General features: G+C 39.6%; 1 protein-coding gene across 1 annotated transcript; it reads left to right on the forward strand.

Annotated features, from left to right (window-relative positions):
• Positions 1-24,675: 24,675 nt before the first annotated feature.
• On the forward strand, positions 24,676-38,428 carry slc6a1b (solute carrier family 6 member 1b). Its single transcript, XM_020096875.2, has 15 exons — positions 24,676-25,102; positions 26,310-26,753; positions 27,068-27,199; positions 27,458-27,558; positions 28,029-28,138; positions 28,470-28,602; positions 29,465-29,599; positions 30,438-30,541; positions 31,019-31,143; positions 31,554-31,666; positions 31,763-31,894; positions 32,984-33,086; positions 33,235-33,335; positions 33,733-33,900; positions 35,798-38,428. The coding sequence occupies exons 2-15, from the start codon at positions 26,501-26,503 to the stop codon at positions 35,909-35,911; spliced, it is 1,824 nt and encodes a 607-aa protein (XP_019952434.1). The 5' UTR covers positions 24,676-25,102; positions 26,310-26,500; the 3' UTR covers positions 35,912-38,428.
• The last annotated feature ends 24,000 nt before the right edge of the window (positions 38,429-62,428 follow it).

Raw genomic sequence — 62,428 nt, forward strand, 5'->3', positions numbered from 1 at the left:
TACACACACACACACACACACACACACACACAGAAACGTGGTGTTAGTAGGTCAAGTCACCATTCAGGGACCAGCCAGTGACAATGTTTCTAATTTCACTGTCAAGTAACGCTGACTGGTTGAATGAGTCACTGATGATGTGGAACAGCGTGGTGTTAGTGAAGACTCAGGATAACAGCACTATTTGATCTAATGTGCCTTAATTAATAGAGTATACATTTTGTACATGTACATTATGAATAGTAATAATACCATAAATGAATGAATCATTGTATGTGTATGTTTGAATGTAGCATCCATGCATGTGTCTGATTAACTTTGAATTTAGCTTTTAGAACCAGTTCTGCTATTTATCCCTGTAGAGACCGAAGGTTCCAGCCAGTGTCACGAACATGAGCCACTTTAAGAGGCTTCAAGAATTCAATAATAAAATATGTTGATCAGCATTGATTATACCGCTCCCCTGGTTTTACCCTCATTCTCTTACTGTTGAATTTCACCATCCTTCTTTTCACTCCTCACACTTCTCTGTCATTGATCCTGAAAACAGTCAATACCTTCTTCCATGTGTCGCCACCATTATCACACCTCCTGCTGCTAAAACAGCTTCTCTGTGTGTGACACTGGAGCCTGGTCTGAGGCACTGAAGGCAGCAGAGGATCAAAAAACAACTTCCTACACTTCCTTTTATTGTAGATGGACACACAAATTGTGGAGGAAGACAAACAATAAAATACAATACACAAAAAATAAATGAAGCAGGATTAAAACAATATCCAGTAAACAATGGCGGTGTTCTTTCAGCTTGCCTGTTCTCTGTTTTCTTTTTGTGTGAGTTCTATCCAGGTGATCCAGTGTCCTCCCACAGTCCACAGACATGCAGATTGGGGTTCGGGTAATTGGAGAGTCTAAATAGACTGAAGGTGTGATTGTGAATGGCAGGGAACACAGACTGAATGCAGAGAAAATTAAAAAAGAATGATTAAGTTTGGGACTAAACTTTTGTTTGCTTCTTAAATTACATGATCAGTTATGTGCTGTTTGAAGGATTGAAGCAAGAAACTAAATTACTTTATTTTCAATAACTGCAAGTAAAATAGATTTGAAGGCAACAAACCTTTTTACAAACACTGTTGGCGTCAGAATCTCATGTAGAGTTCCTGTACGTGTTCTTTCATGAATGTGCACATATAGTATATATAGTCTGTTCCATGTGTATGTGTGAACTTCTTCTTCAGATTTTTACAACCCTTACATTTGTCAATGATTTCATACTTATGACGAGTTCCCCTCTCACCATCTTTACTGCTCTAATGATCTTTTTATGGTGCTGCTCATGTTCCATTATCCGACCCCCAGAGGAGCATAAAGGAGCTGAACTGTGTATTGGATTTCAAGTCTTTAGCCCCACGTGTTAATGATGTTTTCCAGCAACATAGTGTTATACAGTATCTTTGTGCAGTTGTTAAACTCAGTTAAGTATTTTTCTTTTTATGATCCTCTCATAGCAGTAAACCTTAGCTAGCAGGACTGTGTCAATTTTATGTTACAATTCAGCAAACCTCATACTTCATCTTCATCTTTTATTGAACGGTTAAAGCTGCAAGATTGTTTCCTGTGTGTAGCATTTAACAAGAAAACACAACTCAACCATGAACAGATCCCAGACCAGAGTAACCAACCTCACAATGAATGTGTGAAACGTTGTGGTGCATTCAGAATGAACCGATGGTACCGTTTCTTTACGCCTGAGAATTTCACCTTTTATAATGTTTTCGTATTCACGGCATACAGCAAATACCACAGGTACCACACGTACAGGCATGAACTCAAACTCTCCTATTAAGCTACTTTGCATCAATATTATTAAAGTATTTATGATTACTCAGCTTAACTTTTGCCAATTCATTGTATTTCTCGAAGGTTTTCTTCATTCCACCATCCGTTTATTTTTTATCTCCATATATTTATTAACTGGAGTCATAAAGCTATAGTATAGGATCACATTATTCAATCAGCTTGAAATATTTTCAACCAAATGTATCCTTTACACTACCCAGTGTATCATCATCTACTCAGTAGAGTCCATATTGTCCATATTGTGCATCAACTGACATCAAGGAACATGCATGTTTGTACTTTTTAACAAAGACAATGCAGGTTAACATTTTTACTTTGGAAAAAAATAGGTAAAACATTTCCAATTTCAGCCCCATGAAGCTGATGTGTCCCTAGAAACCTCCTCTCCAGATTATAAACACGTTTGCTGTTGATTTATCCTTTAATGGGATGACCTGGTGACACCAAGGGCATCACAAAAAGAAAAATCTGTTTTGGTATGACTGGTATGACAACAAGAGGATGAGTTGGGCTTTGTCATTTGTTGTTGCCAAGAAGAATCTGAGCTCTGGGCCCTTTGTGCACAACACAAATATCATCAACTGAGGGATGTCGCTAAAACAATCTGACCCGCTAGATCAGGAGGTGATGATGGGTGGATAGAGAGAGAGAGAGAGAGAGAGAGAGAGAGAGAGAGAGAGAGAGAGAGAGAGAGAGAGAGCGATACTATCTGTCCAAAAACGCCTCCGGACATTCTAAAATGAAACTCCTCATCATGGCTGTGACCTCTTGCCCCTGTTGTAAAGCACAGGATAATTGAGGTTAACAGTTTAATTTGACCTTTGAGGCCTCTGTTGCAACGCTTCCTGCTAAACTGTGGAAACATTAAGAAAACGCCACCTTTTGAATATTCTTATCTTCAGCTCCAGAAGGGTCGTAACGTGAGGCAGTGTATTAAATCCATGCCGCAGATGGAGAACATCACATGGAGGGTAGATACAAAGCTTTAGAAAAAAATGTAATGGTCTCTGAACTGAGAGATATTAGTGGCAAGTTTGTTACGATCTCTCTCTCTCTCGACCAACAACGCTCGGTGTTCAGTGTTTCTATCAATAAATATCCATATCATCCGATGCGTCACATTTTGTGAGCTTATACCCCCATTCATGTTTATCTCCCTCACTCATTCTCCCTCCCAAGAGGACCTAATACATTACTCTCTCCATCCATCTTTTTGTTTCTCCGGAGAACAGTGGCAGGCTACAGCATGAATATGCTTTCGAATACATTTGTCAACACTACACCTGGTATTCTATCGGATGGGGGAATTTAAACAGGCTTGTTGGACAGGAAATCTACAAGCAACAATACATCTGAGAGCAAGTGCAGCGTTTGAGTAGAGGCAGAACAAGTCCAAGCACAAGCAGCGGCTATTTGAATGCTTGTGCAGGGTTTTGAGTGAAAGGGTTACGAAATCTGAAAGTCGTGCTCTCAAACTAAAAGACCATGCTCTTGATTAAAGATACAAAAACTCTACACATTTAGCATTTGGAGACACCAGTACACACAAAAACATCTGGACTCACATGCACATACACATGCACGGGCACCTTTCGGAGTCCAGGGACGTGAAAACATGCATGTTGATGAGATTGGCTGCAGGCTCAGACACCTCCCTATGAGTCACTGCTCCTGCCACCCGGTCCCAGCACAAAACACCTATCGTTTAGAAAGGTCACCATGTGAAGCCAGTAGCGCAAAAATAAATCAAGTGCTTCCCTTGGGGTGACATCTGTCATGAGGTTTGGGAACGTGTTGTGGTTTGGGTGGTGTGTGTGTGTATATTACTGGAAATTTGGTTGTGATAACCAGAAGCGGAGTTGATTAATTATGTTGTAATAAAGAAGACACTTTATAGTGAAGCAGGAGTATATCTGCTTTGCTAATGGATATACTATGTCTGGAGGGAATTATGAAATTATGAAAGCAGTGATGTGATTTAGATATGATGTGGGTCTAATGAGAGGATAAATCTCTTAAAACCTCACCCTGTTTATGATAAGAAACCTAATCACTGGCAAGAACTTCAAAATAAAACATGTAATCAATCTCTTTATGACAAATCCCCTCTTCATATAAACAGTTCTAACTTTATTTAAGGTGTGATGTGATATTTTTTTGTACATCGATGTGTTATTCAGCTCAAAACCAATAAAGAGTTGGGAAATAATAGAGGATAATATATGATATATACAGGTGTATAGGGTTTTTACCCCAAACATACTGTATATATGAATATGGAAGATAAATCAACCATCCTAAAAACCATTTGACTTTGTCGTGACGTTGACAGAACACACAGAGTCTGATGTCAAAATACATGACGCTACACCACTATATATATATATATATATATATATATATATATATATATGTGTGCAAATAGACACAATTTCAATGCACTAGCTAGCCTGCATCTTCTACACATTGTTTATATACTTTTCCTCCACCGCCTGGTGTAAAATAATTGTTTACATCAAAATGCACATTAAAATGATCGAAAAGAATGTACTAACACACACGCATGGGAAAATGAGCCTGTTATAGCTCAGCTGGTTGGAGAATGTATTTCCATTATATAGCTGCTTCCTTAATTACCATATACTCACTAGCTAATGCTATTTAGCCAATTTGCTTTTAATTCCCTATTCATATTAAAAATCCATCAAAATTCTGGACTGCAGTTAATTTTCTTCATTTTAATTCCTCTTCACACTTCAGCTGATGGATCCTCAACATCCAATCGTAAACAGATTTATGTTGATTTAAATGAATCTGTCATGACTCTGAACTCTGAGATGGAGAGTTTTTGGATTTTTATTGAACTTCTTTGATTGTGGACTCTTTTGGTTCGTTGACTTTTACCTGTGTTTAGGTTTTTGTTTGTATTTGGTTGTTTCTTCCCCTGAGTTCTCCACTTCCTGTTTTATTTTGAAATGATGCTTCTTGTGTGTCTGTAACTTTATTTCCTGTCTTTTTCCTGTTTCCCGTGATCATCTGCACCTGTTCCTCATGTGTTTCACCTGTGTTCAATCATCACTTGTCTATATAAGTCTCTGTGCGTCTCTTTGGCAGTTTGATTTTCATTTGTCAATGTCTTTGCTGTCTTGTTTCCAGTGTCCTAGTGTTTTCTGTTTTTTCAGTTTATCCTTGTATCCTTGTTTGTGACTCCATTAGATAAAGATGCTCAAACCTCTATGCAACTCAATCAAAGGCGTCTCTGTAAATAACAACCTCCATCAATCAGACAAAAAACATGTTTCTTTTGTATCTGGATGTAATATTTGTCTTTACGCTGGTGATACAGTTTGCACCGATACTGTTTTGTCTGCTATGGAATCCATTTTCCTGATTATAAAAGGTGCACCCAGAAACTTTCGTTTGTTTTTAACACAGACAAAGTACATTTATTCACCATATGTTTTCTTTTGGGAAAAATCATTCTACAACTATCAGATCAATTTACAGACGTGACAGATTGTTGTTTTTTTCTCGTTGCTTTGTTTCATAATGTACATTCTCACTTCATTTTCCTTTGATTAAGACACAAAAGCATTCAAGCTAGTGACATAATGTTTCGGTGATAACTTTGATTTATCTCAATGTGAGTGATCTGTGGTGGTGACATGTAAATCCACCTTTGACTCCCAGAATCTCTTTTCAGCTTTCACTCATAGATTTCCTCTTCTCTGATTGTCTTCCTGTTCTCTTTTAATGTCTGTCATCCTATCTTTATCTCTTATTTACCTCTATTTATAAACCTCTCCCTGAATGAAGTCTGATTGAGAGAGAAACAAGCAACCATTTCTCTACATGAACAAAAATACATTTAGCACTTAAAAAAATGATGAACTTACACCATTTGTGGATGTGCATGCCAACACCTGTCTGGTAAACTCTGGCAACTCACACAGTAATAATGCGAAACTCCTATAAGGAACTTTGAATATCCTTTTTTGGGAGATGAATCACTGGAAAGAGTTCAGCCGGTTGGAGACAGAGGATTCCTGTCCACCCACAGTGTCTGTGCATAATCCAACTATTATCTGAACAAAACCCAGGCAAGTTGCTATAAGTGAGTTTGCATGAGAGAGAAACAAGTGATAGCCTGAAGATGGAGAGCCTCCCACGGCAGCAGATAAAAAATGATTACATTTACAGTACAACTGAAGTCTGCATCACTATATTTGATATGTGAAACACTGCAGGATACACACATACACACTATGATGTGTTAGACAGGTGAGAGCTGAATATTATTATTTATGATTTGACGGTGAAAAGAGATTCCAGTTGGGGGACGTTGTAATTCCACATCTAATTTGGATTAAAGTTAACTGTTTAAAAAAGATTAGGTTAAGTCATATATCCATTTACCACTTATCCTTTGAGGGATGCAGGGGGCAGCCAACACTGGAGATAGACGGGGTACATCCTGGACAGGTCGCCAAGGTACAGCAGGACTGACATAAAGCAACAAACAACCATTCACACTCATATCAGAGATATCAGTTCCCCTCAGCTGCATGTCTCTCGACCGTGGGACGACGTTGAAGTTCTCAGAGAAAACCATAGACTGTATATAAAGGGAGAAAACCCACAAAGTCCATACAGAAAGACCCAGAACCCTTTTTTCTGAATTACAATTTTAATACTGAATTATTTTCCACCTGCCTGGAATTAAATTTAACTTTATCTATGCAGTTCTGACAGAAATGAAGCAAAGGTGCCTCCCGTCTATGTGGAGTGAACCTTGTCTGCTTGGTCTGAGGAAGAAGACAGAAATGTTAGTATTACTTGAGGAATATCACTTCCTCCAAAGTGGTTATATCTTAACCTGTCGGTTTGTTAGATTGTCAGCAGGACAACGTGAAAACAGATTAACACAAAACTTGTTAGAAGGATGGGACACAAGCCAAGAAAGAGCCCATTATATTTTGATGTAGATCCAAACCATGGGGCGGATTCAGGGACTTTGTTACACCTCCTTTAACATCACAAGACATGGCTTCTTTTTTTTCTTTTTTTTCACTGATCTTGACTAAAAACAACAGGAACATTTAGGAGTCTGATATCTATCAGTGTTTTGTGTGGCTTGATTTCATTTATGGGGAATGTTTGGCCTTAACGAAGGTCTGGGCTCTGAGTTCCAATCTGCTTGGTCTCTCCTCTACCTTCCTTTTTCTTACCTTCCTCTTCCTTTCCTCCCTCTGTGTCTGCTTCAATTCACCATGTCCAACCCTCTCTTTGTAGTTTTCCTCTCTGAGTCTCCTGCAGTTTCCTCACTTTCCTTCTTGTCACGTGTTGAATCGCACGGGGGAGTTTTCCCCCATTAAAAGAGTCCTGTCACATAAAGACTCACCTATCGTCATCAAATCAGAATAATGAAGGTTATTAGTCATTTTGCCTCAGTAACATTCCTCCATTAAAAACATGGCATTTCATATGTAATTCACCTTTTTCCACATTTTCTCACTGGCTCTTGCGTACATCCCCTGAGATGGAGGAGAGCGTCTATGGATCTACAAACAATGCTATAGCACATTACCCAAATTCCCTATGCCTAATGGTGTGTCAACATGGATACACTATTAATGTATAACGATGTGCTTTGCGATAACGAGTGGATTATTTGGTTTTATATGCCATGAGTGGTTGCACGGAAATAACGCGAGGGGAGAGGAGGCTAATTCGGCCCTAATTCGATGCCCGAGGCGGTCTTATCTGCTTTGTTCTTGTGTGTATGAAGTGCCTCTCCTCTCCTGTGAGTGCAATATGGTGAAAAGCTATTTTCGACCCTGTGGATGGAGTGCGAGCAGCACATCCTCTCACATTTCCTCAGCTCACATCAGAGAGTGGACAATGTATTTTCACTGCTTAATTTTGCTGCTCAACACATGTAGTCACTTCCTCGGTGCCTCTGACCTGATCAGATATGTTATATGTTGCATGTTCATCCATGCGTGCCTCATCATAGATGCAGATTCATTCAGCTTAGGTTGAGTGTAAGTGATATTTTGCTCTGTTAAATATTCATTGTCCAGTAAACTGACTTCATGAGCTCCTATCTTCTGAGGTTAATTACAGCTGGACTGCATATTCACTCGAGTGTTTCATGGCACTAGTTAAATTTAAAGTCATGCAAATAAATTCAATAAAACTGAAAGTGGAGGTGTGTCACATCTGCTGTATATATCTTACTATAAATATATTGTTTAAATGTTTCTGACTTCCAAGAGATGTTTATCATATTTGATCCATGAATCAGTTCTTAGATAAAACCTGTTTATGTATGTAGTTATAAAATGATCTTTCTAAGTGTGAGTCATTTCTTACTCAACCTCCATTTGAGTTCAATTTTTGGCCTCGTGATTTCAATCAGAATAAATTCCTAATTCAGAAGATAGAAAGGGGGCACTATTTGCATTGCATTGTTTGCCAAATTATCAATTTGTTTTTTTTAGTTCACTGAATGGCAATATGAAACATAACCGTCAGTTAAACTAAATGGCCTTATTGGAGTCCAGCGTCTCCAGTTGACTGCCGTGATTTGTTGGCCTCCGGGTGACGGTGTGAGGTGAATTCAAAAATAAACTCCTTCTAGCAAATTAATCACAAAACATGAATTTATGAATCTATGAATTCATTCAGCACCTTTAACCTCTAACATGAATTAATTTCGGTGATTTTGTGATGTTGTGGGCATATGAAGGGTGAAATAAAGACAAGGTTTGTTGGACGTATAAAAATGACATAACCTGGCCTAAGGGGAAAAAAAGAAGAGGAAGTGTATATCTGATCTAGGAAAAGATTTCATTCAAAATTATGATGACACGCAACAACGACCTTACACATCGCGTCAGAGCTGGAGACAGCTATTGTAGTAATCGCTCTCCTTGAGGCTATTCCTTATTGTTCACATCCTCTGAGATGCAATGGTGCAAAAGAATGAAAAGATGCTAATTCTGCATAAACCTCTTCCGTGTCCAGGCGACTCTAAATTTCCCGTCTCCATGGGAAAATGGTGGAATGGGCTGCACTTTCAGAGAGCCTTTTTAATTTATCGGCCAATCAAAGCACTAAATGTACATCTCGTCCAGCCATTCACACACAGTGATAAAAACATTCACAAACCGATGGTACAGCATCAGCAGCAATAAGGATTAAGTTGCTATAGATCTACACCGAACAAATCCAAATGTGTCTTTATCCCCTATTTTATTCAACACAGGATCCAAGGACCTGATTTGTTCATGCGTCCTTTATTATTATTATTATCCTTATTCGTTGTTGATAAATTGTAAAGATTCCTGTATTTGAACTCAATGTGTTCTCAGAACAGTCGTGCAATGCAGTTACCTTTGATTCAATAGAAAATCCATTTGAAAGTGTAGCTGTCAATCATTTAGTATTCATTTACAATCACAGTGTACATCACACGAGTTAGTGAGGCATGAACATTGATTGTAAATAATTCTTTAAAATTCATTCAGGCTGAAAGAGAACTTTTTTTTCCTCAATTCTTAAGTTCCAGCACAAGAGGCCGTCATTCATGATATTGAGCACCAAGAAATTGATCTTCTGATAAACAGGGGAACAGATTAATTGATCGTGAGCTTTCACAGCGTCACAGAGGCTTCACCAGAGGCCGAAGATCAACAAACAAGACAAAAAATACATCACACTAAAGATCTATGCAGCAAATCACTGGAATTTTGTGTGCCCATGTCTTACTATTATAAATAGTATTCTATGTCTGCCTATAGGGAACCAATGTATGTATTCTTAATGCTATATAGAAATTACATTTTAAAGACAACACATTTTACTTAGTATTTGCATAAAAAATAAGCATGAGATTATTTTGTGGTAAGATGCAGCACCTAATATTATTATAACCTTCTAATGTTGTGGCCTCAATATTACAAACTGTAAATATAGAATAGAGAAGGTAGAGTGTTTAAAATACAGAACATGACAAAGACATTTTCATATATTCATGCATATAAAGGAAAACAGTACAAGTAACACAGACGGTGAACAATTGAATGTGTATCACATCTTCTACTCGTGGATTCAGGTGAAATGTAAAAATGCACAAGAAACAAACTTCTACCATTTCTTTTAATACAGTGACCTGATAGTGGGATAAAGCCAGCAGTTTGCATCCAGCATCTTTATCACCTCTGAAGGGAATGTTCATTAACACTTTTTAAATGTCAGCCCTCCCATGTGAAACTTTTTGTCAGTGTGTAAAGTCGTCTAGTGTGTTTATTAGCCGACTGACTGTCCTCTTCCTACCCTTTCTAAATGGCAGTGTGACGTGAGCTGTGACTCCAGGACTAATGACTCAGCATCACGCATCATCTGTGTTCATCTGAGGTTGTCATGTTGCCCTCCCCTCTCTCCCCTCTCTCCCTATATGTTGTTTCTCTTGCTTTATTTACTCTGATTATTCATTACTAGCCCCTCTCCTCCTCCTCTCTATGCTATGAGTAAAGCTTGTCTGTCAAAGCCTGGTAGGCAACTGTCACTGTTCATGGGGATGAAGACATGCACTAGTTAAGCCAGCAGCAGCGCCTTGTTAATGTTCATTCTCAGCTGCCTTCAACTTTTATTCCATTTCGGTGTTTCCTTCCATTAGCATTGTTCCTGTATCTTCCTGTAGCCATTTTTTGTCTCGTATGTCCCATGTTTTATCATTTTTCTGTCTTTGCCAATAAACTGCACCTTACACTTTCCACTGCAGCTTTTTCCTACACATGCTACTTTCTGACTCACTGAATTATCTTTTTGTCATTTTATTTATTTTCTGGCCCTCCCAATTTTTTTACTTTTAGCAAAACCTTTTCTTCTTGTCTCTCTATATTATTCTGCTTTTCTCTCTCTCTTTGACCTCACGTCCTGTCTGGTGAACAAATGCAATGAGTAAGTGGTCCACAGAGCAAAGATGCATTGTTAACCACTTATGTCAACATAGGAGAGTCTTTTTGTTTCAGTATCAAGTGATGTTTATTCACAGAGAGATGGAGGGAGGTGTGTGTGGTTCTGGTGATAGACCACTAAACAGGATCCTGAATGATAAGTACTCACTTATTTTGAGAGTTTGATGGTTCTGCCCTGTATCTCAGATTGGCCTGCAAAAAGGCAAAGGGCCTGCTCTCTTCTGGACAGAGACTTAAGATGTACCTGGAATCTATTGTGAAGCCACTTTCCCAGTTTGCACACAGTGCCTGTGATCCTGTCCAGCAAAAGCAGTATATATATTTACTTAATACGTTTTAAATTGAATTAATGTGCTCAGTTTCGTAATATGTCACAATACATTACGCTATCTGATTGCGCCCCTTCAGAAGCCTGTGGGTTCTTCAGGCAAGGTTAGCTCATCCCTGTGTATGTTCTGCTTCAGCGGGTGGCTCAGCCACAAAACACCCGCTGGAACCTTTTCCCTTGTCATCGTCAGTATGCATCACAAGTTAGCCAGACGGACAAGAGAGAGTCATGTCGTAACACATCTGCTCCTCATGTTAAATGTCTGTTTAGAAGCTCCGATATGACGAAACACCCGTGTTTTTGTCCAGAAAACCAAAAGATATTGCGGCAGAGTGAAACACATTTGTCTGGCAATGAAACAGAACTTGGTGAGAAAATGGCACCATGAAGCATCTGTTTAATGATCATTGCTCCCTAATTTGCTTTTAAAATGCACCAAGTGACAATTTAAAGCATCAGGACTGTTGAAAAGTACCAGATGTATCATCTTAAGCAGAAATACATTAGAATGATCCTACAACTAACAATATCAAAAAGTATTTCTTCTTTTAGATATAAAACTCATTGTCATTTTTAATTCCTTGAAACAGTTGATTTTTACACAAATGTACTTTCCTCTGTCTAATGCGAGAATGAGTCTTGTGACCGGGCTCTGAGGGTATAAACAGGCTGAAGGAGTAATTTCTAAAAAATAGGGCAGAAAGACAATGTTCAAAGAAACAATTTGTCACAGCAATTATTCTTTTTATCTGTGTGTGATCTGTCTTTGCCACCAGGCTTTTATACGTGATCATCTTTGATCACAGACTCACAGCTGATAAATCACAGATAAGATTATAACCTATAAGAAGTGTTTGATCATTTGGTCTTCTACCGTTATTTTCTCGCACTGTTTCTTTGGAAACATTTTTAAACACTAACAGAGTCAGAGGAAATGTATCTATACTACAGTGCAGTCTAAATTGTATGGATTGTAGTTTTCTTTACCCCAGGCCCTTCACATTTAAATACTTTATATTTACATCTAGGGGGTCCCCTCTCCAGAGGCTGTTTTTTTACAGTTGTGCAAACTGGACAAACAAAACACCTTTTGAGTTTTTATGACAACTGAGGTGAGGGGTGCTCAGCTGCAACATGCAATTCCACCACTAGATATCACTAAATTCTACACACTGTACCTTTAAGTGAATATCTTTTTGAATATCTTTTTTCACCACTTGTTTAAAGTTTGGGGTGGATTGATCTGTTGATGGATGGTGGTGATTGTATGTCTCTGTATTAATAGACATGCTAGCATGGTCATCAGTCATGCATCCTTCTAGAGTCCAAACACTCTAATTGTCACACGTACTGACAGAGACATGCTGCCACGTGAAGGACAGTGATTTTCTCCTGCAAAGCTGTGGAGACTGTTAGAATTGCCTGTCCCTTAATGCAAAGGTGAAAATCTGAGTAACCTTTCTTTTCATGCATGACCTTCTTAGAAACATGATTTATATTTGTTAAAAAGATTTAAACATTGACATTTCCTGAGATGTAATGTTCTTAAATTAAAGATGAACCGTTGTTAAGACACAGGATCTTTCCAGGATATTGAAAGAAGATCAGAATATGATGTTACAGTAATCCAGAGACCTTTTCTATGAAGACCCGGGGGATACACAACTAGCATTTTTCATTCTTTACAATAAAACCTAAAAAGTTGTAAAGTTTGTAAAAAACCACAGCATTGGTATCTTAACACCAGAATATTGTATAATTAAAATAGGCGAAATGATCTTTTACTTGGCAGCAATAACAAAGACCCTGTGGACAGATGTGAAGTACTTTCCCATGTTGGTGTTATTCTTCTTCCAACAATCAAAGCAAAAGCCTTTTACAACTAACCATTAGCTGTCAGAAAGTGGTGCACTTTACCTCTACTCCGCAGACAAACACTTTCATCCATCAGCAAAGCACTGAACTTGTTCATCAATGCTGAAGAAAGAGTAACATGAAGGACACTGCAAATGTACCTAAAACAAGAACAGAATCGTGGTACTGAATTATAAATTGTTGAATAAAAGAACATAGAAGTCACACATTATTAGCTTGACACTCCATTTTCATCCTGGTTCTCATTTTTTTAAAAACCCTCATCTTCACTAAAATCAATGCCAGGTCTTAAGTCAACATACTACATATTTGCCAGTCATCACTTTTACAATTTCTGCAGTTTGTCGCACACTGTTTTCTGTATTTCCAGCCCTTTGTCTGTGAATCTATCAAAAATGTCATTACAGGGTCTCACCTATCATTTAACCCGTATCTCAGGCAGTGCTACAGAAAGTGGTGTGATGATGTGTCACATCAGTGCAGTCTATAATATTACTAATAATAAGGAACGTAGTTTTCCATCCTCTTCAATGACATGACATACACTGACTCTGACTGTTCAACCAGGTCAAACAAACCCTGATCAGCCTGAGGTGGAGCTGTCCACTTCACTGTGGTGCTGAAAGTTATGTACAAGCATAAGCTGGTTTTCCTCTGTCTGTATCTCCAGGTTAAAAATCTGCAGCTAGCTTAACTGCGACAAACTTGTTTACATCTAAATGCAAATTAATTTCTGTCAATTGATTAGGTCATTTAGTTTTATACGTATCTGCTGTCAACTGTAAATGTCTCATTGGATTATAAGAAAGGGAAAGAATTGACTTTCCCCACACAGATTGATTGAAGAATATGTAATACAGTAATTACTCTAGGTAAATGTCTTTTTAATTATTTAACCTTTTCCCTTAATGCTGCTCTGCTAATGAATTTAGGTTTGAATAAAATAGTGACAACTTGAGACCAAGAAGTTATAAATCCCTCGATGATGTACAAGGCTTTGAGCGATCTTAATTTACTATTATTTCCTTGAGTGGGTGTCCATTATGAGGGCAATGATTGGTGGATTGGCACCAATCATCCATGTGGCAATCCATTCATTCGTCGCCATAGAAACAGCCTGGGTGAATAGGGGATAAGTAGGGGAGGATGGAGAGATTGCTGACACCTGCTCTCGTTCATTTCCTATCAGTGCACATACACACACACACGTACTGGAAAATTCCCCACAAACATTGCACATTATGCAATCATTTGCACACGCACACACATGCACACAATCAGTGCAATTAAGTTACGTAAAATGTTAATTTCATAATTCTTAGGGTGAGAATTTGAATTTGTTCAAATTTTTCACACTATAGGACATAAAAATATGACCACTCTAACCCATTACCTTTTGCTGCCCGAAATAAAAGGCTTATACTCCATTATCACTAAATGGTAACACTGGATCTGCAAGTGTCCTACACAACCAGCATTAATGTCATTCTTAAATTAATATAGGGAGATATCATGAGCATTCACATTTCTTCCACAAGCTTCAGTAGCTTAAGGAAGTCTCTCTTATTGACCATGTGTCTTTCTGAAAAAAATCTAGAACGTACCTGGGATTTCTGGCACTTGCTATTGTTGTTAGAAATATGTTACGGTTGTTTCTCCAGAAATTTTAAATGGTTTATTGTAAAATAGCAAAATAGAACAAAGGCTGGTTGCTGGTAGTAGCAGGATCTGAGGTTTGATTCCAAAGAGCAGGTCAGGCAGTTGAACAGAGTATGGCAGGGTTCAGTTCCCAGAGCTGGCTTCCTGTTTCTCAGTTCAGTGATTTCAATTCAGAGCTCAGACAAAGAGATACTAGACGTGGCTGGGCAGGCAGGCAAGTGAATGGTTAACCTGAGGCAAACAGGTATTGGTATGAAGTGTACCAAGGCAAAGAGACTGGTATGATTCAAGAAGGTGAAAACAAGGATTGGTTGTAGCGTCTCTACCACAAAAAGGTTACTGAACGGTCTGGAGGAGTCTGGCTGAATTAAGAAGTACAAGTAGGAAGCCCTGAACAGGTCAACTGGCTATTACAGGGATGACATAACAAAACAAACAACCATTCAAGCTCACATTCACACCTTTAACATATAATTTAGAGTCTCTAATTAACCTAACCTGCATGTCTTTGGACTGTGGGAGGAAAGATGGGGGGAACATGCAATCCCCTCAGCCAGCAGGTTTGATCCCTTCCTTGAACCTTCCTGCACCACTATGCCACTGTTTGGTTTTCTTCAAATCCATACATTTTAACACTTCCCCTTTAAATTAATTCTCCAAACCTTTGATGTAATATTTGTTTTATAAAAACACATTCTTCTTGTTTCCCCTACAGAAACATCCGAACTTACCATGGCCCCTTGACTGACGGCAAATGTAATTCATTAAAGGTTGCTATTATTATCCAGAAAAGTACACAACTTTCTGCTCAGTAAGACTCTGTCCCAAGGCTGCATGATTTCCCTTCCCAAACATATCAGTGGGAGTTTTAATAGTTCAGGACAAGACTCCTGGATGTTTCTGTTTGACCTTGACTCTCTGCTGACACATATTATTATTATTACACCACAGTCTCCTCATGGTTTTGTCCTTCCATGCACCTACAGGTGAGCTTCACAACAAGCAGAAGCAGCAGGATGAAATTGGACGCATAAGCAAACCCACACTTTTGTATGATATGATTCACCAGGGGACAGGGAAATGTAGTCATGTTTATTGATGTTCAGGAAGCACCAACCTTTGAATAACATATAACAGAAAAAATGTTTAAACTCAAAGTCAGTGTATGTGCCACCTATTAAATTGTCTAATGGAGCAATGCTACAGGGGAAGAAAGCTCGGAGTTCACCCCAGAGGAATTACTGGTGTGTAGAAGGTGTGTGTGATTGGATCATTAAACGGCCAATTATGCTGAACTAACCTACACCAGACATCTGAGGAGCAAACTCCTGGTCCGGCAAGGATAACAAGGCAAGAGAGGTGGGTGCGGGGCCCCTGCACAGGAATGTACCAGAAATGAAGGTATAACCATCTGAGTTGAACAGGGTTTGATTATGAGCAGCCATGCATAATATGTTTCAACTGTACATGAAAGAATCTCCTTCAAGTGTCCACCCTTTGTCCTCTTGGGAACATTTAAGCCTATCCTTGAGACGTCAAATACAAGGTAAAGATGGTTGAATGGTGAAATGGAGACAAAATACAAATAAGGAATTTGCCCTATGTCACTTTACTGAGTATTTTCTGCAGTCAAATATTAAAAACACAAATGTAAAATGTGTATGAGATGTATCACACTATTTCACCATATACATAGTGTTGTGTTGCCTTATTTTATTTTGTTTGAACTTCTCAACACTCATCTTGAATGTCAAGACAAAATGTAATCACGAAAAGTACATGCATAGCATGTGGCATTTAAACACAAGTTCTTTAAAATGAAACTGTTTTAAAATCAAATTAAAAACTACATGCTCTCTGAATTAGCATCTCACTTTAATGGCTGTCAGGCTGTATGGACTGCATACAGTGATACAGATTTTAGTAATCATGGGACCATGAAAGCCTACAGGCTTTAAGCTGCAAAGCAACATAAAGCATTTGATGGAGCAAACCAAATTCAAATTAACCTCTAGAAACCTCATCTGAGGAGGCATAATCAGCATTCTATAAAACCTAACGAGGCCTGTTCCAGCAGCAGCTGCAGCGGTCGCAGCGGCACACAAGAGCTGGAGGAGCACAGCAGCTCTGAGGTTGCTTCTCTGTTTCAACCCCTTCCTTCCCTATCTGGCTCCTCTGCCCCAGAAGTCACGCTTTGCCTCAGTTCTTGGCTCCTCTTTAGAGGAGGATGAATTCTTGGCCCTCGATCTGCTCAGATGTCAGTCGTTTTCACTCTGTCTGGATGCTCACGGCTGCAGCTTTACTTGAGACTCATCCTTCCAGTGGACAGGAAGTCAACGATTTCAAAGATCTAATAAGTAACAATTCTTTATTGAAATGTATGAAAACAACTGAAGCTATGTTATACATTTTGTTGACTTGTACATCGTCTAAAATGTCTCAAACAATGCTCAAACCCAGAGATATCCATTATTTTATTTAGGGTCATTTTCTGTCACCTTTTAATTGCATCATATCGTCTTAACTCGTGGTTTTGCCTGTTCATGCTACATTAGCCAGTTAGCTATTTTTTCTACCCACTGTGGATCATGATTATTTATTGGCCTCATCGGTTAACATAATTTGCACCTGACAACTCCCATGATCCCAGTTTGCTTCAAGACGTCATCAAGCATCATCTTTTGTTGTTGTTTTGATTAAGAGACCCCTAGAGGCTGAAGTTCCATATTGTACGAAGTCACTTCTCCAGCCTCATGAAGCTGTACCTGTGACAACAGTGTTCCTAAATACCAAAGCTTTTTCCTCCGTAGTTTTCTTAGTGAAATATTAGTTCATGATTAAATCAATATTCCCTGAATCCCAGTCTGACCATTTTGGGTCCATCGCTCTTAGCTGACCTTGTCTATGACCCTTGCCCTCAAAGTGGTCCAGATGGATACGGTCAAAAGACCGAGTGAGCCAACAGCTTACTGCTCTGTTGCCTGGCAACACATGAGTGAATATTTCATTTATCACAGCAGAGATTTGCATTTAAACGGTGTTGAACTGATTTAGTTTCCCCCCACTGCTTTAGAGAAACACTTATTATTTCAAAGAAAATGAACCTTATAAACCTTTTAATATCCAACGTAATTCAATGACATCAATGTTTCTGATGATTTTCCCAAATACAATAAAAGTTACAGAAATGTTCCAAACTGCACAGGAAATAAAATACCAAAAAAGGTGCAAGAGATATCCCAACCCTCACTCTCTCCTCTTCCGCCTCCTCTGTGAATGAGCATCAGACAGTGCGTCGAGGGTGCAGGTGGCGGAGGATGCAGATTCTCTCAAAGCCATTAAGGCTAAATATCAGTCCTGACTTGCGGATCATATTCTGTCTGCTTCAATTACACTGACTGAGGGTAACAACCCATAAAAAATAGTTTTGGCTGCCGAGCTGAAACCCACAGAAAGACACATCTTCATACTCCACAGCAATGTAGGCTGATATAATAAGGTTCACAATTCCACCGTAGTTTAAGGATGTGACAGATGATGATTATCACTCTGCAAATGTAGTACTGATGGAATGATGAGTGGAGCAGAGTGTCTTTATTACAAATACATGAGATTCAACACAAACCTTTTAAGTGGAACATCCAAATTACGGCTCCATCCACCGAGTCGTCTCTGAGTCCAGTAAGCTCGTCCCAGCCATGATTCCTTTTACTATAGCTTAGGCAGTTACAAGCCAATCAAACTCATTCATCCAGCATCCGTTGGCCCCCCCACACGCTTCAGCCCTGACATGGAAGGAAACAACAGATTGATGTGAACCATTAACACAGGTGTACAAGCAAGAAAACTGTCCTTTATTATAAATTGTGGTACAACCACGGGCCAAAGAGTATTGATATTCCTATAACACGATCCACTAACCCTCTGGACAATAGGAACATTTTGTTTTGGGTCTTAAAGGTAGGTCAATAATTCCTCTGGTGTTCTAAGCCCAAACTAACACAGATCAATAGTTTTACATTGAACTGTATTCTCATTGACAGATATGTACATTTTTATTTTATTCAATTATTCAGATTTCAAATGAGCAGATAGGATTTTGTGGGAAAGATGATGACTGAATATTTTGTCTATATGTATTATATATGTATTTCTGTGTTCTTGGTAGCTTGAGAGCTTCACCAATTCTAAAGATCATTCTCATCCCTTACAATTACATCTTGAGCTTTTACTCTCAGTCGATCTTGCAAAATGTGTCTATTTTACATATTTTTACTACTTAAGTAACGTAGTTAACAACAATAACTTAACCAGCGGACGGTTTCTTGTTTTTGTGCTCACCATTAATCTGTATCGACATTTCCCCTGTATTGTATTTTTTTGATGTGCGGTGACAATAAAATATACATTTACATAAATCATCAACACATTTAATTGCTGAAAATATAGATTTAAAGTCCTATCATTTCCAGCCCTGTAGCAGTATAGCGTGTAAATGTGTAAAAATGTAAATTAAAGGTGCATTTATGGCTTCATGATGCTGTAGTCGTTAGAAATGATGGCATATGTATGGATGGGTAATGTCGGACAAAGGGCACAACTGTTCAGCCATGTAACAGTGTAGATCTCTTTCTCTCTCTCTCTGTGTGTCTGTGTGTGTGTGTCTTACCTACAATATGTGGTTGTTGGTTTTCAGATTTACCATTAAATGCAGCACATTACATCCGCCCCTGTGTGGAACTCTCTAAACTTCAGCTGCTCTCTCTTATCTCATTGTTTGTACTTCAGTTCAAGTAGCTCCCACATGATTTCCCTCTTACACATCCATACAGTTTGCATAATGTACATTTTTTTAAACAAAATGTGAGCAAGTCTCAGCTGTTTCATCCAGTGGGAATATTAAAGCCCTTAAGCAACGACAGGGGCCCTCACCTGCATCATAGACTCCCATGTTAAATCACCTTGTCCACTTTTGAGCAATGTGAGTAATTTTAAAAAGTCATTCCTCAGTAATAATTAATTTGATCTCAACACATGTCATGTTAATGTCTTTAGCGAGGTCCCCTGGTGCTTGCTGTAAAAACATTTCATCAATGTGAAGTATATTTTTGGAGTTCAGGTGTTCCACAGATACCTCAGTGGTCGTCTCTGTTATCACTGGATCTCACAGTGCTTCAGCTTTTCCAGGCTCCACAAACGTTATCACCATGGTTACCTCACCTGGAGCTCACTGATGGGCATTTAGTCATTAACAGCTTCTATGGTCCCGAACCGTATTTACACCTGGCATGAAAATGCAGTGTGGCTGAACGGACTGCAATCAGATAGCACTTGACCACATGACATTAACAAGTGTAAAAGCACCAAAAACACACTGGTGCTCAATCCATTTTTTTTTTTTTTTACCAAAATGACTATGGCTTCCTAAAAACACATGATCTCAGTTTTATTTTGACATCATTCAAAAACCCTCAATTCATCAGATTTTTTTCTCCTCGTCTCTGAGTCAAGTGAGAGGTGGTGATGAATAAATACATAATATGTAAATCCAGTTTAATTATCATTTTAATGCCTGATTCATTCATAAGCTCTTTAATTAGTGTGTAAATAAAAGCACATTAGTGACACAGATGTGGTCACACAATGATATTTCTTCAAGTAAAAAGGCGTATAGGGCAACTTAAAGGGCTAAATGTTGAGAATAAATTTGTAACATAACAAGAATAGAGTCACAGTATTAAAAGAAAAGTCAGTTTCAATATTCAGTTTGAGTCCTCGTCTGTTAATCATAACAATCGCTATGGAAATTGATGGAGGTATCCATGGTACCCTGAAGCAGAATTGTAACGCCTTACTAAGACAGCCAGGGCTGCAGCTGCCTTGTCTGAGGACATGGAGGGACAGGGGATGGTGGGGACATCTCTGAACGGTTGAAGATGTGGTGTTTTAGGGGATAAGTTTCAAAAATGAGCGTAGATTTCCAGACTCATGAGCGGTCACTGGTGGGATTGCCCAACTTGTTTTTACATGCATATATATGATATAGAGTCATCCCAAACAGTTAATACTATGTAAGCATTGGCCCTGCACATTCCAAGAAAGCTTAAAACAGTAGGTAGCATTATGTTCAACACATACACTATTGATACAAGGCTGATATCCAGCTTGGAAAATAAGACCTTTTTCCTTGTACGCTGAGAACATACATTGACATGTTGCATATTAATCTGCAGCAGCTTGGTAACCTTGTGCAACCCTGGTCACTAATATTATAATATATCATGACAGGGGTCAAAACAATGTCACGGCTCATTTACATCAGTCATCACTTGTCTACTGGCCTGACACGTCTGTGATATCTAGGCCATGACAGATATTTAATGGTAATTGATGAAGAAAAAAAGGAGAGCGACATGTCAACTTACACTTTAAAATCAAAGGTATTTCTGGCATTATTTCACTAATGATCTCAAAGTTTTAAGGAAGAGAATCAAGTTTTCAATCGTGGCTGCTGCTGTTCTAAAAGATGTCACGACATTACAGCTCAAACTGGCTTGGCAGGAACATTCCTGGCTTCGCTTTTCGTCCAAACACTCTCCCTGATCAGCTTCTACGTTGCTCCCTGACTGTGAGAAGAGTGAGGGAAGCCAGTATTTGTTTTACTTTGCTGCTGTGTTTCCACCCTCCCATTTCTTTTTTTTTTTTAGAAATGCACCCTGGGTTCTTTTTGTGAATCGCCCGGCAACAGAAACATCACTTTGTCTCCATCCTTTCACTGCAAGCGGAAACGTCGCGCCAAGGCTCCTCTGGAGAGGCCTAGCAGCGTCCTACCTGACTGACTTACCAATGAAGAGCCAGACGCAATCTATGGGTCCGCAGTGTTACACATAACTGGTCCTGACAACAGTCCCTCCCTCTCTGAACCCATCGAAAAGAAGGGAAGCTTTTTAGCCTCAAGAGACATGGAAAAGCAGCAGCACAGGGCTCCTGCTCTCGCTCTCTGTTTGTCAGTCTCACTCAGACCTCTCAGTCTTTATCTGTCTTTCACATGCACAAACACACACACAATCATTTCCTCAAGTGCAAAGCCAGTACAGTGCACAAAAACATTCTACATGTTTAAGATGCTAAAGTGCCCTTTTTGTTGATTGGTAAGCTTCGATATTGACGTGGAAAGATTCATGAAGGTCCCACAGGTTCAGAGATAACAAGGTCTCCATCGTGTTAACACCATAAAACTGTAATAGTGTGAAGCTATGTTGAAGGAATCACAGAAGCCCTTTTACTTTTGACTCTGGAGAGTCCTAAAGATGCAAAATGTCAATGTTGAAGCATTAAAGTACTTGCTGCCTCAAACCGCTGTTACAAGAATAGTGTGGATTCTAATTGGGGTTGATTGGTGTAATCTAGAGACTTTTTATTTTATTGTTTTCCCTAAATCCTCTTCATGTTCTCAATGCCATCCATAAGAATTCTCTGAATCTCTGAAGCAGAGATGAAAGCCAGGAAGTTGTCAGGCAGTGCCCGTTCATGTGTTTTGGGGGCCAATAGTTGGGGCCCTGATGTATCAGTTGCATTTTTTGAAAGTGAAGCTTGCGCTTGCTAAATTTACCAGGATTACCAACCCCAGCTTTAATATGATAATGTGTTTGCTTGTCTGTTAGTTAGAAAGCAAAACCTACTATTGCAAACTTGGTGGAACAATGTAGTATGAGTCAGGAGAGAACCCAAAAATGTTTATATATTATTATTAATTATATGAAATGAATAGTATTTTGTATTTAAGTATAAAAATATGTTATATTAGAAATGCCTTGATTTACAATCAATCAATCAATTTTGGTCTTTATTGTCCATATTAACATATCACAGTTTGTCTCAAAGGGCTTAACACTGTGTGACATCCTCAGCCCTCAAGAGCAAGAACAAGGAAACTCTTAATATTGATATAAATAGGATCTGGGTATCCTAAGATTGATCCTGTTCTTCATGCTGCCATTATCACATCTAAAGTAAAATATCTCACTTGGAAAACTAAAAAAACTAAACCTGAACACACTTTCCATGATAAAACTAACAGTACACATATCAAAGCATATAATACTGTAAATGCAGCATGCTCAAGTGCTGACATTGGCACTTGGATCAACTGTAAGTACAGCCAGCCCCACACAGCCATCATAGCTTTACTTCCTCTCATATTACTTCAGTATATAAACATACAGTATTCATTTTACAAAGAAATATTAAGCTAGAGTTGCAGTTTTCAAAAAAAAAAAGTACACATGGGATGCTGTTATTCATGTTTTGTATCTCACCAGGCACACAAAGCCTCATAGAAACACTGATAGTGAGAGGCAACTTATTTGTGAAAGGATGTGTAAATGCAGGATGCTCGCTTTCTAAAATACATCTGTCATCATTATTACTGTCATCATCATCATCTGCATCACCATTTTGTCGCTCTCACATGAGCAATAATCTGCTCTGCGGTTTCGCAGCATAATTTTTGTCCCTATATGTCTGAGCAGTGAAACTGACAGGGGGACAGCTGTCTGGCTGTGTGTCTGCCTGTACTCTACTCTCTATTACCACCACCTCCTTCTGTAATTACAAGCTCCACTGCACACAGGCTCGCAATCAGGTGGGGCCTGGGCCACGAGCGCAGCACCACCAGCTCTCGTCTGTGTGGCATTTTGAATTCTCCCCCTCCCGTGTGAGAGCTGCAGGCCAACAGGAGGCTTTTTGCACATCAGAGGTGCCACAGCCTCCGGGCCAATCAGCCAGTTGGGATTAGAAATGCTAAATTTTCGTTTTGTATCATTAGAAGGTTAGCTCACCCCTCATTGGCTCACCATCTGGGCATTCTTTGCTTTCCTCTCGGTGGTGTGGCTTTTCAGTAGTACTCTACCAGCAGTGCAGAGCCTACAGCATGGCGGACACAGAAGGAAAGATGGAAGGAAAAGAATTGGGCAGATGAGCACAGGGGGTAGCAGAGGAGGCAAGGCATGAGAGAAATAAAAGAGGTGTGGAAAAAAGAGAGAGCAAATGAATAGGAGAAAAAGGAAATGGTTGAAGGAAGGTGTTTGTCAGACATTTCAGCATCTAATGCATTCATAACGATGACATATGATATTTTATATGATGACTTTCAAATTAAGCTGCACTGGCATCAAAATATCCAAAGCCACGATGAGGTGTCTCCTGACAAGATTTAAAAGACAATAAAATGCATAAACCATCAAAGTTTCCATCTGTCATTGCCAAAGAAAGTTGGAGATTTTTTTAAACATTAACATCAGTTTAATCCTTGCTCATTGTCACGAATCAAACTTTATCTGTTAAACCCTGCGAGAGTCTTATCTCCCAGCGAGACCCTAATAATGTATCCCGATGTGGGGGTTAAAGTCTGCTTTAAGACCGCTCATTTGGGATGTTCCACAAGGGTATTTCATTTTTTGGAAGACAGCGGGCTAAGAAGATTATAAGCACAGTTTTCAATTTATCTCACACACCCTGACTCCCTTTATTGGCTGAGACCTCCTTATCATGTTTTGCCAGAAGCTAAAGCAGCCATTGGCATCTCCCTCTGTATCTGCTATACTTTGGAGTGGATGCATTTGATGCAGAAATTATTTATTTTTCACTGTGAGTGTGGCCTTTTTGTCTACATTTTTTTTTCCATTAATTGACCAAAATTTGAGTGGATGGAAGTTTTGAAAGTGAAAGTAGAGTGCGCAAAAGTGGTGTTCACTGAAACTTGATGGAAACTAGTCATCTGTAGAAGGAAGTTACAGCAGAAGCAAGTAGAAATACAAATGTTATGTAACCTATATGAGGCTTTATTGTGCATCCACTGGCCCTTGGGTGAGTCAGAAAGAGAGAGAGCTAGAGAGAGAGAGAAGTTGCTGATGTAAAAAAAAAAAAAGAAAAAAAAACCTGCAGGAGTAAGGATATAAAACCTTGAGACAAGAGGATGCTCCTCTCTCAAACCCGCTGCTGCCATCTCAGTGGTGGAAATGTTGGCGTTGGGGAGGGTCGACTTTGAGGTGACATTGACGCTGTGTAGATGAGGAGTGAGGATCCTTGCGCTCCATGTTACGTCCCTGCTCAGACTCCAGCTCAGACGGCGGCAGCTCCTTTCGCCGTCTTCTCTCCCCTCCTCTCTTTCAGCACCACTCCTTTAAGGACAGCACCTCGCTCTCCAAGACGCAGTGTGTCACCCGTCCTCCCCCTGCTCAGGATCATATGTGCGCTCGCTCTCTTCGGATTCAAAGTTTTCACGTTGGTTTTATTCTGTGAAAGTGCGAGGAAGTAAGGTTTTTAAAAAGAAAGAAAAATCGGATTTTCCTCCCTCCATCGGGAAAACAATCCGACAAGGACAAAAAATTGGATTGTAAGTACTACATAGTATGTTGTATATAGTGCCCATTTGAATGAGTTGTGTTTGCATTGTGCCACTGAGGAATTTGGCAGATATAGTGCGTGCAGATGTGTTGAATTTGTGCACGGATGCAAAGCTGCACTTCACTTGATGGCGACGCACAGTTTTCTCACGAGGGTCGTATTTGATCTGTCAGTCCTGCAGCCACATGTCTGAAATGTGCCAAATATAAACGTGCGATCTGTGAATGTCAGTTTTGTCATGAAATTAAAAAATAATTCCTGTGCAAATATTCAAAAACAAAGATTATGTGTGCATCTCTGAATGTGACCATGTTGCTTGGCATACTTCTCCTCACAATTACGCACGAGAGGTGAGAAAAGAAGCGCGCTCCCGGTTTCATCCGCTCGTCACAATTCAGCGCATGTTTGGCATTTAAAAAAGTTCAAATAAATACAAATGCAGGACCTTGCAATATTTGTGACATTAAATAAATAGTATATTGCTTTTTTAAATAATTAGAATTTTAAAAAAATAAAATGCAACGATAAGATATTTATTGAAAAATGTCAGTAAACCTGACTTTAGACGCGACTGTTGCGTATTGACTTTTAAATGTGTTTCATTGCTCTGCTCTTGTTCCATGGCAGTGAGAAGTGGGCGAGCGAATTTAGAGCATCGTGAATCAAGGTCAAGAGCAGCCTCTAAATTTCTGTACACGCGCACAACTCACTCCGGGCCATTAAAAGTGATTCTTATTGCATGAGAAGTCTTTATTTAATCCCGTGGGGTTCACGGATCGTGGGGCAGATTTTTCTTTTTTCTCTCCACCCCTCAAGAAATGTCATGCAGTCAAAATGGATGCATGCGTAATAATCATGTGCAATTACATTTTCAATATCATCAATCAAATTTATATGTAAATTTTCAGCAAATTATGTCCACCTAAATACAAAATGTATTGTATGTGTACGTTTTTTTAAGTAGTGATTTATTAGGTTAATGAGGAAGAAGTAATTCCACTTTTAATTGACTGAAATCGAGTAGCAGGGTTACAAGCTAAATTACGCACAAAGATGTGATATTCCACTTCTGACAATATTTTAAACATGTAAATTTGAATGTTAAGCAAATACAATTCTCTCATCTACTTCAGGTGCTCTGGTCTTATTTTCTGGTGCGTTTTTAACTCAGTGCATATTTCTCGATGTGTCTCCAGGGTCGCTGGACTGCAGCTGAGGTGCCTCTGCTCCTCTCCCTAATCTCTCTCCTCTCTCCGGTGATTCGTCTCTCCGCTCGGCTGCTGTTGGAGCTGGCTGCACGGGACGGGGAAGCTGCTGTCTGTCTGGACCGGTGCTGAAACAACCTCCTCCCCACTGGTCTGGATTATACCCGACAAGCACTGCGACCATGGCCACCAACGGGACCAAAGCTTCGGACGGCCACGTCTTAACTGAGACGTTGAATGACGCACCCACCGCCACCTCCTCCACGCCAAACGACAAACCCAAAACCTTGGTAGTGAAAGTGCAGCAGAAAAAGGAGATACCCGAGCGGGAAACGTGGGGTGGCAGATTTGACTTTCTTCTCTCTTGTGTCGGATACGCAATCGGACTCGGGAATGTCTGGAGATTTCCTTATTTATGTGGCAAAAACGGCGGAGGTAAATCAGGAATTCTTCAATTTTCCTTTTATCCATACACCGAAAGGAGTGCAGAGACATCAAAAGCTGCCAGTTAACTCCCGGAGGTCTTTAATTTAAATAAATCTTAAGTGTACCCCATCTACCCACCCCACCCCCACCATGGTAGCTGTGCGTAATTGCGCACAAGCAAGAGTCTGTATGCAGTGATCTGGGTGCAGTGTGAAACCACCAAATACTAATTTTTTACCAAATATCTCTACCTGGATTATGTTGAATGTGATAAGTTTATGGTTGACCTTCACTTACAACTTTACCTCTCACCTCTCATTCAGGGGCCTTCTTGATTCCTTACTTTTTGACCCTCATATTTGCTGGCATGCCCCTGTTCTTTCTGGAGACGGCTCTTGGTCAGTACACTTCTATTGGAGGGCTTGGAGTGTGGAAACTGGCTCCGGTGTTCAAAGGTAAAAAAGAAAAAGGCACTCTTGTGGTGTCCTAAAGGCCCTTAAGTGTTGCTAATTATGTTAATTGCTGCCTGGAGAAGGCCAGAAAATAACATAGACTCTACATTTTTGGGATTTTGTGGCTTTGTAATTATGTAATAATGGTGAAAGGTTTATCCTCTTGTAACAAAGATGAAAATAAGAATAAATGGTACAGACATTATTCTTCTTTTTAAGCACAATTTAACATCTCACGCCTCTAATCTCCTATTCTTTCAGGTGTGGGTCTGGCTGCTGCTGTTCTGTCCTTCTGGCTCAATATCTATTATATTGTAATCATTTCCTGGGCTCTTTACTATCTGTACAATTCCTTCACTGCTGTAAGTATTTGATGTGTATACCCACCCTGGGCGGTGGGGGGTTTGGGGGCGCTGGGGGTTCCTTTAAGATCTCACACAAGTGGCCCTTTAAACCAGGACAAGGCACAGATTTTTATTTTTATTTTACATCGTAACCCTTTTAGTTATGTGGCAGCTCCTATTTGCCAGCATCCACTTATATAACAGTGAACAGGCCTTAACAGAGTATGACATTTATTACTTCCTTTCCCACATAATTAGCGCCTTACACAAGGTATTGATAAATGCATTTGGCGATGAGGCATTCACTCCTCTGAGAAAAGCATGAAATCCCAATGTCCCAAATGAGTATCACGGTCTTGGCTGCGCGACAGCCACAAAGAATGGGACCCGGCAGTGGGAGAGTGGTCCAAGTAAAAAGAGCTGTCTGTGTGATTTTTTTTTTCCTTTTCTTCTTCTTCTTTCTTCTTTTTTTCCCCCTTAATTTTCAGGAGCTGCCATGGCAGACTTGTGGCAATTCCTGGAACACAGAGCGCTGCTACACCAACTACAGCCTCCCAGACACCAGGAACCTCACTAGTGCCGTGGTGGAGTTCTGGGAGTAAGATGAACACAAGAGTCTTTTATATCATAAGAATACTGCTCTGTTGTGAGCCGATATTAGCTGCACACAAAGGTCATCTTCCCTTCAAAGGGTCAGTTCAGGGGTCAGAGTCTGATAGGGCCATCTGCATTTCAGACTCTGGCCTTCCTTTGATATCTTTGTACTAGACTACATTTCTTCCTTTAATTGTTGAAGAGCTTTAGGGGGTGAGAAAAGAAAGCCATGGCTCTTTATGAATATCCAGACACATGTATGCATTTTTGTGCATGTACGAGATAAATAAAGGATGCATTTGTGCACTGAAGACCGCTTTACTCCCTCCCTGCAGACGTAACATGCACCAGCTGACCGATGGTCTGGACAAGCCCGGGGAGGTCAGGATCCCACTGGCTATCACACTTGCTATTGCATGGGTGCTGGTCTATTTCTGCATCTGGAAGGGGGTCGGCTGGACTGGCAAAGTAAGTTGAAGAAAGAGGACTAAGGCAGAAAAAAAATAAAACTGAATCTACTGTAGATTGAATTTGCACCATTTCACTCAATGTAATTCTTCAGATTTACTGAAGGTCATAGAGGTGGCTCAATGACATTTTGGATTATTGTTCAAAAAAAGGATTTTGATTACTTAAACCTTCATTCATGCATTTTTAATATTCTAATACTGTAGGACGGCAACCTTTTTATGCTTCAATAAAGTTTTCATCATCATATATATTCAAAAACCACCAAAAAATATGAAAAGTTTACAAGTAACAAAACAGATTTACATGCATTTCACACCAACTCCTGTAAAATATTTTACATGCAGTTTCCCTTTAATACAACAGGCCACAAGCACCTACACGTTCTACACTGGGACACAGAGGACAACACTTGACGGCTGATGTTAATATATAATATACAAATGTTAATTTATTTTCTGTATCAATGTCGGCCTATGTTTTTATGGGAACAAATAGTGTTGAGACCAGGATTTTCAAACAAATGCAATGACAAACTCTTATTCTGTAGATTTTATCATGAATAATGAGAAATGTGTTGACTCTGATAGCACGGTGTAAAATTAGTTCCTCCAACTAGTCACATAGCGCACTGGGAGTGTTGAACCCAACCATTGTGGGGTCATCTTGCCTCTGGGGAGAAGCAGACTAGGTCACTGTGCTGCTGTGGGGGCGGTGCCACAATAACAGTGGCTCTTTTGTTTAGTTTTATAACTTTGCAGTCACAGATATTCCTTCTCACACGACATATATTCCAAAAGCGATAATGCTTGATATCTGCGTGATTCAGTTGGTTGAGGTTTTTTATCTGTGTGTCCCACAGGTGGTGTACTTCTCTGCCACATACCCCTACTTCATGCTGTTCATCCTGTTCTGTCGTGGCGTCACTCTACCTGGTGCAATGGACGGGATCCTCTTCTACATCACACCAGACTTTGAGAAACTTAAGCAGTCTGAGGTATGCTCTCTTCACCTGCTCTTTCTTTCTGCAGACCCACATGTTTCGACCTGTTTTTGCTCAGGAAGAACGACAATCACCTGAATAAAGTTGGCTACAGAGATTGAAATGAGCAGGAGTTGAATTATTTGGGGGCAACATTGCACACACTGTAGGCAAGCCACAGTAAAGTAAGTAAGTAAAGTTTATTTATATAGAACTTTTACACAGACAAAGTCACAACATGCTTTAAAGGGCCAAAAACAAGTTTAAAAAGAGCTACACATTACGAAATGGAAAAGTGGAAAACATACAAATGAGATAATGACCAACGAGATTTCCCACCATGCATCTGATCCTGCAATAAAGCTCTGGGTTTATTTAAATAGATTCTCAGTAATTGTACCAACACTCACTGACAATGTGTGGAAAAATCACTGGTAAATGCATTGGCAGCAAACAGTAGAATCGAGTATACTGTGGGTCTCAAACAGAAAGCAGATGTGTATTTTTAGGAGATGCATCTACATGTAGAAACTCTGTAGACAGTGAATAATTGATTTTTAGATAATGCTGTGTTTTTCTCCACGTAACTTAGCCACATCATTAAAGGTCAGGTGGTGCATGAGATGGAGCCATATCAAGATGGGATGTATCAGGATTATAGTGGATCTGGACTCAATGTGACACGACTTGGTTTTTCCTCAGTGTGTGATATATAAGTAGACTTGATCAGTCTACGCAGCTAAATTGGCTCAAATTGAGGTCAAATTGCCTCTTCTGATTCTGCATCAGCTTTACTCCAGCTTGTGTCTACACCTGGTTATTTATCAGTTACTGTCTCATCTCTGGTCTCCAGGTTTGGCTGGATGCTGCCACTCAGATCTTCTTTTCATACGGGCTGGGATTAGGCTCTCTGATCGCTCTCGGCAGCTACAATCCCTTCAACAACAACGTGTACAGGTGGGTGATTCATAATGTGTCAGGTTTCATTGACAACCTTGATTCCATACCTGTGAAAAGGAAATCTTAGTTTCTCTTAAAAATCAATCCAGACACATCCCTTACCTTTATTTTTTAAAGCTACCCTGCAGGCGTCTCTTCCTGGGATTATTTTTGATTTCTTGGTAACATGGTGTCTTCCGTCTCTCTCAGCTTGTTTTGTTATTTTAACACTACCCCTCTACTTCTCTCAGCCACTGTCACATTGTAGAGTTAACATTAGTCAGAAGCACAACAACTGAACATACATATGTGGTTTCAACTGCTGGAGCCATTTTAGAATAACAGGTCAATATAACTGCTACTGTGCTGCTGCAGGATGCAAAATGGCTCTTCTCTGTCCCTTCCCCCCACGCCTCTCAACAATGTGTAACGGGTTGATAAGGAATTGATACAAGCGTGACAATGGCTGCCTTGTGCTTTGTCTCTCCCCTACAGAGATTCTGTCATTGTCTGCTGCATCAACTCCTTCACCAGCATGTTCGCCGGCTTTGTCATCTTCTCCATCGTGGGATTCATGTCCAACGTGACAAAGAGACCCATTGCTGATGTAGCAGCCTCAGGTAATTGCAATCAATGTTGAAGCTCGATAGTGATAATAGGCGGGGGCGGGGGATATTTGCACACAAAAAAAAAACTTGAAATTGTTGGGTTTTTTATTTATTCAGGCAGAAATGGAAGTTTTTACCCTGTCGCAAAATGTCACTTCTGGTTTCTGGGTTTACTAGAGATGAAAAATTGCTCACTGATTTTTCAGAGCTGTCTGTCCTTTGTAAACACCCACATTTAACTTTCAGCACTCAGCTTTCTCCCAAGGGCATCATGGACTTTTTTATTTGATCTTATCCAGTACTGGAATTATTATACAACACATTTTTACATAATTTAAAATTGTTTTACTCATACAACTCATCTCTTTTTAGCGTCCCAACCTGCTCACAATGTTTGTATAATCTTATTTGTCCTTTATCAGGGCCTGGCCTGGCGTTTTTGGCGTATCCTGAGGCTGTCACCCAGCTGCCTATCTCTCCCCTCTGGGCCATCCTCTTCTTCTCCATGCTGCTGATGTTGGGAATTGACAGTCAGGTAAACAAAATGAACACACACACACTGATGTCTTTATTGTGACAACAGTGTATTACATAACCCAGCTGTTTCAACATGACTCTGCAATCTCTCCAGTTCTGCACCGTGGAAGGCTTCATCACTGCACTGGTGGATGAATTCCCTCGGGTTCTCCGAAAGCGCAGAGAGATCTTCATCGCAGTCGTCTGTCTTATTTCATACATTATTGGACTGTCCAACATCACACAGGTACGCACACTTCTCTCGAACTGGACAATCTGCTGAGTCTTACAGACTTTACATCTGTTGTCATATTCAGAACAGTCAGTCTGCATTCAGTAAGTTTGTCACAATGGGGCTTTGTCATGCTTTTACAGTTTTGGCAGAATCTACTACAAACACTGCATTAGTCCAATCTGCTGAGAAAATACTTCAAATACTTATTAAGTATGAATTTCAAAGCACATGTTATTTAATATGATGTGATCAGCTAAACTAAAAATGCATTGACAAACATACACTTCACGAATTACAATCCTGCCCTTGTAGAGCATTATAGTACTACCAACGAAAAGCTGAATTACTTTTCTTATCCTCTGATTTAATATGCAAGGTAATAATTCCTATCAGATAGAATACAACTGCAAGGTTGAAGACTGTTAATTCTTATTTCCAGTTTTTGTAATTATTTGTATTTGTTTATTATTTTGCCACACTATGTTCAGCAGCATTTCTGAGACAATTTGAAAAAAAAAAGGATAAGAACTTTGCAGAGAAATCAAAAGTCATTAAAACATAGCCTGAGATGCATCACTGTCTATATTTGGGAGCTAGAAAAGCCAAAATCCCTGCAGGCTGAGGTCATGTTTGTCTATGGCACTTGAGGACTCTGCATTGACCCTGTAGTTGTGCCACAGTTGATTCCCATCATGCACTGCCCTGTTAGAACGAGGCAGTTGCCCTAATTGCAGTTTCAGCCAGTATAAACTACATCAAGCTGCAGGCAGGTCCCTTTGAGCTGGACACTGAGATGTCCTGACTGTGGACAGACATGCAGTGTTATCAAGGAAATGTTTCATCTGCACTGACCCTGTCTGCACTGCACTATCATGGCTATGCAGCTTCCACAAGGAAGCCTTTGCACCAGTTCTGTCCTCACCAATGAGATGTCACTAACTTGCACCAGTCACAGCCGCTGGTGCTCTCGCCCTCCATGTTATTCCACTTTAATGGCTAACTTCCATCCCTCACATCTGATAATATTACTGATTATTCTATGTTTTTCTTCTTTACCCGTCTTATCACCTTCTCCTGTTTTCCTCTTCTTTCCTTTCACAGGGTGGACTCTACGTGTTCAAGCTCTTTGACTATTATTCAGCCAGTGGGATGTCCCTGCTCTTCCTGGTCTTCTTTGAGTGCATCTCAATTTCATGGTTCTATGGTGAGCCGCACTCGTGTCTTCGTAATCTTCTTAAGGCTATTTTCACCCAGAAACAGACACACTGCACATGTCTGACTAGAACCACTAGTGGACTGTACCAATATTCACATTACAAGATAACTAAAGCACTATTTGCTTTTGGTTCCAGGTGTGAACAACTTCTATGACAACATTGAGGAGATGATCGGCTACAGGCCCTGTCTGTGGTGGAAGGCCTGCTGGGTCGTGTTTACTCCGCTGATCGTAGCTGTAAGTGTTATTTAGTCGAGACTCGGGGGCTTTAATTTATTTTTGTCACCGTATTTGATTTTATTTGATTGTTTTAAATATTTTTTTATTGCTGTATTTCATTTCATTATATTTTGCTTCTTTTGATTAATGTTTACTTGACATTTAAACAGTTTTTATCAGCATCCATATCATATAATGAAAAGTGCTTAAAGTATTATTGTTATTAGTGGATGAAATGCAATGTACCAGACACCAGGGGAAATAAATCCCCTACAAGGACAATCTTTAGTCTAGTCCTGCTGAAGTTTATATTGGGCCACACCAGAGAATGTCAGAAGGACATCTTCTTGATTTTAAAGTTCTGAAGTCGTGCAGTTCCCTGATGATGATGAGATCTTTTCCCTCTTGTCTACAGGGCGTCTTCTTGTTCAGTGCAGTGCAGATGGTTCCCCTCACCTTGGGTGACTACGTGTTCCCAACCTGGGGTCAGGGGGTCGGCTGGCTCATGGCCCTCTCCTCCATGATGCTCATCCCTGGCTACATGGGCTACATGTTCCTTACACTCAAAGGCACATACAAAGAGGTAATGTCCATGATTCTGTCTAATTGTTGATGCACTGGACAATGTGATGAATATTTCCATTCAGATCTGCACCATATTGCACACTCTTGTAAATATCAGTCTCCTAAACGTGCCTCATTTTCCCACTGAGATCCATAGATTATTGTTTTGACAAATCAAAGAAAAGGTAGAAAAACACCAATTTCACAATGTTAAAGAATCTGAAACTGCACCTAGACGTAACAGGTTCTTTATCCTTCCACCAAACTGTCCAGTAGTGTTTGTGTAATCCAGCAAACAACAAACACTGATGAAAACATAATATTCATACGGTAACAGAACAGTAAAAACTTGCAGTTCACTGCACAGAATTTAGAAGTGTCGATTGCAAAAATAGGGTAAAACTGATGATCACAACAAAAAGTAAAAAATAGGCATAGCTGCACACAGAGAACATATTTGGTTGGTGTATAGCAGATATGTATCCACAGAGTGCATAGCTGTGACAACCTCTGAGCATTTCACACATCGATTAGCTGGTTTGAATTCTAATCTGCAGTCGGCAGCGAGGCAGGATCTGTGCCGCGAGTTTCAAGTGGATTACTCGGTGTGAAAGTTTTTTTTTTGCACAGAAATATTATTACATAGTGGATGGCAGACCAATATTTAGAGGGTGCTGATGTGTGAGGGAAATGTGATACACAAGCCCTGAGGATTTTATAGAAGCAATGAGTTTTCACCACAGTGGGAAGATTAAATGAACATTTAAGGTCATTATGGATGGTTTTTACCAACGCAGTCAGGTTTAATCATGTTTACTTTAATACACTGATCCAGAATCTGTATTATCTTTTATTCACATGTGTGTAGCAATGAAGTGGTACCTGAGATTTAATTCAGCAGCTGAAGAAATCTTCATGCTGTAGGTGAAAATGTTCAGTTTAGCCTCATTGGATTTTGTTTTGTACAGTAAAAACTGCACCGAGGCACTGTGACTCAATGGTTTTGTAATGAGCGAACACACAGGCATGCTGGGTACAAATGTGATAAATTGCCATGAGGAGTGAAGCAGAGATAAAGGGATTAGTAAAATAGAGTTTCTAATTCGTTCTCTTGAACAATCTGCGAAGGCTTTTCGCTACAAAAACCACTGAGTTCTCTGTAAATGACGTTGATTTGTATGCAGCAGAATGGTGCACTGCATTTTTATTGATCTAATGACTCTAATCAATGGCAGATAACACCTTTTCCAGTACGCCATTCACATTTAGAGCTTTTTCATTTGCAGTCATCCATTGCGCGCTGAATAATAACCTTATATATCTATATATCTATACGGCCCCTGGTGACAGATACAGCTTTAAAGCCACCACTGACAGAATAAATGGGCCGTAATTGCAGACAGAGCAGCAGAGGCTGTCAGAGGCGATGTGCAGGTGTCAGATCCTGCAGCAGCATCTGATGGCTGATTGTCTAATTGTAGCAATCAGCCGGCTGATTAGTGCTCTGCACCCAGGCTTACTTTCACAAACACTCCACATAAATGCCTTCTATGCAGCAGGGTCCAAAACGAACAAGAACATTTATTCATTTGAAGTTCTGCGATGTTTTGATCTTTGGGCTCAAAAACCTGTTTAGTATTTTGTTTATGTCAGAAATAATGGCTTTTATTATCCTTTAACAGCCACATTGCAGAAGCTATATTAATGCAAACCACATATCGTATCACGAGGGAGCTTTTCAGAGCCTCAGGCTATACATTCATCAAGCTCACAGCTGTGGAGCTGGTGTGTTTTCAGCTTGAGGGTTTGATCCAAAACTTTGCAGCTGTTCACTCTCTACTGTCTCATTGCAATTTCATATTCAGCTGTGTGATATGAGTGGTGTTGATCGTCCCCTCCATGTTTCTCCCCTGCAGCGTCTGCGGATAATGATCAAGCCGGTGATTCTGGTGAAGTCTCAGGAAAACGGCCCCGACCAGCAGACAGAAAACCAGAATCAGAACCCTGCCAATGAGGAGGCCTACATCTAGAAACCTCTGCCCGTCCATGGCTCCACAGCCAGACCCGTGCTCTGCTATAGAAAAAATGTAATCAAGGTTGGGACCGACCACCAGACTTCCACGTCTGCTTTATTCACCTACCTCCTGGGGACACGTGAGACCAACCTGATTACACAGTTGTTTTTAGTGGTTTTTCTGTTTGTTGATTTGTATAATACAGAGCTATAAAAACGTAAAAGGAAAAACAAACTACCCAGCAAAGTTGTTGTGATATTATGAATTTCATTATGCAAAAAAGTTAGTCTTTTTAGAAAAGGAGACGTGACTTAGGAAATTACTCTATATTGAATATATGATTTAAATTTGGAGGCCCGCGTTGATTAAATAGTAGGTATCGTACTTTGAAGATATTAATTAATCTACTAAACTACAATTACTGTACAAAGAAAAAAATATTGGTAATTGCATTTTGCTTGTAAATGAATAAATACATTAAAATGAATGCTGTGTAGTAGGTGAAAAAATGCAATTTGAAAGTTTGTAAAATAAATATTGAATTTTGACCAAGTTTAAGAAAATCTGGGAATGTGCAACAGGTAAGGCCAAATCTGCTTGTATGTGTAAAATATCATTTAGCCAGACTATCACTCCCTTGCAGGATCCTGCAGTTTGCTTGAAATGTTTACCACCCATGTCTGGGACAACCTTTGAAAAGCACAAGTAAAGTATGGAATTTGAAGCGTCCAGCTTTTTTGTCTTTTTTTTTTTTTTTGGCTCGACTGAAACCTGTGGCCATAGCAAAAATAACTTAGATAGCATTACTTAGCAAGAGACTGTTATAATTGTTTCTTTGTTTTCTAAAGAACAATAACTTTGTATGTTATCTGAATCTTTTTTTGTAGAATCATTTTTAGGTCGTTTTCTATATGTGAGAGTGAGAAGGACCAAAATCATACTGGAGTTTGAAAGTCGGGTGCAGACATTTGACCCGCTGACGATACCACTGGATTAAATCAAGCATCCCCTTTTTGTCTCACTATAGAGCATTGGGGTGGTAACTACAGCATCCGCCTACAAGCACAATTTGGATCTGTAAACTACCACCTGTAACAATAAAGGTGTAGCCATTACAGAAATCCTTCGTTTGCACTGTGCATTCAATATTTCTGGCTGAGGAGGACGTCCCCTCCAACAACCAGTTCAGTGGAGAGAAAGAGTTGTGTTGCAATAAGCTAATGCTATTTCAGATCTACTGTGCATTTTAAACTGAATGAGGAAGTCGCAGGGACCACTGCATTGGAAACTTTAGGATGGATTTCTATGATCGCTACCACTATTCGGACAGGAACTGTTTACTTGTATATCTGTTTTAGTAACCCACTCCTCAGGAAACAAAGGTGGACGTGACCAAATTCTCTCAGATACTACCATTATACGCTGAAACAATTAATGCTGTGTTTTTAAAACAAAATGGAACTAATGTCAAAATTTCCGCCATTTTTTCCTCCCATTTATCTAAAAGGCTTCATTAAGCAGCGACAAAACACAAACACACAAATCAGCATTTATGTACTTGGGCTCCCTTGAAAGCTGATCCAAATAGTTGCCTCTTTTCTGCGTGCTGTTCAGCTATATAGCTTCAACTCTTTCAGTGTAAATGAACTGTGATGGCCTTCGCTCTGTCATTTTAGTAGAAGCCATAGTTCGTTTCTATCCTGTGGCGAGTTCAGTTTTCCAATATCAGACTAAGAGAGAGAGAAACCTTGGCTCGGACAGACGACACTGCAGCAATAGCACTGTTAACACAGCAGCACATAGCCAGATGCTACATGGGCCAACACCACTGAAACTACTCCTTTTATAGGGTAAAGGAAACCTATTGTTACATATCAAGTTTGTTTGGCAATATTAAAATATAAATATAGAAGCTGACTTTGTGACAGACCACAGATATTATACTACTATGAAGGAAGATAAAGAAAATTTTCTTCTGTGGCAGCTACGTGCGACAGGAATCCATTATTTTCCTTTAATTTATGTGTTTTTTTTTCAAAGATAAGTAAATTAAAATGTGCAATGATAAAGGGTTCTGTGAATTTTGTATAAAGTTACCATACTGCAGTTTTCTCTCTTGAACGATGTTGTAAACTGGACTGTGTAATACATGTGTCTGTGAATGCCCGTACAACCTGAGTTTTTCTTTTCTTTTGTCTAAATGTTGAACAAAAAAAATATACAATGTGATATTATTTGCTGTTTTCTGCAATAATATTATTATCTCAGAAACTAAAGCACATATGTCTCTCAACTGTAAAAATTATAATTATGATAACAGAATAGAGTAATAATAAAGACTATGATATTAATAATGTAATAGAGATGTCTAGTCAGAGAATATTGTTTTGTATATTTTTAGCTGTTTCATGGGCCTAATGTAAAATATTCTATGTAAAAAATATAATAAATGTCTTTAGATGGTGTTATATGAAAAAGCATGATTGCGATATATGTTATCTGCAAAAATAAATAAAGACCTATAGATTATAATGTCTGTGTTGTAAAATATTTCTTTGCATGAGTAAACAATATTCTAAGGGAATTATTGTCCATTCAGTTAATAAATACATATAAACATAATAACTGTGAAAAGTACAAAAAAAATTGTATTTATTAAATGAACATAATTTTGAATAGCTAAAAGCTCTTGCTTAAAAAACATGGAAATGCTCTTCAGATATGCTCTAAGCTTTGCTGAGTGAAACCGTCAGGCGTGCACGTATGCTAATGCACCATTTATTACATAAGTGGGAAGTGAATGTGCCGTGGGCTCCGTCACCGTGAGATATGTTCTCTGTAAACTTAGCTGATAGTTTCTGACAAAATGGTTCTTGCCACAACGGTATCCTTGTGACACCTGCACTGAGAGCTGTGCCAGCATAGTTGTTGTGGCTGACAGCCAATCCCTCCCAGTCACAAAGCACCATCACCTCCCTGCCGTTATGCAGTAGTTAGCCTACATTCATTGTAATCCAAAATATACACAGAAGGAATCAGTGCACAAATGTTATTTCAAGGACTTTTCATTGGAAAGGAAACACAAATGACACTCAGTAGAGCACAAACCTCCACCAAGGCCCAACATCCCCCCCATGAAACCATATTTCAATTCACTGGATCCATATTTTTATTTGGATCTGCACCAAAATGCACAGAATCATGTTTCAGTCTCCTAAACATGTGTGACTCTCATCAAGATTCATGAATTATCCTCGCCTTGTATCACAATGTTAATGAAAGTAAAAAATATATATATTAATATATATTAATCAATACACCAATACTCTTCAAGGTCACATCTCATCTTGTCTCTGTAGAGCATCAACAAAATATTGTAAGTCACATTGCTCTGTGTTGATTGAATATTTTCTCACTGCATCTCACGTCTTTTACGTATTGAGTTTCTTTTTCCTGCTGCAGTTGGCTTCATGGAACAGATTTGAATATGTGAATGAAGAGACACAATAACACTGTAACCTAAAGGAAAACTAAATGCTTCGGAGTTTTCTATGCAACAAATCTGTGAAAATTCCTCAAACAATAGAATGCCAGGGGTAGTTTTTACAAATGAAATTGTCCTGCCCTCAAGACTACGCTCTCGAATTAAGATAGTAAAAAAAAAAACATAACCACTTTGTCTTCAAAGAAATACTGCATGGTAGATTAACAACATTATCTTTATTTGTATGCTTGGTGAAAGTAGAAAGACACTCAGGATGTATTTGTGTTTTTCTAGTCTTTCATTCAACCATTCAAAGTACAGTAATTTATGTCTGCAGCATGCAGAGTGGAAGAACTGGGGATCGAACCTCAATTATTATAGTGTTCAGCCCTCTGCACCACCTTAGCCACAGCCTCCCACTGCTCTATGGAAAGAAGCAGCATGTTGTATTAGCCTTGGCATCGGGTGATTGCAGCACTAGTCAGGAGAGCAGTGTATGAAGCATGTCCAATCAGAGCAGAGCACTAAAGTACATGTCTAATGCCACAAATACATTTCACATACAGGACAATGCAGCAAATATTTAGTGTCACATGTGAATATTGCAGCAAACTCCAGCATTGGGCCTGAGCTTACAAGCTGTGCTCCATTTCAGTCAGCCTAATCACGTGAAGCAGATTATTATGTGAATGCAGACTGTGTATGGAGTTTATAATTGGTGTATGGGCAAGCAAATACGAGCTCAGCACAGCAGAGATCGGGCAGTGCAGATAACAACATCCCCTCCAACACTGCATTAGACACAGCGCCCATGCAGCTCCAGATATTATGTAAAATCTTCAGTGCATGTACTTGAGGCACAGTCGTCGCAGGCATTTCTCGAAATAACACCTCAGTCCAAATGTCCAGCGAGCACTGGTGCTGGTGCCATGTTCATTCTATAGGGATCGGTTACACACCGGTCTCCGCTTGGCTCTTCCACTTCATGGGAACATGTCATATTATTAAATCTGTAAACCTACTAAAGTACAAAGGATCACAATAGGCTATAGTTGTAAAAATAATAATTTATTGACTTTGATCATGTAAGATATTACCACTATGAACAAATAATGCCACATACAAATAAAGTGTATCACTATGGGTCAGGGTGACGTCTTTAGAGCAACAGTATCTATGTTTGCCCTGATCTGTGCCTCTGCTCTTTTGTAAGAGTTAATAATTTATATACATCGAAAACCACTGATGCAAGTTATTGAATAGTGAGGTGTGTCTGTACATAGGTATGTTTGTGTGTGTGGGAGCAAGAGAAAGCTAGAGGAGAGCGGAGGGGACGAGTTTATACCTGGACATACACACACTCAGTTGTACTATAGTGGTGCATGTGTGAGTCTGTGTGTGTGCATGCATGCGAGTGATTCAGCATGTCCTCCCTGTGTGTACATGTAGCAGGGGTAGAAGTGTTAGTCGTGGTGATGACACAGACATGAGCGGAGCAGCTCTGACAGCTCCGGTCTAGCAGAGGTAGTAGCAGCTCAGAAGTCAGCTCCGGGGCCCCAACAACACACACTGTGGAAATGGTAATCTGTTCTCCCTCCCCGCCAGCTTGGACAGGGCTCCCAGCAGCATGCACATACTCTCCAATCACATCACAATCACTAGACACTAACATGCACAGCACAAAAATAATGTTTTGTTAAAAAAGACAAAAAATTGTCTGCTTACCGTTCTTATAGCCGCGAGGGTGTATTTTTTCATGGTTGTTTCATGGGGGCGAGGAAGTGAGGTTATGCAATTGACTTTGTAAAGGAGACAGCACATAACAGGCTATGGGATGAGTTTACTAGCAGCCAGTTCTCGTGTATTTCTTATCGTATTAATAACAATATCTTTATTATTTATCTTAACTAGTTTAAAGATTTTTCCTGGTTCGGACTTCCACATGCACGATCACCTGTTTTCCAACCAAAGGTCAATATAAGTGCCAATATTTTTTCTCTAACTTCAACCAAGTGGTTGTCATTGTACCGTGGAGCTAATCTTAATAAAAGGAGGGTTTGACTTTGGCGTTAAGACCCCCCCTTAGTAGTCCACCCCTCCAGAGCTGAGGTGATACAGGGGAGCGTTATATTTTTTACAATCACCACAATGATTGTGGTGCTGAACTTACACCTGATAACAGGACAGGGTGAGAAATCCTTGCCAACTTATAGGTGATTTGCTCAACGTGAGTCATGTTGTGATTGGATGAAAAGAGAGAATGCGGAGCCTAGAGAGAAATGTGCAGGTGACATAGGAGGCCTATGCAACAAGACTTTCATCCCAACTAAACTTTCACTAAGCTTCATTTTAACCCAAGTTAAAATGTTTCCAAATAATAAATAACCAACCATGACTTTTGCCACCAAGCCAACCATTCTGCTCTTGTGACAAAAGGCCTTTGCAGTGCTTTTACATCAGCAATCGAATTTCACTGACCAAGGTCTGACACACTTACATCCAACCAATCAAACTGCGTGTTGTTGACAATTTCACATCTTGAAGCAGAAGTTGTAGAAGAATATCTTCCTCTTCAGTGTGAATTAAAGTTTGTCGATTTATTTCGTGTACGTGTCTTTGCCGTTCCGCACAGTTATCCTTATCTTTAAGATGATACGATGTAGCCTACTTTAAAACAACCCCCCTGTCACTAAATGTTGATCAGAACTCTTTCTTTTTTGAGGCAAAATGTTTTATCTTTATAATTTATTTGCTAAATCATACATAAATAGTCAAGCATTTCCCAAGAAGCCTCGGAATTAGTTGATATTTCATGCTGTTTATTTGCGTCCCCGTGGAAGTGCAAAGTTCTTAAAGCTGACCAAATTTTGTCATAAAGTCATAAAGTTGAAGTAACCTATTCAACTGTGATTTTTAAAGGGTTTTGAAGGGCAAAGACTAATGATGAACTGCTGACACGAGCATCGGGTTTAAGAGGCACAGACAAATGACAAAACCTATCATATACTGTGTAATTTGAATGAATTGATTTGGAGCAGCTGTTCCACAGAGCCTGAACTTTGAAAGGCTATCTACTGTTCACTGCCATGGCAATCCTTCACCTATCCCTTTCACTCCCGCTGACCAAAGCAGAATCAGAATATCAGTGAGCCTTGGTGGCTTTCTCTCTGTTCACCTTTACAACGGGCTGCTGATAGCATATCTGCTCCCAGCAGACGGACAGACAGACAGGCAGTGAGGGAAGCAAATGCCCTTATCACTGCCTGCCATATGATGGGATTAGCTGGAGTGTTGTCTAACAAAGCATTAATGAACAGTTTTAATTGCCTGCACGCAAACCCTGCCAAGCCCTGCCTGCACTACACACACACACACACACACTAATGCTACAACACAGGACCGTGACGCATATTTGTCCCATCTGAAATGACGTCCAATTGATACAGAAAGTGTATTCATAATAAACAAACCATTTCTGCTGTCATTTCATTCCACTGCTGTACAATGTGACCGAGAACGTGTTTGAAGACGTTGAATTAACTATAACCTCCATTCACTCCTTCACACAATACAGACCCAATTGAAATCAATAGATGTGTTATCTTGTGTTGCAATGGGGTAAGGGTTGCCATTACAGGGACTTTCTGCACAGCTGTGACCTGAAGACCTCTGTGATCACAGCTCTTTCACCTTTTTGACTCAAGTAAAATTCAATATATTTAAGTGTTATGTGTCAGATGAGGATTATTATTATTACTCATAATGGTTGACTAAACATTTCATAAACACAGGTGGTAATTCATTGATGTTTTGTGTCTTCATGAGGAGCATTTCTCAGGCTTTCACTGGCTGCATGCATTGATTCCTTTGGAATTTTGAAACCAACATTTCGGTCAAAACAATCAGAATCCAAATAATCTATTACCCACATTGGAATCATGATTTGTAATTAGAGTTATTTATAATAATTAATGACAACTCAGGAGAGCACATACTCTGAGAAATCAATGAAAATGAAAATCAGCCTTGATGTGAAAAAAAATCCTGGCTCCTGATTCGACTCAGCACCATAATTGAACTGGTTCTGCGAGCTAACAAACAATAACACAAACATATAACCTCCTTGGAGTAAGTAATAATTATTATTACACATTTTTTTCAATTTCTGCAGGCTCATGAGCTAAGGAGGCATCTTTTAACACGGGGAGCATGACTTGTTCTATCTAAGATAACAGAGAATCAGCCTGCAGTTGTATAAGTATTTATTTGTTGTTTGACTCATCTGACAAGTCTTTGTGACAACACAGATGAAACAATGGACCAGGGAAGAACAGAATACTGCATTGCTGCATTATAGCAAAATCAAGTTTGAGGAAAAAGTGACTCTGGGATCCTTGTTAGAATCTAAAATCTGTGTGACTCTCTTTGTTAAAGCAAATAGGAACATGTCCACATAAAGTAAAGATTGAAAAAATGTAAACGGATGACAACAACCAATTAAAGAGTAATTGTTATTGTATCAACTATACATCAGGTAATCAGCAGTAAGAGGCTTGAATGAAATGCTGTTCATCAGACCCTCTCTGTGTTGTAGTGATGAATGGAGACAGAGGAGGCCTGTGTGACAAAACAGGGAGTGTGACTTCCAGCTGGAAACAGCTCCTTTCTCATGGCACAAAAGAGCCACAAACAGAACTCAACGCTTCTCTTTGCTCTCCTCCTCTCCTCACTCTCTTCTCCTCTCCTCGGTGGGGTTTGTAATTGCCATGCCAGAGCCTCAACCAATGAACCCTATGAATCCCATGTCCTCCCGTCTCTAGTGCCTTTTGCCACGCCACATTTATCACCAAATGTACCAGGGGTGCAGTGGTGCAGTGCATCTCAGAGGCAGCCCCACTATAATACAAAGAATATATAATGAAAGTAATGGTAGTGTGCACTGTGGAGGAGATGTGGTAAAGTGAGAAAGTTGGACAAACAATTTGAAACATTTTAGGTTTGCTTTTCATGTCTTTTTAATTCACATGTGCTTTGACAGTGCTCTGTGACCCTCCAGTCTTGAAAAGCAATATTTTCCAGCCAATGCATTGGGACACCCTGTTCTAAAACCTCCTGATGAACCTTCAAACATATTAACACTTGCTTCAATATTAGTTTTCACTGCTACAAACATGTTGAATGAACACAAGCCTACAGTCATGCAGCTCTGACGCTGTGCTTAGCCGTTCTTTTTAACTTAATACAAACATCAGCATGCAAAGAAACACTCAGAGGCTATGCTAATACTATGTTTAGCAAGACATATTTCTCATTAGAATGTGTTGGTGTGTAAGTAAGTTAACAAATATTGACCTGAGGGAGAAAAGTTAAGGGATCATCAACATTATTAGAATTCATCTTGAGAAAAAAATTAAATTTCAACACTAAATTTAACACCAAAGATTTTCACTCGAATATACAAATATTAACCTCCTAGTAGCACAAGTGGAAGAGTCTGGGGATCAGAATAGCACAGCCATGAATGCAATACCGCAAGTAATATTTTCCACCCAAACTGAGATGCCTAAATTTAAGATGCCTTCTCCAGCCATTTTAACGTCTGTGTCATAGACTGATCACAAAACTAGATGATGTGACAGCTCCACCAAAGTGAAGCCAAATCATTTCAATCTGGTGGCTGGCTGCAGTGGAGGTCCTAATTCCGCTTCTTTATGCTGGTGGATGGGACATGAACCAAAACCAGAAAGGCAAAATTCATTTTGCCATTTGGCACTGACTTATGTTAAAGTGTTGATGTTTCTGGGTAATATTGGCTCTATGTCTTTACTTCGTGTTGTTAAAATGGGGTCAAACATCATGATTGACAGCTGAGACTGACTTGCAGTTAGTCGAGCATGTGTATGAAACCGTGGCTCCACTCCACTCCACGATCACTACTGTTCAGACTCTTGCTCCAAATTATGTCAAAAGCACAAGATTCACGCTCCCATATCCAGAATATTTTAGCTTCATTTTTGTAAGAGGAAGCTGAGACACGTTCACGTCCATCTTTGTGTATGGTCTATGGTCTGTACATAGAATGAAATAGAGATGCTATAAAACTATCTGCAGCGATTCATTGCTCAAGAACATCCAACCAAGGATGCATCATATGTCAACACCCCCCAAGTCTCTCTCCCTAATGCTGCTTATGCAGAGAGGATGTCATGCCTGCCTGCCCTCGGCCGACACACACAAACACACACACACACACACACAAACACACACATATACAGACAGACGTTATTTACAGTATAATTACTTCCATGACAGTTCAGATGCAAGCCCATCACTCAGTATTATCAAACTGCTGAGGCATATAACAGTATATATATAATGCATATGAAAAAATCCATGGGTGCGGGTACAGATCCACACACGCAGCGGATGAGAAACCCGCTGCAATCCTGTAGATTTCTACACACACAGGATTTCTAAATTCATCACATTAAAAAATATTGAATGATGTTTTCTTTTTGGATTTTTCCTCCTGCCATAGACTCAAAAAAGTCGAGAATTCATGAAGTGACTTTGAATGACACAGAATTACCCATCAGAAATGGATACTCTCGCCTATTCTCCTATATCCATTACCATTCAAATTCAGGCTAGTGTTCGGAGTTTTGCAGGAAATAGCAGGCTTAGATTTCTAAAGGCTACAGTCGCTATGCAAATCCAGAGTAGATGACTGATTGCTTTCCCTCTCTCTCTCTTTCTGTCTCTCTCACCCTCCATAACCTGTGCCACTGGAGCAGAACATGCTCTTGTCTTAGTGTCATGCTTTGATTTTAACGTTGCCGAGGGGCGTGCTGAGAGAAATCGGATGTAATTAGATGGATGTGTGAGAGGCAGTTGGATATTAACATGGTTTCCACCACCCGACACTGTGTTGAATGCCAGGAGCACATCTCCTGCAGTTACTTTATGTTTGCATACAGATGTTCTTTAGGGCCCCCCACCCACCCCATCATAAGGGTGTGGGACACAAGCATTGTATACACACTGCATTGTTGTACACATTTATAATGGGGATAATGTTGTTTGTCTTCTGATTTCTTGCTTTGGGAGAAGTTTGGTCATAAAACTACAGGGGGCAGAGAACTATGCGCTCATGAGCTGCAGGAAACCGCTGTTTGTTTCCCTGGTTGAAGATGCGTTGTTTCTTTTATTCATGACCACATGTTTATTGCTGTAACCATGACGATAAAGATCATCTTACCTTAAAGCAACACCATGTATTGCTCTCATGGTCCCCCTACAGGAGGCGTAACGACCAAGCAGTTATTTATCCAGAGATAGCAGAGGGTTTACCAGCTCAGCATCTGTCCTGCATCCTTTTGGCTCTTGCCAACAAGTCAAAGCTGGTCCGATATTCACTCTGGTCTGGTGTTTTATTTACTTTCTCTTATCCCATAAAGCATTTCACAAATGTTCCTGCACAACACAGCAGAATTACATTCCGGCAGCACTGTGGTAATGACATGGCATGCCATTCCCCCTATTATGTGAAAAATTAGAGTCTCTCTATAAAAAAAAAGCCTTCTGAGTATCAGCTGAGTACTGTGGTTGCTGGTACAACTGAGAAGAACTCAAGAGTGAAATGCTCACACAGAAAAAAAACAGGACATGCTTCAAAGAAAAATGGCAGAGACAGATTACAGATTAAGCGTGCCACATCCAGCTCTGTAACTCTCCTCCCTGTCTCCTTTCTCATGGTAAATGCTTCCCTTTTCTCTGTTTGGAGAAAATAGTGGGAAACAGTGAGTCAGACTGGAGTACTGGGAGCTGGAGCAGACTGTTAATGCTGCTCAATGAATTAAGAGTTGGTTCTGCTGGTTTACCATTTGAATGACTGGGAGGCTTGGGAAGGTGGCAAGTCCTGGACACAAAGACGTGCTTCACAGCCAGAATGCACTTGGGTTCACATCTACATGTCTAAATATTTGCTCCCAGGAACACAGGATGTTGTTGTGCATAAGTGTAAAGGCATTATACTGTACAAGACGGAAGGAAAGAAATCACATTTTAATTTGTTGTACATGCATAATTTAGTTTTACAAGTGGCTTAATTATGCCCATTCTAATTTTAATAAAATAAGTTAAAACTGTATTTTTTATGTCTGTACCTATTTGGGAAAATTGCAATTTTGTCTACTTCAAGCAGTACTTTTAAAAAGAGGCCAAAATGGACAAATTCTTGAAAATAATATACTTTTCTATTTATCAAAAATAATCATGAACAGTATTTGGGTGCTTTAACTGTAATCTTGTTTGGTTTGGACCTTCAGACTTTTAAATTTACTCCGTACCAAACTCACGTGTAAAAGGTGCTGCAGACCACGGTCCAGACCATCGGACCAAAATTTTGTCCAACCAAAAGACGTTGTCTCAGTGTGATCAGACTGAACCATGGTTCAGTTCAATTGTAGTGTGTAAACATTTTTTATTTATAGTTTGGCCCAATCCCAGGAAGTTGAGACAACATCAAGACAACAACAGAAGAAGGAAAAGAAGCAGAAGCGGCTCACAGGATTGCAGTTGTAGTCTTGATTTATTCAACCTCTTGTAAATAAAAGTTGTTTTCTCAGGCAAATCTTACTTATTTGAAAACGCTGTCCACCATGTTTCTGCTGTATCTCTTACACTGGTTACTCTGGGACTCCTACACCTGAGAAAATATCAGTGGTGGTTCTCATATCTCGACCTGGTCTTTTAATGTTACACAGATAAGTCTTCCAGATTACAGCTGGCAGTTTGGCTGTGGTCGTGTTACTGCTCTGCTCTTTGTACTCAGGTCAGTCAGGGTGCACCATCGGGCTTCCCATCTTTAAGCCTACAGAGTCCATCACTGGGACTCAGACTGAAGGTTATCTCTTGTAAACGTGGAACTATAGTTATACTGTATGTGCACAAGTAGAGTCCTCTGATCACTTTGTTCCAGCACTCCACAGGGTTGGAAGGTGGATTTATATAAAGTAATCATGTTCATGATCGCTAACTACAAGGGACTAATGGGTCTGTCCTGATTGGCAGAATAAGCACAAGCACATGTCAGCTGCCCTATGGAGCCGTTTGACGGGTTCGATTGTGCTCACAGAAGGCTTCCTAGGGTAAAACATGGAACCAGTCGTTCTTTTCTTTCTGCACTTTGTAGGGTTTGAGTGAGTTTTCTTAAGCTCTGATTGTGGATTGTAGGGAATGTGACGGTTGTGTGACAAAAAATGAATAACGATTCAGGTGAACACTTTATTCCTGAGTAGGTGCTTTCATACACCTCATCATCAGAGTCCTTATTATGAAAAGAATACTTAACTGCAGTCTTACAGGAACCCACTGAGGGTGTTATTTTTAGAAAACTAATGTTTGAGTCATATTTTAGAATATACGTTTTTTTAAAGTTTATATAAGAATTCCAAAAACCATGGAGGCCATAATAAATATAGTATCTGCGTGGCAAAAAATGACACTCTACAGATTTTGATAAATTGCCATTTGCAGCTGTGGGCATACCACATACTCATTTAACTTATTTTATTTGTGTAAGTTATTATGTAAGTCTTGCTGTTTTTAGGTGCATTATGCTCAGTAATGTTCAAGAACAGGGAGACACTCCCTTTCTGTTGGCTACAGATGAAGCGCCACTACACACCTACAAAAAGGAGGTTGTTTAACTTTAGGATTATTTAAAACTGAACAAAAAATTAGATCAATTCAATAAAACAAAGATCAATTTTGATGATCCCTCCCCAAAGCATCAGCCATTTTTAATTAACTGTTTATTTAAGCCATTAAATACAAAATCAAAAATTAAGATGTGAAGAGTCGGCACGATCAAAAAAACAGGAGCAGTTTGCATATGCTAATCATTCAATTAATCATACTGGCCACTGCATGTGTCACATACTAGAACAGAGCATTCTTTTCATTTTCAAAAATTCCCCTCTCCCACCATTCCCACTTTCTGTTCTGCACCAGGAATATCTCCAGGCAGTCTTGCAAGACAATGGTGCACAATTGCCCAGAGCAAAAAGCACGGTGGCACTGACAAATGTAGTTTTTACTGAGAAGGAGACATTATGTTCTCACATCAGAGTTAAATACCTCCTATTTATCTCAGCCAAGGCGAGTGAGAGAAAAGAGCAAAAGGGAAAAGGAAGTCAAAAGGGAGAGAGAGAAAGTCAGGGTGATCAAGACAGACGGGGAGAAAGAGAGAGCGAGGGGGAAATAAGCCGTGGGCTGTGGAGACATTGCGAGACGTTCCATGACAACCGCACAGGAGGATTCTGAACCATTTCGTCCTATGTTCCAATTACACACGTCACATGCCAAGTGAGTAGTTGCACATTGAGAAGGTGCAACTGCGTAATGACCTATAGCTTCTTTCTCACGCACAGATGAATGGCCGAGGCTATTTTGAGCAGATCAACTGGATTTAAACTGATGTAATCCAGAGGCATTAAGGGACATTTTTTATTCTGTGAGTCACATTGAAGGTTTTGGATCAAAGCTGAAAAGTCTCAGCATTGCAACATGTCTCATTTCAGTTAACTCTATTTTTAAGCTATCCTGAAGGTTCTTTTAGCTGGATATACTGGTTAAAGGGGATTGGATGTTGATGAGGAAGCTTACATCAGTAGGCCAATAAACAAGGAACTAAAATAATATTAAGTCACACTAATGTAACTAAGGATCTAGAATAAACATACATGAGAATTAGAACAAAAGCAAGATCAAACCAAAACCTTAATACACACTGAAAGATACAAAACTGGTAACATGAAATAAAAGAAGTATTTTTTCGACATTTAGAGTTCTATTTTAATAATATAAGGTCCTGGAGAAAGTGTGTCAACAGTGAGGGGAAAATGGTTGCAGCAGGAGTATGACTTGGGTTGGCCTGTTCGTCAGGATCCTCTCTGTAATGCAAAGAGTTCTTTCTTGAGTCATGTCCCAGCCCTCCAGAAAGTTTGATAGAAATCCGTTTGGTTGTTTTCTGAGCCAACTAACAAACAGCAATGAAAATAAAGTAATTAGCCAGTTTCATTTGTGTGCACCCATCTGTAATCACACAGGACTTGATAGTTTGCCGTTACAATAACAGTGAAATACTGCCCTTAACTTCAGACCAGATTTTGATAGCAGCAAGCCCATGGAAAAAAGACACACATCTCTCATTTTGCACCAGGTACAGGATAGGGCTCCTCATGTCACTGATAACATATAACATGCTCACAAAACAAGGGACTCAAAAACTCACACACAGTCAATGAGACCTGAACTCCAATGAGAAGTTAACCTGAAGTAAGGTTAATTATCATGAATATCATGAAATATGTCACAAGTTCATGCAAGAAACATGCAATGTATATTAATCTAATATGAAATGAAAATTCAAAAATGTATTTCTCTATTCGTTTTATTCGGTCTAACGAAATGAGCTTTGAAATGACATGAGTGACGTGAAATGTGCTCTGACTGGATCAGGATTGTGATGAGGAAAATGGAGACGTGAGAATTGCAGAGCTTGATGTTGTGTGTTTGTATGTTCTCCCTGTGTTTGTCACCATTTTCCTTCAGTACAACAGTTTCCATTCAGGGATCATCCTGTCATTTCCTTTGTCAAAAATGCTTTAGACCTGAGGTGAGGACAGGTCAAATGCAGAGGACAAATTTCCCCATGGGAGAAGTCTAGGATACCACTGCACAGAAATATGTTAGAGCATCTTCATGTTGGCTGGTCTCAATTCTAGAAAGCAACATAAATGTCAGTCATTAAATGATTCTTCCTTCTTCCTTCTTACTACCCGCTGAGTCATGAATCAAGGTATTAGTGGTGAGTGAAAGGGGTCACTGGTTATTATTTTTGTTATTTAAGATCTACCTCTAAGAGGCCGGTGAATTATTGCTTTCTTCGCAGAACTGTCACCCATAGCTTTATGTAAGAAAGGTGTTGGATATAAATGAAATATGTGCATACTCCATTTTTTCCAGATTCAAGCCCCTTGGATTTTAAATGTCTTCTGTCTTTCAAATGACATTTATTACAAAGAAAGAACACATATATATTGCTTTGTCTTCAAACAGGTGACATCAAAATGGATACTGCACTGGGAGGCGTGACTTGATTTTCTGGGGCAACCAATTTCACAGTGTTACAATAACAGGAATGTGTGTGTCTCTGTGGTCTCTCATTTGTGAAGGTTGTGCAGAAACGACTGAAACGCTTCACATACTTGGATTCTGTTTGTGTGTTTAATTGCTCTCCAGACATCAGATGGTCTCCTGTCTTCCCTGCATTTCTGCGACCCAGCAGTGATTGGGTGGGACTGGCCCCAATATATTAGCAGGGATCACTGCAGGTTCAAGGTCAGTCAAGGCTTTGAGAGGTCGAATGAGAGGGATTCAGCCCCTCACCTTGGCCAGCCCCCTCTAGAAGCAGCCATGTGATTGCGGATAATTGCCTCTGCAATGTGTGATGTTCGGGGGGGGTGTCTCATTGTGTGCTGTGGTGTATTTTTTGAAGTACTTCTAACATTTGCTCTGATCATCATTTTTTCATCATTCAGATCTTGTATCAGTTCGATAATCAGTACTTCAACTCCAATTCGTCTTTTGCCATTTCACGTTTCACAGCAAAACTATTCATCAATGGAAAATTTGTTTACTTTTGCAGAATCCTGTAAGATGATCTAAAATACTTCAAAGAAGACAAAATTCACGAGTATTCTTTCTTATTCATTTAAAAACAATGTTCCCTTTGCAAAGTTAGCTATATTCAACTGTTATTTGGGTACAACAAAGAATATTGACCAAATATACACAGTCAGTCTATTTCCAGGAAAACTAATATGTGGACAATTTCAAGCATTTTACACAGCACACATTTTCAGTACAGAAACCCATCTTGTATAATCTGTGTCACTGTGTCAGAGTTTGTAAGGCTCTCAGGGCTTTCTGTGAGCTGAGGCATAACGCAACAAGAGCTGAAGGCATCGGGTATTTGAAAAGAAAGCTCTGATAGTATTCAGTCTATAGCATTTAGGGCATTTCATAGAGCAGTGGGCACTGGGGGGGCTGGAGGAATTAATCCATGGCCTCTTTCATAAAGTTAGTGAATGCCCTGAGTGGCGCTAGGAGAAAAGCACATGGCCTGGCAGCTTTGGGAACTGATGATCCATGATGCCTTTATGCCGCGCTGGTCTGCATCACTATGCCTTCTTCTTCTCCCTCTTCATCTGCTGTAGCTTTATTTGCTGATGGAGAGAACGTGACTACACTCCATGAATGCAGAGAAACCGTCTTGGTTATTATCATAAAGCATCTGCTCAAAGACCCTCACAGCTGGTCTTCACACTCACTAATGCATGGTGGTGTAAAGTGTTTGCAGTGAGGTACATTATCCCCGCTGGAAACACTTTGCAGTACTCGAGCAGTACCATAATTTGATATGCTATTTAAAACAATCCTCTGCCTTCACTATGCATGTAGGTGAACAATGAGTTGAATCTACCTTTGATGAAGTTTGATTGGATTCACTAAAGAATAAATAAGTGACATTGTCCTTAAAGCTTAAACAAATGTCACAGAGGGAGTGTGACATAGTAATACATCTAACAATCATACAGTGATACATACATACATGTACTTGGAATATTATATAAAATACAGTCTTTATCCTCAGACTGCTAACTGTTAGCTTGGTTTGCAGCAAATGGAACTAAAATAACTTTCTTCCTTGAGAAAATGCATTACTTGCTAAATACTGTTGACAGAGACGCCTTCTACATGTGTGAAATAGGCATTAGCTTGCACTGTGTGATAGTGGGCTTGGAAAGTATGTTTTAAACAGTTCACATTCAGGGTGGTGATGTAATCTGTCATTTGTAATGAGCTTGTAACTTCCACTCACATAGACTTCACCCTGCATGGAAATTGGTTAAGAAGATATTGGTATTTCATTAAACTGTGTAGCCCTTTCAACCCTCCCCCACTTTTTTCTCTTCCCCAATAGCTATTCTAATTTCTCTGTATTTCTTACCATGTCTGATTACTCCAGCCTTTTCTTTTTATTTCTCTCTTTTCTCTTCCTCTCCCTTGTTCTCTTGATCACTGGTGAAACCTGCCACAACCTATTTTTATATTAAAAACGCAGCTGAGCGGATGACAATGGCTTTAAAGTGACTTGTATCTCTGCTCTAAACAGAAACACTCGTTCACTTACACTGTTTTTGGATCCGCTGACTCTTTGCTGGTGGATTCAGAAAATACACCAAGGCCAGCAACCTTTTCCCGTGCTGAAAGGCTTATAGCCACATGATGACAAAAGTGTCCTCCAAAACAGAACACTGGATGTTTATAGCCTCCATCACAAAATACACAAAAAGACAAATTATTTCCTTTCACGGTCGACACCCATGGGCAGAGTCAAAATGATATTTGATAAGAGCTCTTTGTGGTGCGGTCGGCTCTGTACGACAAAAGTTTCTACCCGTCAACTGTGCTTCACTCAAGTAGGATAGATACTTCTTTTCTAATCTGCACAACACGATTTGAGCCTGGTGGCATTGTTAGCTGACATAAGCCATTTCCTTCATTTCAAAGGATTTCTAAAGGCTCCAGAGCCCACACATCCTCAAATGCCCTAAATGTGAGAATGAGGAGAAGTGCCATAGTTGTTTGAATAATGATCATCGCATGGATGGACAATCTCACACACTATCGATAAAATACATTCCGGTTAACACTGACAATAGTGTAACCGAGGTTGATAATGTCATAATTTAGATGTATAATATGTAACTTCCATCATCAGGGGTCTCTCAATCAAAACAATAACAAAACACCTAGTTAGATGATGTCATGAAGCAGTGTGGGATCATGGGAGTTGTCATCACCATCATTACCGCTGAAAAAATCTACCTGACTTAGATGGAAATCATGCATACGGATAAGGTTATGTATTAAAGTTTTATTAACGTAAAGCAGAAAACAGCAATGAATAATCATGATCTTTTACTGGTGACCAATATAAACAGTGGAAAGGAAAAACAGCTAACTGGCTAGCATTATTTTTTTCTTTCATCATACAGCGTAAAGGCACAGGTAAAGCCACAGTTAAAACTATATGACGCTACTGAACGGTGACCAAAATAAATCTTCCTGTTTCCTTGAATAAAACTGAATTTCTCTGGGTTTTAACATTATTGGTGACATTTTGGATACTGTTAGTACACAAGTAAACTAAATTTATAACATAGGTCCAGTGATTTTTCCAGCACTGTTGTGAGCAAAGGCTGTTTTCCACAAAACGAATTTGGTCTCACTGGAGAACAAATCAATTAAAAGACTGTTATGTTCAAACAACACACATCAGTGAACCCCACTCTGTTGTACTCGATAGTTTTGGCCCCATGGGATGAAAAGCACAGGATAATTACAACATTTTTCCATTATCACATAGTAGTATCAAAATTGACAATTAAATGTTTCTAATATACAATGCATAGACATAATCATGAAATCAGTAAATGTGACCTCCCAGTGCCTGAGGCACAGCAAGTCAGACCGCGGCACTGTTCGTTTTAATGATCTCATGCTGCAGTTAACTCATTACTTTTAATACTGTTTGCAGGCTGCTGTGTGTTCCAGGCTCATAGGACCTTTGCTTCAGGCCAGTGTGCAGAAACGGAAGGAGTTGGAGGCCATATAGAGAATGACATGTCACACAATGTAAAGTATATATTTTCCAGTTGGCCTTTGCTGGTAAGGGCAGATATTTTCCCAGACTGTATGATGAAATGTTGTGAGTCATGAAAGAGCTGCAAGAGGTCTCTTAGTGGACAGTCTCCCTAAAACTGTGCAGCCAGAATCTAAACTAAATTAAAAGTTTGCTATGTGAATGACTTATCGGTCAGATGTGTAGTCAGGCAACAAGTGTCTAATCAGTTCTGACTCAACAGCAGCCCATGCTCTTTTCACTAGTAATTATGTGAGGAGAAGTGTTGGTGAGGCACCAAAATATGAGCCATGTCTGACTGATCTTTCAATGACATTTAAAACTGAATTCTTGTCCTGGACAGTTTGTCCTCAGAGGTATATTTTAGTGCACTTCATTAGCACTATGCCTGTCATACACTTCAACTGTAAGTCACAAATAATATGCCAAGATGTCACCTCGGTTCTGAGTTGGACGTCATGTCAGACGTGTAAAAGCATTTTATTGTGTTGGTTGATAGAGCTTATGCAAAGCATTAAAGGTAAAAGACCAAGAAAGGCCTACATCATTCATTCAGTTCAGGATCCATTCACTAACATGGAGGTGGAGTGTATAACTTATAATGCAGCTAGCCACCAGAGGGTGATCAAGATGATCCAGCTTTACTTTGGGGAAGCTTTCATATTGTCCATCTTCATTTACAGTCTATGAACTGTTGAAGTTAAATCTATAAACATTTGATGGCCCAGTTATTCCTCTCCACACATGCCCTCTAGTTTCATGGAGGCGTGTGGAGGCTATAACATCAGTATGTACAAACCTGCGGTGACAAATTCAAAAGGCGTGGCAGCTTCAAAATACCATCTAAGAGCTGTCTCACACCCAGATATCACAAACCAGAACTTTATCTTTGTAAAGCCTCTTTAGCTCTTAAGCTTTTCTGACTTACTTAAAATGCGTGATAATTAGTTTAGTACCTTGTGCAATTAAACATTTTGATGTGATTTATTTTTATTCTCCAAGCTTCCATTTTAACAAATGGTCAAATTGAATTAATTCTTCTGTTTTGCAGATATTAAACATATTCAGACCCAGCATTTGGAGCCCAGCCCCAAAATCAATTCAAGTATTTTTGTGCTTCTGTGCAGATGCATTATTGTCTGTACTTGCCTGACATAGCACACACTGTGACTGTGTAGCACCCCAACGTGTTCCACCAAACAATATCTTTTTTTCTTCTCAAAAAAATCACAAGGAACATGAAAGAAGTTGGTGTTAAATGACCTGAAGGTGTTTAAAGAAGTGTCCAAAGTTAGTAAGTAAGCCCTCGCTGGCTGCTTACTCAGTGAGCTGTTGTAGAAGGAGACCTCGAGCTATATAAGGTGAAAGTTCTTGTTGTGCTCCGGGCCCTCATCAAGTCTCAGACACTCAATGTGTTTCGTCACTTCTTGCCTGGTTGGATCTCCCTTTGATTATTCACATGCCAGAAGCACTATTCTCTCAGTATTCGGCACACAGCACTTATTTGAATTATTGTGTGGATACCAAAAGTTGCCAACTCTGTGACTAGAGACCTCAGGTTCTGTAGATAATCCAATATTTATAGATAAAGAATGGATGATTATAGTATATTACTTTATTAATAAAGATTTTATTAAAGAATTGTGGTTTTCCATATACATATACAATATACAATACAAGAAATGGCTGAAATGCTGGTAATGTAAATAGCAAAGTAGTTAACTGGACATCATTGACAATGAGGTGAGAGACACAAAAATAGATGCTTAATGTTTTTTTATACAGAAAAAAAAAAAAACTGGAAGGTTAAAGATTTTAAGGTTAAGTTATATTTTAGGACTGATTGATTACAGCTATGTATTAAAACAGTAAATATAAAGTACACTGCTATATATATAGTAAATTAATAAGACTTGCCGTCTATAATATTAAACTAAATGAAAGAGCTTCACATGGCAATAAGTTACAAATACCTCTTGTGACTGTACATGGGCACATTTGTTTAAATGTCACATTGATTCCAGTTATGTTATTTGGTTTGTTGAGTGACCAGCACCCATTTTATATTTCTCATTAAATCTGGTCCATAACACCTACGGAAAGGTCAACGCTACTTTGCCCTTGACATGCACACACCAATCCCCCACCAGCCCTTGCATCACTCATCCATACTCACTCAGGCTCAAAGCCCCGACAATATAGGTCATTTATTGCATACATGTCTGATTAGTAGGATTTATTACATGTATTAGATCTACTGCAGAGAAGTGGGCTAACTGACTCTAACGCCCTGATATAAAGCAGCGTCTGATATTTGTGAATCTACTATTGGTCCGTCTGAACTGTATTTCTACACAGAGTCTCCTGGATCTGATTCAGCCTCCAGTGGACAAGAGGATCCAGACTAGCCTGACTGCCTCTGACTCATGGGGAGAGAGAGACTAGGGAGTATGACCTCAAGTCTCCCCTCTATCCATCTCTCACCATGCATCCATCCATTCTTAATGGGATACTCTAACCTGGCTGTTTAACTCACATTAATGTCAGAGGTTCCCTCAGCTGGAAGTCTGGCTTTGGAGGCTTTGGGCTATAATAGCTTGTTTGGAGGGCATTAGCATATATGTTTGAATTTTATTTTGTTGATTTGTCACATATGCAAAATGTTGTAATTTGAAATCAGTAATATTTGTAGAAATACATAATTTTATGTTCATATAAATTTGTGTAGAATAGAATTCATGACTGAATATAAAAATTAAGGATACGTCTGCACCTCTTCCTAAAACTTCAAAACATTGCAGAAATTGGCACAATTTGGAGTCCGCACTGTAGATCATGATATCGAGCCATGTTATTGAGGTCTGATTTACGCGCTCAGCCAATAGCAAGTCAATCTCGATATTTCACTCCATCTTTATAGCATTAAATAACTAATAAAAACAAAACCGACCTGAAAACTGAACACTTACTCAAACCACACTGTGATAAGAAGAACTGAAAATTACAGAAATCCTCTTTAGAATAAGGATATGTGAATGGCTCAAAATATAAAAATATTTTACATTTGCATCAACCAACCTTAATTTCGGCACAAGCTTATTGTTTTTAACAATATTTCACTAAAAAAAAGCCTAATTTATGTTATTGGAAAACATGTCATGTTGACACACAGTGAAAAGCTATGAAGCAATTAAAAATCCCATATAAAACACTATACACCCTGGAGCAGGCAGTTAGGTAAGACAAGTTCCCATGTTTGTTTATCTATTAATGATGAATATCCATTTACCGAGTGCAAAATGAAATGGAGTGGTGCTTGACACTGAAGTTCATTAATCTGTAACGAGAAGCAGTGGGAGAGTGGTTATGGAGAACACGGCTCCCTGCTGTTAAGCAGTTCTGGTTGGCAGACATGATGATGTTGGTTTTACATTAACTTGATAATATTCTCCCCCACAGGCATGAGGAAATATGTTTCCATCAGAGAAGACTGTGATGAAAGTAATTCTAAATGATGTTGACAGAGTCCTCATTTATAGTAGCTTTATTTTCTTCTTGTTTTATAGTTTAGATCGGGGGTATTTGGATGCTGGCCTGCTGGCTCAGATACAGTATGTTTGTATGTCTGTTGCCTTTTTCTCACAACATTATTAACTATAGCCATGTCTGATCATTCCTGCACACAACAACAACACAGAATCAACATGTGATTTCAAGCTATAGTGGTTAACAATTAGTTCATGTGAAGGTGTTTGTCTAAGCAGATCGTGGACCACAGTCTCTTTATATATGATTTCATGAGGCTGCATAAACAGTGGATTTTTTTAATGTTAGCAACCTTCTCATCACATTGTTAACACACTTATTTTTGCAGGCGTGATGTTACACATGAATGTAATAATGTACTTTTCCCTACATTAATCTGACTTCAATTTATTTATTTTTTTGGAGCAAAATGACATTACTGAAATACACAATGTCTTAAAGTGACTGATCATGTTTATGTTTAATGACACCATTACACAGTTTGTAAGTAGACTCTGAGATATTTAATGTCTATGCTTCTGTGGTGTGAGTTGTATAAACTCGGTCAGGACTCCTGAGGCAAGTTCCGGGGAGGTTGCCATAGGAATGAATACACTTCCAGTGGACTCACATACACACACAGCGCTAAGCAGAAACTAGGTGTAAACATATTGCATTTTCAGACTTTGACTTCAACCACCCAGGCATTGGTACAGATGCTCTGGTGTATTCAGGGTTGAAACCAGCCATTAATCTATCACTTTCAAGACATGTCCTTTGTGTATCAGAGGGGCCAGCAGGCCACCACAACCCACACACAGTGCAAACACACAGGTCTCCACATACGCCCATAAATCCCTGTGCTACTTAAGTGAGGTAACCTTCTATGAGCCCAGCAGTTAGTAATGTGTGTTATTGTTCCAGAGAGAGACGGGGCTCCCCTGGTACCCTGGCTGAATGGCCTCCCTTGGTTTACAGCAGGTTGCTGCTCCCCTCTCAGGCTGTATGATTAATGGTTAACCACCATAAATCTAGGTCACCAATGACAGCGTTATTATAACATTATGTGAAAAGATTGCCATTGTTTATTTGAGGGAAATGAGTTGTGTGTCTTGGAATAATGAGCATGTGGGTAGTAGACCAATCATGCATTGTCAGGTAATCACAATGGGTCTTTAAGTAAAATGACACTGTATTTTATAAAACCCTATTTGTCCAAGGACCATTCATCTTCCGGTGCAACACATTTAGTTGAATCATCTTTCACCACGGCAAAGGGCAGAAATATATGTGGTACATTAAGGCATTAACATTTTCTGCACACAAATGTCCTTTTAATCTTTTACACTCTGCCCTTCATGTTTAAAAGTAGCTGAAGCAATCTTCAAACAACCTCTGGCAGGATTCTGTCTTATATTGGGTAGGAAAAACGAATGTACTTACGTAACACAAAAACCACAGCCTAATCATGAAAGTATAAAAAAAGAACAATGGAGATTGCGGCGTATAGAGAGGGCAACATGCAGGGAGCTCCATACCCCCTGTAGGCTGCATAATACCAGTGGTTTTACAATCATGTGCCATTGAGTCTCAAGAATCAGCTGGTTTCCGTTCCAGACAACATCTAACACTATAGCAGCTGATTTCACTGATTAAAGTTTCAAAATGAGTCACATTATTTTAAAATCTGTTTCAGATGTTAATTTCTTTTTCACTTAAAGGTCGGATGTGTAGGATTTAGTGGCAGAAACACCCTGTGTCTTTCTCAGGTCACTTGTTCCATCTTCAGAGAAAGAACAGTCTCACACGCTCTTTGTTCTCTGTTTTTAAAGCATCACCTCCCCTGCCCTCCTGCAGCGGAGGCTCATGTGTGACCTCAGGCCGCGCTGAACCAACAAATTATTTTGGAAGTTAAAAGGTCAGGACATAATTTTACCCCTCTGCTCCCTGACCTGCAGGATAGCTGTCACTTCTGGTCATGTTGATTCTGAAGGAAGTCTGCCTGCAGAGATTATATCTCATTGTCCTCTCTTTAAAAATAACAACACAGTCTGCACAGGACCTGAACAGTTATATCATTAGGGTATGAATGCCCCACATTGGACTCAATGTAGTGACTCTTTACCTGTACATTGAAGGGGGGGGGCACCCTCAACCAAAACTCTTATACATAAATTGTCAAAGAAAAATTGACAGTATCAGCTGTTTAAAAAGTCCTCTGTGCTGCGGGAAGTCATGTGATTTGTCATCCGTCCATCAACCTTAACCTCTGCCTAACATCGACTTTGTTGCTTTTTATACTGCGTCACTGACGTCCTCTTTTAGCCTGTTTTACTTTCGGCTGGTAGACAACAATATATACAGATATATAGACAACAATACACACCTGTGGATTAAGAGTCAAGGACAATGCCACAACAAAATGTGATTTAAAGGTCTATTGGCTAAATCAGGGAGTCAGGGTTTATGACCTACACTGCAGCTGGCCACCAGGGGGCGATTGAGATGCTTTGGCATCACTCTTGGTGAGTCATCCCATCCTCCATCTTTTCATACAGTCTATGATAAGCATACAGACATGGGAGAGGTTTTGTGTCACTTAACTAGCAAGAAAGTTAGAAAAATTTGTGTTTTTCCCAGAAAACATTTCCCTTTAATGCTCTAGTTTCTTTTGTGTGTAATGAGTTTCTCTCACCATCATCAAGTGCATGAAACTGACCAAACTTTAATTACAGCAAAGTCAAAATTCAACTCATGAGTGAGCAACTGTCGGGAAACACTGGCTGCGGATGAGCTGTGGAATGGCTGTGCCATAGTTCTGCTGCATGTCACGGTTGTCTGTTGCTCACACTAGCAGCGTGTCTGCTGCGGTTCTGCAGCAGAGTTACTGGTATAACGACTGTATTCCCTTGAATAACATTCAGGTTATGTAAATGCCAAGACACTACAGTATGAAGCTGTCCATCTTCTGGTCTTTTAATATCAATCAAAACCTTGTTAGAATAAATGAGTGGATTCAGTCAACAGAAACACTGGAGTGCTTTCTGTCTATTTTGCTGTGAATAGGTGAGAACCTCTCAGAAGAGCAGCGCGGCCTCCGCAGCTAAACCGCAGGCAGTGTAGACACTCCAATCTGTTACCATGGGTGCCGAAATGAAAAGCAAGCTGTTCTGTGGAAGAGCACAACCAGGGCCAGTGTGGCCCGGGCATCAAGCGTGTAAGGAAGGGCAAAGGGCGGAAGGTTCTCGTCTCAGCACAGTACTCATGGAACTGCAGGGGCAGAAATCCTCACAGTAGATTAAATGATATTCTGGAGAACAAATATAAACTGTGTTTCTGTCTTTAAATGTGTCGTACTAAATCAATATTTCTCACTTTTGGACTTGCTCTCTATATCCAGTTTCTCAAAGGTTCACATTTGTATGTTCTGTTCATTCTGTTCACTTTTAATATGTCACAGATAGTAAGGAACTAGATACAATCCATCTGACTTTTCTAAGTTCTTCTATTTCTATGCAAACTGTCTTGATTTTTCTTTATTACTGCGTCATCACAAGGTCAAAATCACATTCGGGTGATTTCAAATCCATCATCCTCCTCATTGCCACTCAACATGAAGTATTTGACTGAATATTACAGAGGCGCCATTTCTGGATGACAACCCCATTGTTGAGGTGAAATAAAGCCATAAAGGAAATAATGGAGTGTTTGCTCCTCTTTGTGAAGGCGAGATCTGGGCTCAAACTGC

Source organism: Paralichthys olivaceus, chromosome 2 (genome assembly GCF_024713975.1).
Source record: "Paralichthys olivaceus isolate ysfri-2021 chromosome 2, ASM2471397v2, whole genome shotgun sequence".
In the NCBI taxonomy this organism is placed as follows: Eukaryota; Metazoa; Chordata; class Actinopteri; order Pleuronectiformes; family Paralichthyidae; genus Paralichthys; species Paralichthys olivaceus.

Excerpts from the sequence above, each read along its gene's own strand:
- slc6a1b (XM_020096875.2), top strand. The coding sequence starts at position 26,501 with ATGGCCACCAACGGGACCAAAGCTTCGGACGGCCACGTCTTAACTGAG. Across the intron at positions 28,139-28,469 it reads GCCGTGGTGGAGTTCTGGGA|ACGTAACATGCACCAGCTGA; the intron begins GTAAGATGAACA and ends CCCTCCCTGCAG. Across the intron at positions 28,603-29,464 it reads GGGTCGGCTGGACTGGCAAA|GTGGTGTACTTCTCTGCCAC; the intron begins GTAAGTTGAAGA and ends TGTGTCCCACAG.